The sequence below is a fragment of the Zea mays genome, chromosome 1, assembly GCF_902167145.1.
Source record: "Zea mays cultivar B73 chromosome 1, Zm-B73-REFERENCE-NAM-5.0, whole genome shotgun sequence".
Lineage (NCBI taxonomy): Eukaryota > Viridiplantae > Streptophyta > Magnoliopsida > Poales > Poaceae > Zea > Zea mays.
In genome coordinates this window covers 186267889-186337841 of record NC_050096.1, presented here as the reverse complement: position 1 = coordinate 186337841, position 69953 = coordinate 186267889, and the positions used below count along the sequence as shown (strand labels likewise).

Sequence of the window (69953 nt, the reverse complement as noted above, 5' to 3'; positions counted from 1 at the left end):
GAGCTCATTGAAGGCAAGTTGTGCCCTTGATCACTTACTTTTTCCTAGCCATGTTCTTATTAATTATAATGATCTGCATAGGTTAATTTTGATGGGATCCAATAGGTTACCCCAGTTTTGGTTATCTTTATACCTTGATCACCCCTGAAATATTTTTGGGTAGTACCTGCTATTGCTTTATGTGGATTTGGGTATGAAGATACACTATTCATGATTACTCTTTTATTATCTTTTTATTACTACTATTCATGTTAAGATCATTAAATTAATGGGAACATGGAGCGACCACTCGGGAAAACAGTGCTACCACAAGGGTTTAATGGGACGCCCTTGGCTGATTAACTAGGAAAGCTAGTGGAGGTCTTTCTTACCCGAAAGGGGCAAGGGCAGTAGGGAAGTGGTAAGGGTAGGGAGGTCCTTGGGTTGATTTTGCTGCGATGGCGGTCAGGCGAGGGATTCCTGCACTGGAGCTTCCTATAAACTGTAGCGGGATTTCTGAAGCTAGTGGAACTTTGTAAAGGCCTCGTAGTGTTACCCTGCCTCGCCTCCTCGGTAGAGGTGTATGGGATTGGCCGTCTCTTGGCAGATGGGTAACATGACTTGTGGGTAAAGATGCACAACCTCTGCAGAGTGTAAAACTAGTATACTAGCCGTGCTCACGGTCATGAGCGGCTCGGACCCTCACATGATTAATTATGGAACTTAAATTTAATTTGACATTTGCATCGTATTTGGGATTATTTTATTATTACTTTTCTTTACTATTATTAAGGTTTAGTATTACCTAGTAATTGCTAATAAAATTTTGACCAACTTATAAAAGCAATGCTCAGCTTTAGCCTTATTTCATTGATCAGCCTTACACTACATGAACTCCCACCTTTGGTGAGTTCATGCCACATTATTCCCCATGACTTGTTGAGCTATGAACGTATGTGAGCTCACCCTTGTTGTCTCACAACCCCCCCACAGGAGAAGAACAAGTGGTTCAAGAGGAGCCACAAGGCGAGGAGTTTGATCTGATCTAGGTGGCGTTTCTCAGTTGACATTGGCGCCGACGATCCTTAGTTTGTTTTACATTTATTCTTTTATTTTGTAATAAGACTTCCGCTATGTAATAAATACTCTGATGTTATTGTGACATTTATCTCTATACACTCTGTTATTACATATGTTGTCTTCTTGGCGCATGTACGTGATGCACCTGGATTTGTTCCTTAAAGCCGGGTGTGACAGAAGTGGTATCAGAGGAAATATTGACTGTAGGACGAAACCTAGATAGAAATGGATAAAACCCTTACCTAGTTATCTCATTCTGATTCTTTCTATACTTATCTTGATCCTGTCTCACCTTCTACTGTTCTACTCTGATCATTCTTACCTTTTCTACTCTGAGACAAGATAGATTTCACACCTTGGAATCCTTACCCCTCTGACATTTTTAAGAGATAGGAAACCTAAGACAAAATCAAAACTATTTTCTATATTTAAAAATGTTGTTTGATTGTTCTGATGATAAATGTCTGATTTGCTTCTTTGATTGATTGAGATATTATATATGGACACCTTAGCATGTACCACCATAAGGTAATAAATTAGCTATGGTAGGTAGAACATTAATCTGCTTAGCTAATAAATCCCCCAAAGTAACATGATTCGTAATTACTGCCTTGTCTACTACTCTCTCTTACCATATGTATCTAACTCAGATGGTCAATACCAGGAGGGGTGGTGGAATTGATTTGCCTCCTAATCGACACACTCGAAGGATATATAGACAACCTCAGCCACAACCAGCAGAGATGAATCCTCCTAATCCTCCACCAGGCGGAGTTGACCCACTAATTGCAACTCAGATGAGGATGATGCAGCAAATGGCGGACACTATGGATGATATGTGTGCCCATATGCAGCAAGAACGCCAGGAGATGCGTCAGGAAAGAGAAGAGATACGTCAAGAGTTGCGCCAGGAGAGAGAAGAGATACGCCAGGAGAGAAGGGCGCAACAGCAGCTGCAGCAGCAATTTCAACAACAGCAACAGCAACAACAGCAACAAGTACCATTGCCTCCACCACCACCACCAGTTCCACCTCGTGATAAGCACCGAGAGTTTATGAGTCATAAGCCACCGACCTTCGCCAGTTCGTCAGATCCTCTTGATGCAGATGATTGGTTGAAGTCAATTGAGAAGATGCTCAACATCGCCCAATGCTCAGTCCGGGAGAAAGTTCTTTATGCCTTAGGTCGTCTGACAGGTCCTGCTGCTGACTGGTGGGATTCTTATACTGCTGCCCATGATGCTGCTGATACTATTACTTGGGCGGAATTCAGTGCACAGTTCAGGAACTACCATATTCCAGCTGGTATGATAAAGATCAAGAAAAAGGAGTTTCTGTCATTGAAGCAAGGCAACATGTCGGTCAGCGAGTACAGAGATAAATTTATTCAGCTATCGAGATATGCTCCGGAGGAAGTTGCTGAGGATGAGAGGAAGCAGGAGCACTTTATTGAAGGACTTAATGGACCCTTGCAGTATGCACTGGTTGCACACACCTTTCCATCATTTCAGAGGCTACTGGATAAGGCTCTTGCTATTGAACACAAGCGTGTTCAACTAGATGATTTGAAGAGGAAGGCTATCTCACAGGGACAGGGTAGCAGCAGTATTTGTCCCCGCTACGTCTCGCCACAGGGTACACCGACTCGACCAGGAGGACCACGCCCAGTTTAGTATGCTCCACAGGGCTCTCCACGGACACCTACTTGTCAGGCTACTCCCACTGGCACCCCGACGAGGCCCACAAGACAGAAGATCGGCCCTACATGCTTCAAGTGCAGTCAGATTGGGCACTATGCTAATGCTTGTCCGATGGGAAATTCTGGTACACCAGCTAAGAACAAGCAACAGACTCCTGGCAAGGGATATTCTATAGCCAGGGTGAATCAAGTCAGCGTTGATGATACTCCTGATGGTGCTGACATCGTACTCGGTATGTTTTACATTAATGCAATTCCTGCAACCATATTGTTTGATTCTGGTGCTACACATTCATTCATGTCTGCTCGATATGCCAACACTAATGAGATACCCCTGCTAAATATGAGAAAACCAATGATAGTAATCACACCTAAAGGGCCTATTGAGGCAAATCAAATGACACGTAGGTTGACATTATCAATTATGGGAAGAGAATTTGGAGCTACGGCTATAGTATTAGAGGCCAGCAGTATAGATCTGATTCTTGGTATGTCATGGTTAAGGAAGGCAAAGGCCATTATAGCATGTGGTAGAGGTACTATAGAGCTCACTAGCCCTAAAGGAGAAACATTTCAAGTTAATATTGCAGTAACCACCTCATCCAAGCGTGCAATGTTCTTTATACCTGAGGAGTTTGTTGGTGACAACATCCGGGTGGTTAGAGATTTTCCGGATGTCTTTCCAGAGGAGTTACCAGGGATGCCACCAGATAGGGAAGCTGAGTTTGTTATTGATCTTTTACCTGGAACTGCCCCTATTTCTAAGCGACCATACAGGATGGCTGTAGAAGAACTGAAGGAGCTTAAGAAGCAGTTAACTGAGTTACAGGAAGCAGGGTATATTCGTCCGAGTTCCTCACCTTGGGGAGCACCGGTGTTATTTGTACAGAAGAAGGATGGATCGCAACGGATGTGTGTGGACTATAGATCACTTAATGATGTTACAATGAAGAACAAGTATCCGTTACCCCACATTGAGGATTTGTTTGATCAGATGAGAGGAGCCAGGGTATTCTCGAAGATTGATCTCTGATCGGGATACCATCAAATGAAGATTAGACCATCGGATATTCCTAAGACAGCTTTCTCAACCCGATATGGATTATATGAGTTTACTGTTATGTCATTTGGATTAACCAATGCACCAGCTTATTTCATGAATTTGATGAATAAAGTGTTTATAGAGTATTTGGACAGATTCGTCGTGGTGTTCATCGATGATATTCTTATCTATTCTAAGAATGAAAGTGATCATGAACAACATCTAAGGTTGGTGCTACAGAAGTTACGAGATAATCAACTCTATGCTAAGTTCAGCAAGTGCGAGTTTTGGATTGACAAGGTGCCATTCCTTGGTCATATTATTTCTAATGGAAGAATAGTAGTGGATCCTGCTAAAGTGAAGGAGATAATGGAGTGGAGAGTGCCCACTACAGTTACTGAGATTCGGAGTTTCTTGGGACTTGCAGGATATTATTGGAGATTTATTGAAGGGTTCTCTAAGATTGCCAAGCCTATGACATCGCTTTTGGAGAAAGGAAGAGAATTCAAGTGGGATGAGAAATGTCAAGACAGCTTTGATCAATTGAAGGAGAGATTGATGTCACCACCAGTATTGATTATGCCAGATCTGCAGAAGGGATTTGACATTTACTGTGATGCATGTGGCCAAGGACTTGGATGTGTGCTCATGCAAGAAGGACATGTGATCGCCTATGCATCTCGTCAGTTGAGGAAACATGAATCGAACTACCCCACTCATGACTTGGAGCTGGCTACCGTTGTGTATGCACTTAAGATTTGGAGACACTACATTATGGGAACTAAGTGCCAAGTATACACGGATTATAAGAGTTTGAAGTACATATTCACTCAGAAGGATCTCAACCTTAGGCAACGCCGTTGGTTGGAGCTCATTAAGGATTATGATTTGGAGATTCACTATCACCCAGGCAAGGCAAATTTGGTTGCAGATGCCTTGAGTCGAAAGGAGCATGTTCATTCCGCTATTGTTGTTCAGCTACCCGAGGAATTAGCAAAAGATTTTGAGAGGCTCAACCTGGGGATTGTTACACATACGAAAGGTGTTACTATCGAATTGGAACCTACCTTGGAGCAAGAAATTCGTAAAGGTCAGATTGGTGATGCTAAGATTCAGGAGATCAAGGATCTGATAACAGAGGGTAGAGGCCAGGAATTCACAGAGGATGAGCAAGGCACGGTATGGTTCAAGAATCGGATCTGTGTTCCCGATATTGATAGTCTTCGGGAAACCATATTGAAGGAGGCACATGACTCAGTTTATTCTATCCATCCTGGGAGTACTAAGATGTATCAGGATTTGAAGCAAAAATATTGGTGGTATGGATTGAAGAGAGATGTGGCTGCACATGTGGCTATGTGCGATGTGTGTCAAAGAGTTAAGGCTGAACACCAGAGGCCAGCCGGACTACTGCATCCACTGAAGATACCTGAGTGGAAATGGGAAGAGATTGGCATGGACTTCATTGTTGGATTACCCCGCACGTCTGCTGGATATGATTCTATATGGGTGATTGTGGACAGGCTAACTAAAGTAGCCCACTTTATTCTAGTGAGGACCACGTATTCAGGAGCCAAGTTGGCAGAGTTGTACATGGCACGGATTGTATGCCTACATGGTGTGCCAAAGAAGATTGTGTCAGATCGAGGATCACAGTTTACCTCCCGGTATTGGAAGAAGTTGCACGAGTCCTTGGAGACCAGATTGAATTTTAGTTCGGCTTACCATCCACAGACTGATGGGCAGACTGAGAGGACCAACCAAGTGCTGGAAGATATGTTAAGAGCTTGTGCTCTTAAACATGGTGGAAGTTGGGATAAGAGTTTGCCTTATGCGGAGTTCTCCTATAATAATAGCTATCAGGCTAGTTTGAAGATGTCACCGTTTGAGGCTTTGTATGGCAGAAAGTGCAGGACTCCACTGTATTGGGATCAAACTGGTGAAAGACAGTTGTTTGGCCCGAGATTATACAAGAAGCAGAAGAACAAGTCCAGCAAATAAGGGAGAATTTGAGAACTGCACAGTCTAGGCAGAAAAGCTATGCTGATACCCGGAGAAGACTGCTAGAGTTTAAGGAGGGAGATTATGTCTATTTGAAGGTGTCACCACTCCGGGGTATGAGAAGATTCAAAGTCAAAGGAAAGTTGTCCCCTCGCTTTATTGGACCCTTCTTAATCTTAAAGCGAGTGGGAGAGGTTGCATACCAATTGGAGTTACCGGATCATCTTGCGGATGTTCATGATGTCTTTCATGTATCTCAGCAGAAGAAATGTCTCAGGGTGCCTGAAGAACAGTTACCAATGGAAGACCGTAGTGTTCAAGAAGATTTGACTTATGCTGAGTACCCCATCAAGATTTTGGATACTTTGACTCGTGTCACGAGGAATAAGGTTATAAAGATGTGCAAAGTGCAATGGAGTCACCACGGTGAAGACGAAGCAACTTGGAAAAGAGAAGAAGAGCTTCATATAGATTATCCCCACCTTTTCCCTAGATCTTCATAAATCTCGAGGACGAGATTATTTTTAAGGGAGGTAGGATTTGTAATACTCCAAAATTGTATACAAGGAATATATAGTGATTTCCTTATTTTATGTGCCTTAATTGCATCATGAAAAGAGCATACATAAAATCAAGGATGATTAAATTAAACCAATGATACTAAAATAAAAGAAAGTGCATTTTGTTGGAGTTTTATATGTTTGTGCATTAAATAAAATAATGAGGATAAAAATAATAAGGTAATAATTATTTGAAGTTTGATTAAAACCCTAAATTTAGATTAGGGTTGGAAATAAGGAAGAAGTTAAAGGTTATGAAAATATAAACAATATATATAGATGTATATGGAATTAACACCCCTAATTTCTCAAATATAAGTGTGGTGATGAACCACAGAAGTTTGAATTTAAGTTTGAATTCAAATTTAATTTTTGAAATAGAGAAGAGAGAAAAGAATAAAGAAAAAGAAAGGGGAATGGCGTAATGGGCCTAAACCCTGGAATCTGGCCCACCCTCTGTTTTCTGGTGCGGCCCATTCAGCGCGCGCGCGGCCCAGACACCAGCTCATTTTTCCTCCCGCGCTCACTTCACTGGCAGGCGGGTCCACCTCTACAGCCGCACCTCGCGTCCTGCGCGCCGCACACTGATCTGCGCTGGGAGTCTGCATGCGGGACCCACTCGTCATCCCGTTGCGCTCCGTTGCAACCACCCGCGCGGACCGCACGGAGAACCTCCTTCTTCCTCGCGCCAGCTGGGCCACCTACCAACTCCGATCGGTCGGACCATAAATACGAAACCCCAGCCTTCCAACGAGTCCCCTCTCACCCGTACTCGCTCGCGTCGTCCACAAATTCCCCACCAAAAGCTACCTTGGCGGAAGAACTCCATCGCCGCCGGTGATTCTCCTCTGTGCTCGCGCATGGGTCCGCGCGTGTGGGCGAGGACGTCCGCCGGGAAGCAGTGAAGCCGTAGGAGCCCTCAAGTCGAGCTGAGAGCCGCGTGGAACTCAGGAATTGCTCGCCGGAGACTGGCGTGGTCGCGGATCCGCGCTTCACCGCGGGCCGATCACCACCGCGCACCATCATCGGTGAGATGCCTGTACATAGTTCCGCCCTTACTTCAGTTACGTTTTGCCTCTGTCGGATCGAAAGTTGGGGCCGGGAATCGCAGAACCAGACCCCTTCGGCGATGCCTCACCGCGGCTATCCGGCGGCGCCGCCGTGTCCAGTGTGGTTTGGGGAAGAAATCGCTCGGCCGTTGGATGGACAGCGGACGGCCGAGATTAGATCCTAGCTTACCCCTTCGCGCTTTATATCCGGACCGTCGATCGTGATCTGATGGACGAGATTGGATCTAGCAAAATTATATCGCGGTCGTTGATCTTGGATCGGACGGTGGGCGCTGCGTACCCTTTCATCGGGTTAACAATCTAATCCTGACCGTAGATTTAAGATCCGGTGGTCCCGGTCGAAACCTACCCCTTCGGCCGGGCAAATTTACAAAAGAATCCCTGCGCTTATCAGAAAACAACCCACCATCCACTCGTACTGTGCTCTGTGTCTTAGAAAACTTACACTGAGAACCCTATGCTTACCAGAAATTGACGCCCAGTCCAGAGTAGATTAAAAATAGTGAAATAACATTAGAAATTCGTTTTTAATACAAAAATAAATCTAGAAACTTGTAAAAAGCATAGAAAATCCATTTTTATTCCAAATCACTTCATTCCAGTTTCTAAAATTTTGTAATATTGTTCTCTATCATTTAGTATCTCTGTTTTGACATGAAAACAATAAGAAAGTTAATTTATCATTTAATCCTATTTCAAGCACATTAAATCTTAGGAAATTCATAACTTGAAATCTATAACTCCAAATTTAATGATTCTAGTTCCTGTGATCTCATTTTAATGTGTAGAGTTTTACTGTATATTTTATTTACATGTTTGATGTGATGTTAATTTATGCTATACTATGTATGTATTGTGTTGATGCGAGTAGACGAGCAAGCCACTGTGGATTCTGAGGTTCAGCAAGTAGAAGTAGCTGAGCAGGAGCTCATTGAAGGCAAGTTGTGCCCTTGATCACTTACTTTTTCCTAGCCATGTTCTTATTAATTATAATGATCTGCATAGGTTAATTTTGATGGGATCCAATAGGTTACCCCAGTTTTGGTTATCTTTATACCTTGATCACCCCTGAAATATTTTTGGGTAGTACCTGCTATTGCTTTATGTGGATTTGGGTATGAAGATACACTATTCATGATTACTCTTTTATTATCTTTTTATTACTACTATTCATGTTAAGATCATTAAATTAATGGGAACATGGAGCGACCACTCGGGAAAACAGTGCTACCACAAGGGTTTAATGGGACGCCCTTGGCTGATTAACTAGGAAAGCTAGTGGAGGTCTTTCTTACCCGAAAGGGGCAAGGGCAGTAGGGGAGTGGTCAGTGTAGGGAGGTCCTTGGGTTGATTTTGCTGCGATGGCGGTCAGACGAGGGATTCCTGCACTAGAGCTTCCTATAAACTGTAGCGGGATTTCTGAAGCTAGTGGAACTTTGTAAAGGCCTCGTAGTGTTACCCTGCCTCGCCTCCTCGGCAGAGGTGTATGGGATTGGCCGTCTCTTGGCAGATGGGTAACATGACTTGTGGGTAAAGATGCACAACCTCTGCAGAGTGTAAAACTAGTATACTAGCCGTGCTCACGGTCATGAGCGGCTCGGACCCTCACATGATTAATTATGGAACTTCAATTTAATTTGACATTTGCATCGTATTTGGGATTATTTTATTATCACTTTTCTTTACTATTATTAATCTTTGGTATTTACTTACACCTAGTAATTGCTAATAAAATTTTGACCAACTTATAAAAGCAATACTCAGCTTTAGCCTTATTTCATTGATCAGCCTTACACTACATGAACTCCCACCTTTGGTGAGTTCATGCCACATTATTCCCCACGACTTGTTGAGCTATGAACGTATGTGAGCTCACCCTTGTTGTCTCACAACCCCCCCACAGGAGAAGAACAGGTGGTTCAGGAGGAGCCATAAGGCGAGGAGTTTGATCTGATCTAGGTGGCGTTTCTCAATTGACATTGGCGCCGACGATCCTTAGTTCGTTTTACATTTATTCTTTTATTTTGTAATAAGACTTCTGCTATGTAATAAATACTCTGATGTTATTGTGATATTTATCTCTATACACTCTGTTATTATATATGTTGTCTTCTTGGCGCATGTACGAGATGCACCTGGATTTGTTCCTTAAAGCTGGGTGTGACACGTTGGCTCCATCGTCGATGTCTCAGACCCTCAGAGTTCTCTCTGACACATATTGTGGTTGTGGATCTACCTCTTCTCTCCCACCTCTACTCCCAAAGTCCCAACTGGCTAACCCTAAGTCCCTAACCTAAATCTCACTCGCCTTCTCCTAATCCTTCGTCGTTTGTGGTCAAGTCACAAGCTTTGTTCGCCACATTTCCGTCTTCCTCTCTTCTCTGGTGCTCTGGCTGCGTAGCTAATGGTTTTGTTGTTTTGGTCCCCATTGAGAACACCTAAAGGAGGGTGAATAGGTGATCCTGCGAAATTAGCTCTAAACAACACAAACTTGGTTTATAAAATGTGTTAGCGAGAGTTAAAACCAAGTTAGATGAGAAGGGAGAAGAAAAGAGAACTCTTCACTTGATTGCTCCTTTGAGATGAGTATTAAACTTAAGAGAAATAGTTCAAGTGAGTATGAGATCCCAAGAAGATAGTAATCGCAATAAATAAAAAGGACAAGAGACACAACGATTTTTACCGTGGTTCGGCCAATGCCTACTCCACGTTGTGGTGACCTCCTTTTTGTCAAGGGTTGCACTCAACCCTTCTCAAGTGATCCAAAGAACAACTTTAGTGCCACAATTGTCTTCCTTATATCAATATTCCACTATGAGGAATCTCCACAAATTGGAGTCTCTCTGTAACACCCGGTTTTAAAGGACAAAGTCGGGTGCATCTCATACATGCGCCAAAGAAGACAACATATATAATAACAGAGTGTATAGAGATAAATGTCACAAAACATCAGAGTATTTATTACATAGCGGAAGACTTATTACAAAGTAAAAGACTAAATATAAAACGAACTAAGGATCGTCGGCGCCAATGTCGACTGAGAAACGCCACCTAGATCAGATCGAACTCCTCAGTGTTAGGCGGCTCCTCTTCGACCACCTGTTCTTCTCTTGGGGGGGGTGTGAGACAGCAAGAGTGAGCTCACATACGTTCATAGCTCAACAAGTCGTGGGGAATAATGTGGCATGAACTCACAAAGGTGGGAGTTCATGAAGTGTAAGGCTGGTCAATGAAATAAAGGCTGAGGCTGAGCATTGCTTTTATAAGTTGGTCAAAATTTTATTAGCAATTACTAAGTGTAAGTAAATACCAAACCTTAATAATAATAAAGAAAAGTAATAGTAAAATAATCCCAAATGCGATGCAAATGTCCAATTAAATTTAAGTTCCATAATTAATCATGTGAGGGTCCGAGCCGCTCATGACCGTGAGCACGGCTAGTATACTAGTTTTACACTCTGCAGAGGTTGCACATCTTTACCCACAAGTCATGTTACCCATCTGCCAAGAGATGGCCAATCCCATACACCTCTACCGAGGAGGCGAGGCAGGGTAACACTACGAGGTCTTTACAAAGTTCCACTAGCTTCAGAAATCCCGCTACAGTTTATAGGAAGCTCCAGTGCAGGGTTCTTCGGGTAAGGAAGACCTCCACTAGCTTTCCTAGTTAATCAGCCAAGGGCGTCCCATTATACCCTTGTGGTAGCACTGTTTTCCCGGGTGATCGCTCCATGTTCCCATTAACATAATGATCTTAACATGAACAGTAATAATAAAAGAGAATAAAAGAGTAATTATGAATAAAGTATCTTCATACCCAAATCCACATAAAGCAATAGCAGGTACTACCCAAAGAAATATTTCAGTGGTAAACAAGGTATAAAGATAGCCAAAACTAGGGTAACCTATTAGGTCCCATCAAAATTAACATATGCAGATCATTATAATTAATAAGAACATGGCTAGGAAAAAGTAAGTGATCAAGGGCACAACTTGCCTTCAATGAGCTCCTGCTCAGCTATCTCTACTTGCTGAACCTCAGTTTCCACAGTGGCTTGCTCGTCTATTCGCATCAACACAATACATACATAGTATAGCCAAAATCAACATCACACCAAACATGTAAATAAAATATACAGTAAAAATCTACACATTAAAATGAGAGCATAGGAACTGGAATCACTAAATTTGGAGTTATCGATTTCAAGGTATGAATTTCCTAAGGTTTAATGTGATTAAAATAGGATTAGATGAGAAATTAATTTTCTTACTGTTTTCATGTCAAAACAGAGACTCTAGATGATGGAGAATAAAATTACAAAACTTTAGGAACTGGAATGGAGTAATTTGGAGTTAAAATGAATTTTCTATGCATTTTACAAGTTTTAGCACTTATTTATACATTGAAAATCAATTTCTGTATTTATTTACCTAATTTACATGTTCTCTGGACTGGGCCACATTTATCGAAAAGCGCAGGGGGGTCTGGCGAAAGTTTTCCGAGACTCAGTGAATAGGGTTCTCAGGATGGCGGGTTGATACCCTTTAAACCCAGGGTTTCTTTTACAAAACTTGCGGCCGAAGGGGTACTTTTTGATTTCGGTCGCCTGATCTAGATCCTATGGCTCCGAGTTTGAAGTGCCGCGATCTAATCTAACGCGTGAGATCTCGATCTAACGGTCCAAAAGGATCTTGAGCAACGCGAGCCTACAACCACCCGATCAGACATCAACGGCGCAGGATCAATCATGTGAAGGGGTAAGCCTAGTTCTAATCTCCACCGTCGATCAACCAACCGACGGCTCCCACGCGTTTCTCCGCTCTGATGACCCAGCCCGGCGGCGAGCGCGAGCCCGCGGCGGACACCATGGCCGGAAAAATCCCGGCGAGCCCCGGCTACCCCAACTCAGAAGGAAGTCCGCTCCCCACGAAGCTAAGACTATGGCGAACCCACAGGGAGTGTCTGCTCCAATCACCACACGGCCTAACCCCTCTGACCACTATATGGGTGGCGCCAGGCAAATTCCTGATCCAAAAAGGCCGAATTCGCCCCAATCCGCACGCAATTGGCGACGACGCGCCATCAATTAAGGAAAGGACCAGGTCGAGGGTGAGAAATCGAGAGCTTACCGAGGACGGAGGTAGAATTTGTGTAAGAGCGCTACGGCGGATCTGCGTCCCCGCCCAGCTCCGATGTGAAATCACGAAGTCGCCGGCCAATCACTCGGGTGACCGCCCACCGCAAGGTAGTCCCCAGCTCTAGAGCCGACTACCGCACACTCAAACGAACCCGAGCGGCGAGCGATAGGGCGAATCGCAGGGGCGGCAGCAGCGAACCAAGTCCGACGCCCTGTAGATGGTAGCTGGTAAACTGGGTTTAAGCGAACGAAAGCTAGTCAAGGGCTTCGGTGATGGGGTCGTGGCCTTAAGACGTGCGGGGGCGCGGCAGTCGCGCGCGCACCGAGATCGCCGGCGAGCTTCACGCGCGAGGTGGAAGCGGTCCTTGCGGCGGGATCCGTTATGCTCCTGACCACCAAATCCTAGTGAAGGGTGTCGCTGTCCCCCTGGGACCACTAGTCAGAGCGGGCGCTGGTGAGAGCGGAAGTGCGTAGAGCAAATGACAAGCGGGCCCCACGGTGCCTGTGCGCATTGCTGTGGTGCTAGTGGCCGTGTACTAGGGGAAGTGAAATGGGCCAGAATGGGGATGTGCGGTCCAGGTAGCTTCTCTCCCCTCTTTCTTTTTATCCTTTTCTTTTCTTTTATCTATTTCTAAGTTCAATTTTAAATTTGAATTTGAATTCAACCTTGTGCCAATTTTATTCTGAATCCATATTGTAAAATTAAAAATACCAATTTTAGAAATATAATTATGTTGTTTATATTATATTTTTTTATCACTTCTCTTCCCCTTATTTTCAAAACCCTAAATTTAATTTAGGGCTTAATTCAACTTCTAGTAATTATTATCTTAATATCATTAACATTATTATTTTATTTAATGCACAAACATATAAACTCCAACATGATGCATTTTTTTATCATTTGTTTGAATTAAATCTCTAAATTTCGTGTATGCTCTTTTTATGATGCAAATGAGGCACATAAAATTGAGGAGATCTCTCAATTGTTCTTTGTATACAATTTTGAGTATTACAAATCCTACCCCCCTTAAAAATAATCTCGTCCCTGAGATTTAAGAAGATCTAGGAAAAAGGTGAGGAAAATCTATACGAAGCTCTTCTTCTCTTTTCCAAGTTGCTTCATCTTCGCCATGGTGATTCCATTGAACTTTGCACATCTTTATAACCTTATTCCTCGTGACACGAGTCAGTGTATCCAGAATCTTGATGGGGTACTCAGCATAAGTCAAATCTTCTTGAACACTAAGGTCTTCCATTGGTAACTGTTCTTCAGGCACCCAGAGACATTTCTTCAGCTGAGATACATGAAAGACATCATGAACATCCGCGAGATGATCCGGTAACTCCAATTGATATGCGACCTCTCCCACTCGCTTTAAGATTAAGAAGGGTCCAATAAAGCGAGGGGACAACTTTCCTTTGACTTTGAATCTTCTCATACCCCGGAGTGGTGACACCTTCAAATAGACATAATCTCCCTCTTTAAACTCTAGCAGTCTTCTCCGGGTATCAGCATAGCTCTTCTGTCTTGACTGTGCAGTTCTCAAATTCTCTCTTATTTGTTGGACTTGTTCCTCTGCTTCCTGTATAATCTCAGTCCCAAACAACTGTCTTTCACCAGTTTGATCCCAATACAGTGGAGTCCTGCACTTTCTGCCATATAAAGCCTCAAACAGTGACATCTTCAAACTGGCCTGATAGCTATTATTGTAAGAGAACTCTGCATACGGCAAACTCTTATCCCAACTTCCACCACGTTTAAGAGCACAAGCTCTTAACATATCCTCAAGCACTTGGTTGGTCCTCTCAGTCTGCCCATCAGTCTGTGGATGGTAAGCCGAACTAAAATTCAATCTCGTATCCAAGGACTCGTGTAACTTCTTCCAATACCGAGAGGTAAACTGTGATCCCCGGTCCGACACAATCTTCTTTGGCACACCATGCAGGCATACAATCCGTGCCATGTACAACTCTGTCAACTTAGCTCCTGAGTATGTGGTCTTCACTGGAATAAAGTGGGCTACTTTGGTTAGCCTGTCCACAATCACCCATATAGAATCATATCCAGCAGACGTGCGGGGTAATCCAACAATGAAGTCTATGCCAATCTCTTCCCATTTCCACTCAGGTATCTTTAGTGGATGCAGTAGTTCGGCTGGCCTCTGGTGTTCAGCCTTAACTCTTTGGCATACATCGCACATAGCCACATGTGCAGCTACATCTCTTTTCAATCCATACCACCAATACTTCTGTTTCAAATCCTGATACATCTTAGTACTACCAGGATGAATAGAATAGTCCGAGTCATGGGCCTCCTTTAAAATAGTCTCTCGAAGGCTTTCAATATCAGGAACACATATCCTGTTCTTGAACCATACGGTGCCTTGCTCATCTTCCGTGAATTCCGGAACTCGACCTTCAGTAATCAGATCCTTAATCTCTTTTATTTTAGCATCACCAATTTGTCCTTTGCGGATCTCTTGCTCCAAAGTAGGTTCCACATCAATAGTAACTCCTTCAGTATGAGCAACTATCCCCAGGTTAAGTCTCCTAAAATCCTCAACAATCTCATCGGGTAGCTGGGCAACAATAGCTGAATGAACATGCTCCTTTCGACTCAAGGCATCTGCAACCAAATTTGCCTTGCCCGGGTGATAGTGAATCTCCAAATCATAGTCCTTAATAAGCTCCAACCAACGGCGTTGCCTAAGGTTGAGATCCTTCTGAGTGAATATATACTTCAAACTCTTATAATCCGTGTATACTTGACACTTGGTCCCCATGATATAATGTCTCCAAATCTTAAGCGCATGCACAACGGCAGCCAGTTCCAAGTCATGAGTGGGGTAGTTCAATTCATGTTTTCGCAACTGACGAGACGCATAGGCGATTACATGTCCTTCTTGCATGAGCACACATCCCAATCCTTGGCCACATGCATCACAATAAATGTCAAATCCCTTCTGTAGATCTGGCATAATCAACACTGGTGGTGACATCAATCTCTTCTTCAATTGATCAAAGTTGTCTTGGCATTTCTCATCCCACTTGAATTCTCTTCCTTTCTCCAAAAGCGATATCATAGGCTTAGCAATTTTAGAGAACCCTTCAATAAATCTCCGATAATAACCTACGAGTCCCAAGAAACTCCGAATCTCCGTAACTGTAGTGGGCACTCTCCACTCCATTATCTCCTTCACTTTAGCAGGATCCACTGCTATTCCTCCATTAGAAATAATATGACCAAGGAATGGCACCTTGTCAATCCAAAACTCGCACTTGCTGAACTTAGCATAGAGTTGATTATCTCGCAACTTTTGTAGCACCAACCTTAGATGTTGTTCATGATCACTTTCATTCCTAGAATAGATCAGAATATTATCGATGAACACCACGACGAATCTGTCCAAATACTCCATAAACACCTTATTCATCAAGTTCATGAAATAAGCTGGTGCATTGGTTAATCCAAATGACATAACAGTAAACTCATATAATCCATATCGGGTTGAGAAAGCCGTTTTAGGAATATCCGAGGGTCTAATCTTCATCTGATGGTATCCCGATCGGAGATCAATCTTCGAGAATACCCTGACTCCTCTCATCTGATCAAACAAATCCTCAATACGGGGTAATGGATACTTGTTCTTCACCGTGACATCATTGAGTGATCTATAGTCCACACACATCCGTTGCGATCCATCCTTCTTCTGCACAAATAACATCGGTGCTCCCCAAGGTGAGGAACTCGGACGAATGTACCCCGCTTCTTGTAACTCAGTTAACTGCTTCTTAAGCTCCTTTAGTTCTTCTACGGACATCCTGTATGGCCATTTAGAAATAGGAGCAGTTCCAGGTAAGAGATCTATGACAAACTCAACTTCCGTATCTGGTGGCATCCCTGGTAACTCCTCTGGGAAGACATCCGAAAAATCTCTAACCACACGGATGTTGACACCAACAAACTTCCCATCTACTAAGAATGCCATTGGTCTGGTGGCGGTAGTTACTGTAATTCCAACTTCAAATCTTTGTCCTTTGGAACTGGTGAGTTCTATGGTTCCTGTAGCACCAGTGTATAAACTGCCTTTACCTTTCTTAACCACGACATATCAAGGATCACGTCTATAGTGCTCTCTTCTAACACTATAGGGGTAGCCCATCTGGGTTAGAAACACAGGGTAAGAAAGGAAGAATTGTAGACAAGGCGAGTAATTACGAGGAATGTTACTGCAGGGGATTTATTAGCTAAGTAGATTAGTGTGTCACCTACTAACGCTAATACATTACCTAATGGTGGTACATGCTAAGATGCCCGTCTATACTATTTCAATCAATCAAAGAAGCAAATCAAGCATTGATCATCAGAACAATCAACTAACATTTTTAATAGAGAAAATAATTTTAATTTCGTCTTAGGTTCCCTATCTCTAAAAAGGTTCATAGTTGTAGGATTCCAAGGTGTGAAATCCATCTTGTCTTAGAGTGGAAAAGATAAGAGAATTAGAGTATGATAGCAAAAGGTGAGATAGGATCAAGACAAGATGAGTATGGAAAGAATCAGAGTAAGATAAGTAGGTAAGGGTTTGTCCATTTCTATCTAGGTTTCGTCCTACAGTCAACATTTCCTCTGATACCACTTCTGTAACACCCGGTTTTAAAGGACAAAGCCGGGTGCATCTCATACATGCGCCAAAGAAGACAACATATATAATAACAGAGTGTATAGAGATAAATGTCACAAAACATCAGAGTATTTATTACATAGCGGAAGACTTATTACAAAGTAAAAGACTAAATATAAAACGAACTAAGGATCGTCGGCGAGCTTCACGCGCGAGGTGGAAGCGGTCCTTGCGGCGGGATCCGTTATGCTCCTGACCACCGAATCCTAGTGAAGGGTGTCGCTGTCCCCCTGGGACCACTGGTCAGAGCGGGCGCTGGTGAGAGCGGCAGTGCGTAGAGCAAATGACAAGCGGGCCCCACGGTGCCTGTGCGCATTGTTGTGGTGCTAGTGGCCGTGTACTAGGGGAAGTGAAATGGGCCAGAATGGGGATGCGCGGTCCAGGTAGCTTCTCTCCCCTCTTTCTTTTTATCCTTTTCTTTTCTTTTATCTATTTCTAAGTTCAATTTTAAATTTGAATTTGAATTCAACCTTGTGCCAATTTTATTCTCAATCCATATTGTAAAATTAAAAATACCAATTTTAGAAATATAATTATGTTGTTTATATTATATTTTTTTATCACTTCTCTTCCCCTTATTTTCAAAACCCTAAATTTAATTTAGGGCTTAATTCAACTTCTAGTAATTATTATCTTATTATCATTAACATTATTATTTTATTTAATGCACAAACATATAAACTCCAACATGATGCATTTTTTTATCATTTGTTTGAATTAAATCTCTAAATTTCGTGTATGCTCTTTTTATGATGCAAATGAGGCACATAAAATTGAGGAGATCTCTCAATTTTTCTTTGTATACAATTTTGAGTATTACACTCTCACGCCTTACACAATTGATCACAATCAAAGCTATAGTAAGGGAGGGAATAGAATACGCACACAAGATCACAATGCAGCAACAGCACACACAAATGTGAAGAAGAGAGCGCAACAACGAAACGACAGGGTAATGACTCAGGAAATGCGCTCAAATCTCCCTAGAACACTTCGGAGGCATGGTCACGGAGTCTCGGAGTTGTAGTGTGCTCAAAGTGTGATTGGATCATGCTCCATGGCGCCTTTGGGGTCTTTTTATAGCCCAAGGGACCTAAGGAGCTGTTGGAGCTTCATTTGGAAGCTCTCAGTCTTCCCTGTTTGCGGGTGCACCAGACACTGCACAATGCAATGGTCAAAAGATCCCTGATTGGTCACTTTCCATTTCAGATGGGCACCGGATTGTCCAGTGCTCCATCTGACCGTTGGGAGCCGGCTGACGTGGCTGATAGTCGTTGGCTGTCTTCACACCAGACTGTCCGGATCGTTCGATGAATTATAACCGAGGGGCCCAGCCGAGCCCGAGAGCGGCCACTTCGGCCGTACAGACACCGAACTATTCGGTGGGTGGCACCAGCCCATTCAGTGCTGCCCAGTCCAGCCCATCTTCTTTCTTTTTGTGCCAAACTTTTTTTGCTCCTTTTGGCACAACTTTATATGGTCCCTATCACTTAGACAAACATGATTAGTACTTAAAACAATTGACTAAGTACTCAAAACATACCTTTATCTTTTTGATCCACAAAGGTTTGCAGTATGCTCATTTTCAAGCCCAAAAGTGTCTTTTCCTATATTTCTCAATTTGCTTTACAAACACCTGTGCTCATGCTCATATGAGGAGTTGTTAGTTCATCGTAATGTGTTGAACATCTAATTACCAAAACAACTAGAAATGGCCCAAGCGCACAATTCCCTTTCACCCATGCATTCAACTTCTTTGCATTTTTTGCAACCATCTCTAATCCTCCCTTTTTCTTGTCTGGTAAGGTCACAGACCGATTTAGTTGGTGTCGCACTCGCCGTTGAGGAACCGGAGCCACATAGGCGGTGGGGGTCCGACGGGTAGCTACCATGGAAATGGACTTAGATCCAACCACTGATGATGCGGAGATGAGGCTGCAGGATCACAATGACATCGAGGTTGCTCCGTGTTTCATCCTCGACAGCATCATAGATGCTACTTGTTGGGAACTTGTGCTACTGAGCAAGTTGATCCAACAGGGGAGTGAAAAGGATGCAAACAAGGTTTAACTCGAGATGGCAATTGCTCTGTTAATCTAGCCTCTCAAGGGCACTGTACGGGGGTATTTATAGGTGCCCGAGCGCCCAAGGTCCCGATGTAAGGACGCTTATGCCCTCAGTCACCTGGATTATCCCCAGAATATTCCCATAATGGGGGGTTACAGACTGTCATTATAGAAAAGCCATTACAAATCGGGCCCGTAACACACTTCTCCGAGCGGGGCCTGTTAAAATGGGCCGAATCCCACGTGGGCCTCCAGGTTGAGTGAGGACGAGGGAAGGGGGCGACTCCGTCATAGGCCTTCATCTTGCAGTGTAGAGGACGAAGGGTGGTCTTTGCCGATCGTTTTGCTTCTGTTGGTACAACGAGGTTGACGAAGGCTTGGAGCGAAGGGTAGCGTCTTCGCCTTCGCCCCAACATTTGCCCTCCGAGGGACCAGTTCGACTAAGTCATCTGGTGCCGAAGACGTCGCTAGATGGTGGAGACGCTGCCCTCGCTCAAAGTGGTTCCGCGGGGGTTTTTGATATGACCATTGACGGACGCAGTACTGTTGGACTGCGGGTTTCCCGAAGCGTCGCGTCCTGTGTATAAAAAGGGGGGCGCGGGTCAGGTTCTCTTACCTTTCTACACACCACAAAACCCTAGCCTCCTTTTGAAATCGTTCGCCCGCTCGCCTGCCCTCCTTGTCCCTGTTCGTCAGAGATCTGGCCCGCGTCAAGCAGACCGCTCGCCGCCGCCGATGGTACGTAGCCATGTCGTCTTCTTCCTCGTCTGCTGCAAACACGTCGCCGGCCAACGCATCATCCGAGGATACCTTGAGCAACGTGGCGGCGATGGAGCTACATCTAGGTGATATGATGGAGTTCGGCGTTTCACAGATTTCCTCGGTCCGCATGCAACATATGCAGCAGCTGGGGTATTTTGGCAGCAGAGTTGGGCGTGTCCCGGGGGCGGAGGAGTTTCCCGAGCCCGAGGGCGAGTTGATCATATTTGAGGCGTTTTTCACCGCTGGCCTTCGTCTGCCTGCACATTGCTTTGTGGCGGAGGCCCTGCAGAGACTTGAGGTCCAGGTCCACCAGCTGACACCTAACGCCGTGGTGGCCCTGGCAAAGTATGTCTGGGCGGTGACTTTGTATGGTGGTCAGCCTTCTGTGGAGGTCTTCGCCAAACATTATTCTCTGCATTGGCAAAAGAGAAAAATTGGACACAAGATTGCACAGTTTGGATCGTGCACGTTTACGCCGAGGACCAGAAAGACTTCGATGGAAGTCGTGGAGTTAGTTCCCTGTGCTCGCAATAAGTGGGGCAACTAGTGGGATTTCTGGTTTTATGTTTCCGAGGGTGAAGTCAAAGACCACCCAGGGCTCCCCGTGGCCGTGATGTGCTCCCATTATTATGTGGCGTTCCCGCAATTTGAGGTGGCGGAAGATGATGAAAATGAAGGAGCCCTTCGGTGCGCTGCTCGCATGAGTAGCGGGCGCGATTTGGTTGAGGAATTCATCGGGTATGGAGTATGGCCCTTGGCACATGGCTGGGCGTTGGGTGAAGTATGCCCTCGCGAGATGCCCTCCCTGGGTGGACAGCAAGTGCGAAGTCCAGCCTTCGTGTTGGATCTGCATGGCCGGGATCCCGCCTCGTTCGTGCGTGAAGTGGAAGATGGGGCTGCGCGTATTGTGGGGCGTTATGTGCCTAGGACGGAGGCCCTGCGGAGTTGGGATATCCGTGGATCCAACGTTCGCCTGAATAGGGTCTTCGAGCTCAATCGCTTGCCATACGATGGCTATCCCAGGGATGATGCTGTCGACCGCCGCGGGAAGAGGCCAGTGGCCGTGACTGAGGAAGGCCCTTCGCAGGAGGCCGCCCCAGCCACTAAGAAGATAAAACTAGGTACTGCAGCGGGGGGACTCGGGGTCTCCGATAGTTTTGCTGTGGAGTTGATGGGGACATGCGCAGCCCCCAGGGGAAGGATGTCTTCGCCCGAGCTCCGGGAGTCTTCGGCGCGAATGCTGGAGGTTGTCGGGGGTTGATGGCCCAAGAATGTTCCGATCCCCCGCGCGGCTGGCGAAGACTTCTTTACGTCTCGCATGGTTCGTGACTTGAAGGTTTTTCCTTACGGACGGAATATTGCTGCTGTTGTATCGGCAGTGATGGAGAGGGACCGTCAAGACGCTGCGTAGAAACACCGGGCGGTCGTCCGAATCGCGGACCCTATGCGTGAGGCGAAGAAGGCGCGGGGGAGCGCGAAGGCTGCTGCCTCTGGCAGTAGCAAACCGGTGCCGGCCACGAAACCGTCCGCCGCCGGGCACAGCACCGCCGGGCACAGCAAGGCGCTGGCGAGTGCGAAGGCTGCCGCCTCTGGCGGGAGTAAGCCGCCCCCGTGCGGGCCCGTGAAAGAGTGAAGGCCGCCTTCGCCGGCGCGACGTGTTGCTGACTTCGGCACGGACATCAGTGTCGATGATTATTTTGTTGGTAAGTGAAGTTTTTTTACTCGACTAGGCCTTTAACCAGTATCATGGTGCAGGGTCGGGTGAGGGGCAACTGGCTATTGTCCCGCCTCGGGTGGCAACCACTTCGCCGACGGCGGTGGTTGGGGCGAAGGGTGCCGCACGGGACCCGTGGGCCACTTTCTGTGTGAGCGGCGAGATTCTGTCGGTCGCTGCCGCTAAGGACGTGGTGGGCTCCATGTCTCAGCGACAGAGGGAAGCGTCGCAGCAGCGGTCACAGCAACTGAAGCGAGTAAGTTGTGTTGGACTTCGTTGTTTGTTGTTTTGATGAGGATTCGGGTCTCATGGGTTTTTGTCAGGCGGCTGACTTCGCCGACCACGTCGCGTCGGGTGCCTTGACTGCGGATGTTGCTGGCGAGGTTGAGAGTCTCCAGGCACAACATGCAGATGCTGTGAGGGAGAAGTCGGCAGCGGAGAGCAAAAACCGCTGGCTGTCGGAGAAGGTGGCCGCCTTGGAGGCTGAAAAGACGGATCTCCGGCGCCAGCTGGCGGAGGAGAGGCGGGAGGCGAACAAGGCCATCGCTGATGCGCAGGCTGAGGCCAAAGTGGCACGGGCGGAGGGCAGTCTTGCCCGCCAACGCGCCGAGGAGCTGGAGGCGAAGTTCAACGCCCTGCGCAGCCGCGTAGACAAGGTCGAGGCCTCGACGCGTGCAGAGGTCGAGCGGACGCACGCGCAGTTCGTGGACGCGTACCGGGAGCTGGGTGCGTGGACTGCTGACTTCAAAGTGGCCGGCCAAGAAGCGAGCCTTCGCTTCCTTGAATGGTTGCACGAGGAGCTATTGGTGCTTCCGACCATTGTGACGGGTTTCATGTCCTTCGCCTCCCTCGTCACCTGCGAGGGGGCCGTTAATGCTTTGTCCCGTGAGGGGTGCAGGCATTACGAGGTCTTCGACCAAGCGGACGAAAACTTTGAACGTGAAATCTTCAAGGTCGTAGACCCTGTGCTGAAGAAGTTGGCGGGGGCGCTCTTCGATAGGATGTGGGGTCCGCATGGCCGAGAGGCGGTCAGGGAGCGGTCCAACCGTGCAATGGAGCAGGTAAAGGCTGTTTTTTGTGTGGTTATATGTGCGGGTATGTGTGGTTTTGCTGAATGAGTGTGTTATTGCTGCAGATGGCGCATACCGAGGACGTCGAGGACCTTGGTGGTCTGGACTATGCGTTGCTCGAGGCCGCAGAGGTCAATCCGGTGCCGCCATCTGTTGCCGGTGAAGGCCCCTCGGTGACCCCTGCGCCGACTGCGGCCGGCGAAGACCCTGCACCAGCCCCTACGCCGACGGGCGAAGATGCCTTGAAGGTGGTGGGCGAGCCGGCGGCCGAAGACCCCACAGCCGCGGCCAGGTCTTCGTAGGTGGCTGAATAGGCGTTGAGGAGTTTGTAAATTTTGTCTGTGTGATACTGAACCTTGGTTGCTGCGCAGGTTCTGAGGTTTGGGCCTGCGCACGCAACCACTACTGACAATGCTATTTTTGTAGCGGCTTCGATCGTGGCTGCTGATGACGATTCATTCGGCTCTGTGTCTAAGTGTTTTGAGTCTGATGTTTCTGGGAGTTCGATTGCGTGGATGTGAAAGTCGCCTAGAGGGGGGGTGAATAGGGCGAAACTGAAATTTACAAATATAAACACAACTACAAGCCGGGTTAGCGTTAGAAATATAATCAAGTCCGAGAGAGGTCGTGAAAACAAATCGCAAGCAAATAATGAAGTGAGACACGAGGATTTGTTTTACCGAGGTTCGGTTTTCTCAAACCTACTCCCCGTTGAGGAGGCCGCAAAGGCCGGGTCTTTTTCAACCCTTTCCCTCTCTCAAACGGTCCCTTCGACCGAGTGAGCTTTTCTCTTCTCAAATCAACCGGGAGCAAAACCTCCCCACAAGGACCACCACACAATTGGTGTCTCTTGCCTTGGTTACAAGTGAGTGTTGAACACAAGAAAGAATGAAAGAGAGAAAGCAATCCAAGCGCAAGAGCTCAAAAGAACACGACAAATCACTCTCACTAGTCACTAGGGCTTTGTGTTGAATTGGAGAGGATTTGATCACTTTGGGTGTGTCTAGAATTGAATGCCTAGCTCTTGTAAGTGGTTGAGAAGTGGAAAACTTGGATCCAATGAATGGTGGGGTGGTTGGGGTATTTATAGCCCCAACCACCAAAAGTGGCCGTTGGGAGGCTGTCTGCTCGATGGCGCACCGGACAGTCCGGTGCACACCGGACAGTCCGGTGCCCCCTCCCACGTCATCACTGCCGTTGGATTCTGACAGTTGGAGCTTCTGTCTTGTGGGCCCGCCTGGGTGTCCGGTGCACACCAGACATCTACTGTTCCTTGTCCGGTGTGCCAGTATGGGCACGCCTGCCATCTGCGCGCGCAGAGCGCGCATTAAATGCGCGGCAGAGAGCCGTTGGCGCGGAGATAGCCGTTGCACTGGAGTCGCACCGGACAGTCCGGTGCACACCGGACAGTCCGGTGATTTTTAGCGGACTAGCCGTTGGCGTTTCCCGAAGCTGGCGAGTTCCTGAGGCCGCTCCTCCTTGGCGCACCGGACACTGTCCGGTGTACACCGGACAGTCCGGTGAATTATAGCGCGAGTGCCTCTGGAAATTCCCGAAGGTGGCGAGTTTGAGTCTGAGTCCCCCTGGTGCACCGGACATGTCCGGTGGCACACCGGACAGTCCGGTGCGCCAGACCAGGGGTGCCTTCGGTTGCCCCTTTGCTCCTTTGTTGAATCCAAAACTTGGTCTTTTTATTGGCTGAGAGTGAACCTTTTACACTTGTATAATCTATACACTTGGGCAAACTAGTTAGTCCAAAGATTTGTGTTGGGCAATTCAACCACCAAAATTATATATGAACTAGGTGTAAGCCTAATTCCCTTTCAATCTCCCCCTTTTTGGTGATTGATGCCAACACAAACCAAAGCAAATATAGAAGTGCATAATTGAACTAGTTTGAATAATGTAAGTGTAAAGGTTGCTTGGAATTGAGCCAATATAAATACTTACAAGATATGCATGGATTGTTTCTTTCTTAGATAACATTTTGGACCACGCTTGCACCACATGTTTTGTTTTTGCCTTTTCAAAGTTCTTTTGCGAATGGTCAAAAGGTAAATGAATAGGATTTTGCAAAGCATTTTCAAGATTTGAAATTTTCTCCCCCTGTTTCAAATGCTTTTCTTTTGACAAAAACTCCCCCTAAAGGAGATCCACCTCTTAGTGTTCAAGAGGGTTTTGATATATCCTTTTTGAAAAACTAATTTTCTCCTTCTTTTGAACACAATAAGATACCAATTGATAAATACTTTTGGAAAGCACTATATTTTTGAAATTGGTGGTGATGCGGTCCTTTTGCTTTGGGCTCTTACTTTCTCCCCCTTTGGCATGAATCGCCAAAAACGGAATCATTAGAGCCCATGAAGTACTATCTTCCTCTTTGGTCATAAGTAAATGAGTTAAGATTATACCAAAGACGAAGTCCGGTCCTTTTGCTTTGGGCTTTTACTCTCTCCCCCAAAGACAAGGTCCTTTTCTTGGAGCGATGGCGAAGGATGAGTAGTAGAGTGGAGTGGAAGCTTTGTCTTCGCCGAAGACTCCAATTCCCTTTCAATACACCTATGACTTGGTTTGAAATAGACTTAAAAAAACACATTAGTCATAGCATATGAAAGAGACATGATCAAAGGTACATTTATGAGCTATGTGTGCAAGCTAGCAAAAGAAATTTCTAGAATCAAGAATATTGAGCTCATGCCTAAGTCTGGTAAAAGATTGTTCATCAAGTGGCTTGGTAAAGATATCGGCTAATTGATCTTTAGTATTGATGTAAGAAATCTCGATATCTCTCTTTTGTTGGTGATCCCTAAGAAAATGATACCGAATGGCTATGTGCTTAGTGCGGCTATGCTCGACGGGATTGTCGGCCATTTTGATTGCACTCTCATTATCACATAGCAAAGGAACTTTGGTTAATTTGTAACCGTAGTCCCGCAGGGTTTGCCTCATCCAAAGTAGTTGCGCGCAACAATGGCCTGCGGCAATGTACTCGGCTTCGACGGTAGAAAGAGCGACCGAATTTTGTTTCTTTGAAGCCCATGACACCAAGGATCTTCCCAAGAACTGGCAAGTCCCCGATGTGCTCTTCCTGTTAATCTTACACCCCGCCCAATCGGCATCCGAATAACCAATCAAATCAAATGTGGATCCCCTAGGGTACCAAAGCCCAAACTTAGGAGTATAAGCCAAATATCTCAAGATTCGTTTTACGGCCGTAAGGTGGGATTCCTTAGGGTCGGATTGGAATCTTGCACACATGCAAACGGAAAGCATAATATCCGGTCGAGATGCACATAAGTAAAGCAATGAACCAATCATCGACCGGTATACCTTTTGATCCACGGACTTACCTCCCGTGTCGAGGTCGAGATGCCCATTGGTTCCCATGGGTGTCTTGATGGGCTTGGCATCCTTCATTCCAAACTTGCTTAGGATGTCTTGAGTGTACTTCGTTTGGCTAATGAAGGTGCCCTCTTGGAGTTGCTTTACTTGGAATCCTAAGAAATACTTCAACTCCCCCATCATAGACATCTCGAATTTCTGTGTCATAATCCTACTAAACTCTTCACATGTAGACTCGTTAGTAGACCCAAATATAATATCATCAACATAAATTTGGCATACAAACAAGTCATTTTCAAGAGTTTTAGTAAAGAGTGTAGGATCGGCTTTTCCGACTTTGAAGCCATTTGCAATAAGGAAATCTATAAGGCATTCATACCATGCTCTTGGAGCTTGCTTGAGCCCATAAAGCGCCTTAGAGAGCCTATAGACATGGTTAGGGTACTCACTATCTTCAAAGCCGGGAGGTTGCTCAACATAGACCTCTTCCTTGATTGGTCCATTGAGGAAGGCACTTTTCACATCCATTTGATAAAGCTTAAAGCCATGGTAAGTAGCATAGGCTAATAATATGCGAATTGACTCAAGCCTAGCTACGGGTGCATAGGTTTCACCGAAATCCAAACCTTCGACTTGGGAGTATCCCTTGGCCACAAGTCGTGCTTTGTTCCTTGTCACCACACCATGCTCATCTTGTTTGTTGCGGAAGACCCATTTGGTTCCTACAACATTTTGGTTAGGACGTGGAACTAAATACCATACCTCATTTCTAGTGAAGTTGTTGAGCTCCTCTTGCATCGCCACCACCCAATCCGAATCTTGGAGAGCTTCCTCTACCCTGTGTGGCTCAATAGAGGAAACAAAAGAGTAATGTTCACAAAAATGAGCAACTCGAGATCTAGTAGTTACCCCCTTATGAATGTCGCCGAGGATGGTGTCGACGGGGTGATCTCGTTGGATTGCTTGGTGGACTCTTGGGTGTGGCGGCCTTGGTTCTTCCTCATCCTCCTTTTCTTGATTATTTGCATCTCCCCCTTGATCATTGCCATCATCTTGAGGTGGCTCATCTTCTTGATTATGCATTTCATCAACTTGAGTCTCATCCTCATTTTGAGTTGGTGGAGATGCTTGCGTGGTGGAGGATGGTTGATCTTGTGCACTTGGAGGCTCTTCGGATTCCTTAGGACACACATCCCCAATGGACATGTTCCTTAGCGCTATGCATGGAGCCTGTTCTTCACCTATCTCATCAAGATCAACTTGCTCTACTTGAGAGCCGTTAGTCTCGTCAAACACAACATCACAAGAAACTTCAACAAGTCCTGAGGACTTGTTAAAGACTCTATATGCCCTTGTGTTTGAGTCATATCCTAGTAAAAAGCCTTCTACAGTTTTAGGAGCAAATTTAGATTTTCTACCTCTTTTAACAAGTATAAAACATTTGCTACCAAAAACTCTAAAATATGAAATATTTGGCTTTTTACCGATTAGGAGTTCATAGGATGTCTTCTTGAGGATTCGGTGTAGATACAACCGGTTGATGGCGTAGCAAGCGGTGTTGACCGCCTCGGCCCAAAACCGGTCCGGAGTCTTGTACTCATCAAGCATGGTCCTTGCCATGTCCAAAAGAGTTCGATTCTTCCTCTCCACTACACCATTTTGTTGAGGCGTGTAGGGAGAGGAGAACTCATGCTTGATGCCCTCCTCCTCAAGGAAGCCTTCAATTTGAGAGTTCTTGAACTCCGTCCCGTTGTCGCTTCTTATTTTCTTGATCCTTAAGCCGAACTCATTTTGAGCCCGTCTCAAGAATCCCTTTAAGGTCTCTTGGATTTGAGATTTTTCCTGTAAAAAGAGTACCCAAGTGAAGCGAGAATAATCATCCACTATTACAAGACAATACTTACTCCCGCCGATGCTTATGTAAGCAATCGGGCCGAATAGATCCATGTGGAGCAGCTCAAGCGGCCTGTCGGTCGTCATGATGTTCTTGTGTGGATGATGGGTGCCAACTTGCTTCCCGGCTTGGCATGCGCTACAAATCCTGTCTTTCTCAAAATGAACATTGGTTAATCCTAAAATGTGTTCCCCCTTTAGAAGTTTATGAAGATTCTTCATTCCAACATGGGCTAGTCGGCGGTGCCAGAGCCAACCCATGTTAGTCTTAGCAATTAAGCAAGTGTCGAGTTCAGCTCTATCAAAATCTACCAAGTATAGCTGACCCTCTAACACTCCCTTAAATGCTATTGAATCATCACTTCTTCTAAAGACAGTGACACCTACATCAGTGAATAGACAGTTGTAGCCCATTTGACATAATTGAGAAACGGAAAGCAAATTGTAATCTAATGAATCAACAAGAAAAACATTTGAAATGGAATGGTCAGGTGAAATAGCAATTTTACCCAAACCTTTGACCAAACCTTGATTTCCATCCCCGAATGTGATCGCTCTTTGGGGATCTTGGTTTTTCTCATATGAGGAGAACATCTTCTTCTCCCCTGTCATGTGGTTTGTGCACCCGCTGTCGAGTATCCAACTTGAGCCCCCGGATGCATAAACCTACAAAACAAATTTAGTTCTTGACTTTAGGTACCCAAACTGTTTTGGGTCCTTTGGCATTAGAAACAAGAACTTTGGGTACCCAAACACAAGTCTTTGACCCCTTGTGTTTGCCCCCAACAAACTTGGCAACTACCTTGCCGGATTTGTTAGTAAGCACATATGATGCATCAAAAGTTTTGAATGAAATAGCATGTTCATTTGATGCATTAGGAATCTTCTTTCTAGGCAACTTGGCACGAGTTGGTTGCCTAGAGCTAGATGTCTCACCCTTATACATAAAAGCATAATTAGGGCCAGAGTGAGACTTCCTAGAATGAATCTTCCTAATTTTGCTCTCAGGATAGCCGGCAGGGTACAAAATGTAACCCTCGTTATCCTGAGGCATGGGAGCCTTGCCCTTAACAAAGTTAGATAAGTTCTTTGGAGGGGCATTAAGTTTGACATTGTCTCCCCTTTGGAAGCCAATGCCATCCTTGATGCCAGGGCGTCTCCCATTATAAAGCATGCTACGAGCAAATTTAAATTTCTCATTTTCTAAGTTGTGCTCGGCAATTTTAGCATCTAGTTTTGCTATATGATCATTTTGTTGTTTAATTAAAGCCATATGATCATGAATGGCATCAATATCAACATTTCTACATCTAGTACAAATAGTGACATGCTCAATGGTAGATGTAGATGGTTTGCAAGAATTAAGTTCAACAATCTTAGCACGAAGTATATCATTCTTATCTCTAAGATCGGCAATTGTAACTTTGCAAACATCAAAATCTTTAGCCTTAGCAATCAAATTTTCATTCTCTAATCTAAGGCTAGCAAGAGAAATGTTTAATTCTTCAATCCTAGCAAGCAAATCATCATTATTATCTCTAGGATTGGGAATTGAAACATTACAAACATGAGAATCAACCTTAGCATTTAAACTAGCATTTTCATTTCTAAGGTTGTCAATCATCTCACGGCAAGTGCTTAGCTCACTAGACAATTTTTCACATTTTTCAACTTGTAGAGCGTAAGCATTTTTAACCTTAACATGTTTTTTATTTTCCTTGATTAGGAAGTCCTCTTGGGAGTCCAAGAGATCATCCTTCTCATGGATGGCACTAATTAGTTCATTTAATTTCTCCTTTTATTCCATGTTAAGGTTGGCAAAAAGGGTACGCAAATTATCTTCCTCACCACTAGCATTATCATCACTGGACGACTCATATTTAGTGGAGGAGTTGGATTTAACCTTCTTCTTTTTGCCGTCCTTTGCCATGAGGCACTTGTGGCCGACGTTGGGGAAGAGGAGTCCCTTGGTGACGGCGATGTTGGCGGCGTCCTCGTCGTCAGAGGAGTCGCTTGAGCTTTCGTCGGAGTCCCACTCCCGACAAACATGGGCATCACCGCCCTTCTTCTTGTAGTACCTCTTCTTCTCCTTTCGCCTCCCCTTCTTGTCGTCACCTCGGTCACTGTCACTAGATATAGGACATTTAGCAATAAAATGACCGGGCTTACCACACTTGTAGCAAACCTTCTTGGAGCGGGACTTGTAATCCTTCCCCCTCCTTTGCTTGAGGATTTGGCGGAAGCTCTTGATGACGAGTGCCATTTCCTCATTGTCGAGCTTGGAGGCGTCTATTGGTTGTCGACTTGGTGTAGACTCCTCCTTCTTCTCCTCCGTTGCCTTGAATGCAACGGGTTGAGCTTCGGATGTGGTGGCATCATCAAGCTCGTTGATCTTCCTTGAGCCTTCGATCATGCACTCAAAACTCACAAAATTCCCGATAACTTCCTCGGGGGTCATTTTAGTATATCTAGGATTACCACGGATTAATTGAACTTGAGTAGGGTTAAGGAAAATAAGAGATCTTAGAATAACCTTAACCATCTCGTGGTCATCCCACTTTACGCTACCGAGGTTGCGCACTTGATTCACCAAGGTCTTGAGCCGGTTGTACATGTGTTGTGGCTCCTCCCCTTTGCGAAGCCGGAACCGACCGAGCTCCCCCTCAATCGTTTCCCGCTTGGTGATCTTGGTGAGCTCGTCTCCCTCGTGCGCGGTTTTGAGCACATCCCAAATCTCCTTGGCGCTCTTCAACCCTTGTACTTTGTTATACTCTTCTCTACTTAGAGAGGCGAGGAGTATTGTTGTTGCTTGAGAGTTGAAGTGCTCGATTTGGGCCACTTCATCCTCATCATAGTTCTCATCCCCTACCGACGGTACCTGTGCACCAAACTCAACAACATCCCATATACTTTTGTGGAGCGAGGTTAGATGAAATCGCATTAAATCGCTCCACCTAGCGTAATCTTCACCATCAAAAGTTGGTGGTTTGCCTAATGGGACGGAAAGTAAAGGTGTATGTTTGGAAATGCGAGCGTAGTGTAGGGGGATCTTACTATACTTCTTGCGCTCTTGGCGCTTAGAAGTGACGGAGGGCGCATCGGAGTCGGAGGTCGATGTTGATGAAGTGTCGGTCTCGTAGTAGACCACTTTCCTCATCCTCTTGTGCTTGTCGCCTTTCCGATGCGGCTTGTGGGAAGAAGATTTTTCCTTCTTTTCTTTGTGGTGAGAAGAGGAAGACTTTTTCTCCTTCCGTTTGGAGGAGTCCTTCTTCTTCTCCTTCCTCTTGGTGCGGGACTCTTCCGATGAAGTGCTCCCGTGGCTTGTAGTGGGCTTTTCGCCGGTCTCCATCTCCTTCTTGGCGTGATCTCCCGACATCACTTCGAGCGGTTAGGCTCTAATGAAGCACCGGGCTTTGATACCAATTGAAAGTCGCCTAGAGGGGGGGTGAATAGGGCGAAACTGAAATTTACAAATATAAACACAACTACAAGCCGGGTTAGCGTTAGAAATATAATCAAGTCCGAGAGAGGTCGTGAAAACAAATCGCAAGCAAATAATGAAGTGAGACACGTGGATTTGTTTTACCGAGGTTCGGTTTTCTCAAACCTACTCCCCGTTGAGGAGGCCGCAAAGGCCGGGTCTTTTTCAACCCTTTCCCTCTCTCAAACGGTCCCTTCGACCGAGTGAGCTTTTCTCTTCTCAAATCAACCGGGAGCAAAACCTCCCCACAAGGACCACCACACAATTGGTGTCTCTTGCCTTGGTTACAAGTGAGTGTTGAACACAAGAAAGAATGAAAGAGAGAAAGCAATCCAAGCGCAAGAGCTCAAAAGAACACGACAAATCACTCTCACTAGTCACTAGGGCTTTGTGTTGAATTGGAGAGGATTTGATCACTTTGGGTGTGTCTAGAATTGAATGCCTAGCTCTTGTAAGTGGTTGAGAAGTGGAAAACTTGGATGCAATGAATGGTGGGGTGGTTGGGGTATTTATAGCCCCAACCACCAAAAGTGGCCGTTGGGAGGCTGTCTGCTCGATGGCGCACCGGACAGTCCGGTGCACACCGGACAGTCCGGTGCCCCCTCCCACGTCATCACTGCCGTTGGATTCTGACCGTTGGAGCTTCTGTCTTGTGGGCCCGCCTGGGTGTCCGGTGCACACCAGACATCTACTGTTCCTTGTCCGGTGTGCCAGTATGGGCACGCCTGCCATCTGCGCGCGCAGAGCGCGCATTAAATGCGCGGCAGAGAGCCGTTGGCGCGGAGATAGCCGTTGCACTGGAGTCGCACCGGACAGTCCGGTGCACACCGGACAGTCCGGTGATTTTTAGCGGACTAGCCGTTGGCGTTTCCCGAAGCTGGCGAGTTCCTGAGGCCGCTCCTCCTTGGCGCACCGGACACTGTCCGGTGTACACCGGACAGTCCGGTGAATTATAGCGCGAGTGCCTCTGGAAATTCCCAAAGGTGGCGAGTTTGAGTCTGAGTCCCCCTGGTGCACCGGACATGTCCGGTGGCACACCGGACAGTCCGGTGCGCCAGACCAGGGGTGCCTTCGGTTGCCCCTTTGCTCCTTTGTTGAATCCAAAACTTGGTCTTTTTATTGGCTGAGAGTGAACCTTTTACACCTGTATAATCTATACACTTGGGCAAACTAGTTAGTCCAAAGATTTGTGTTGGGCAATTCAACCACCAAAATTATATATGAACTAGGTGTAAGCCTAATTCCCTTTCAGGATGGAGGAGTCTTCAGACGAGGACTTGGATTATTTTGCAGCATTAGATGTGGCTGCAGCGGAGCCTTCGCCGCGCGCGGAGGGTTTCGAGGAGCTCCCGGGCGTGAGTGCTGGGCGTAGGCGGTGAAGGGCGGTGGCAAAGCAAAGAGTGAGTGGATTGTCGCGAAGCGGTAGGCGTCATCGTAGTGAGATGGAGAGTGGTTATCTTCGCATGGATGGGACTGGTAAGCGAGAATTGTTGTCCTCGCCGATTGGGGTGAGTGTAGGTGAGGGGGAGCTGCGAAATCTTTTTGAGTGTGAGGAATTGAGGATAATGTTGTTCAACTATAGGGAGATGAGTATCATCCCGAAGGTTGAGCCAATGTGATGTATGATGCCCTCGCTGTGTGTATGTAACCGTAATTTATGTGGTAAGGCTGCTCGCTTTCGTTGATCTAGCCGCGCCCGTAGGCGACTTCTGCACGGGGTCTTTTGGGAACGACCTCGATCTTCGCGTGCTTGTTGTGTTGTTCAGGCTGCAGACGTAAGCGACTTTTGCACGGAGAGTCTGTTGGGAAGGACTTCGATTTTGTGCGCCTATTATTCCGGCTACACCCTTAGGCGACTTTTGCATGGAGAGTCTTTTGGTAAAGACATTGATTTTGCACACTTATTGTGCTATTCCGGCTGCATCCTTAGGCGACTTTTGCATGGAGAGTCCGGCTGCACCCTTAGGCGACTTTTGCACGGAGAGTCTTTTGGAAAAGACTTCGATTTTGCGCACTTATTGTGCTAGTCCGGCTGCACCTTAGGTGACTTTTGCACAGAAAGTCTTTTGGGAAAGACTTCGATTTTGCGCATGTATTGTGCTAGTCTGGCTGCACCCTTAGGCGACTTTTGCGCGGAGTGTCGCACGCGAGGGTAGTCAGCGCTGCCCCTTGCGGTGACTTCGGTGTGGTCGAATGCCGAAGACCGTCGATGCGATCTTTTTCGACATATTGTTTTAGTTTTTGCGGGGGATTTTTGCGGGTATATTACATGGCTCCGCCTCATTAAAAACCTCACCCCCCGGGAGGAAAAGAGTGTGGGCCATAATGATACTGTTTGGTGCATTACAAGGGCGTGTTGGCCCTGAGGATTCAAACAAAAAATTTGCGGAGATTATCGATATTCCAGGAATGCTCTTGGTCCTCACCGGATGGCGTTGTTAGCCTATACGCGCTGGGGGATGCCTTCGTATTGACGATGAAAGGACCCTCCCACCTTGGCTCCAGCTTGCCTCGTGACTCTGTTCGAGCTGTCCGGACGAGTACGAGGTCCTCTTCGTCGAATTCTCTTGGGACGACTACGTGGTCGCGCTAGGCTTTCGTTTGAGCTTGGTATTTATTGAGAGCCTCCAGGGCGAAGACACGGTCTCTGTCGATGAGGTCCTTGGAAGTTGGTTTGTCTACGTCGGGGACGGCTGAAGCGCTTGTCCGTGGTGATCCATGTTTGATTTACTGCGGGGTCATGGCTTCCAATCCGTATAGCAGGCGAAAGGGAGTGAATCCAGTCGCCCGACATTCGGTCGTGTTCAGTGCCCAGACTGCTTCAGGTAGCTGGTCGGCCCATTTACCCTTCTTGTCGTCGAGAAGCATTTTCTTGATGGCAGTGAAAATCTTGCTGTTGGCGCGCTCCACGACGCCGTTAGATTGTGGGTGATATACTAAGGTGAAGGCAAGCTTGGTGTCAATGGAGAAACAAAAATCCTGGAAGTCCTGGCTGTCAAACTGTTTGCCATTGTTGACTGTGAGCTCAGACGGGACTCCGAATCGGTAGATAATGTTTTGCCAGAAAAATTTCTGGGCAGTCTTCGACGTTATTGTGGATACTGCCCTTGCCTCGATCCACTTGGTAAAATACTCAACGGCGACGAAGGTGAACTTGAGGTTCCCTTGGGCCGTGGGTAGTGGCCCGACAATGTCTAGCCCCCAGCGTTGAAGTGGCCATGTGTGGGCGATCAGCTTTGTGAATTGCGAGGGGTTGCTCGAACGGGGAGAGAACTTCTGGCAGGCTTCGCACGACCTCGTGACTCGATTTGCGGCGCGGATTATAGCGGGCCAGTAGAAACCTTGACGGATCACCTTGGCAGCGAGGGCCCTAGGCCCCGAGTGAGAGCCGCAAGTGCCGTTGTGGACTTCGCGCAGGATCTGGAGGCCTTTGGTCTCTGTGAGACATTTGAGCATGGGTTGACTGATCCCTTTTTTGTATAGCTGGCCCTCAATGAGTGTAAAGTCCCAACTTCGGTGTTTGAGGCGCTTGGCCTCGTTGACATCGCCTGGATGGTAATATCCTTGCAAGAATAGGGTAAATGGGGCCCGCCAGTCTTTGGCCATGATGAGGTTGACAATGCGATGGCCCTTGGCGTTGGTGGCTATTTGCAGATCCTCTGGGTTTGTGGACGGCTGGTGTGCCAATGACGTGATAGAAAATGTCGGAGGGCAGGGCTTCGCCTCTAGCAGCTGCTTTGGCCAACGCGTTGGCTTCTTCGTTCTTAGCGTGGTCCAGGTGCTGCAGGGTGAAACCCTTGAATTGTTTCTCAAGACTGCGAACGGTCGTAAGATACTGCAGAAGTGCAGGGTCTTTTGCTGAATAGTCTTTTTCAATCTGGCCAACAACGACTTTGGAGTCCGTCTTGATTATGCAGGTGGCCACGCCGAGTGCTTTCAGCTTGCGAAGACCCAGGATAACGACTTCGTATTCTGCTATGTTATTTGTGCACCTGTCAGATTCCAGAGCGAAGCTGAGGCGTGCTGCGTATCTGTGCTTGACGTCGGTGGGTGATGTGATAATTGTAGCCGCGCCTGCCCCCGCATGGCGTCATGCACTGTCACAGTGGATGGTCCACACCTTCTCCGAGGGCTCTTCTTGTTGCCGTGCCGGCCCTGTCCAGTCGACGATGAAATCTGCGAGGACTTGTGACTTGATTGTTGTCCTGGGCTCGAAGGTGATGTGATATTCAGAGAGTTCGGCTGCCCATTTGGCGATACGGACGGACGCCTCCGGATTTCTAAATAATTCACCGAGTCCCCTGTTCGTGGTGACCCGCACCTTGAACGCTTTGAAGTAGTGGCGCAACTTGCGCGATGCCATGACGACTGTGTAAGCAATTTTTTCCAACTCCGTCATGTTGCATTTGGAAGTCGTGAGGACTTCGGAGACGTAATAAACTGGACACTATCGAATAGTGCCCTCTCTGTCCTGCTCTTGGACCAACGCTGCGCTGACTGCGTGTGGCGAAGCTGCGACGTAGAGCAACAGAGGTAGCGAGGGGTCGGGGCTTGTAAGGGTTGCCAATTCTGACAGGTGCTGTTTGAGTGATGCGAAGGCTGCCGCTTGCTCTGGTCCCCATGCAAAGTCTTTTGCGCCGCGTAGCGTCTTGAGGAAGGGTAGGCTTTGCTCTGCGGACATGGAAATGAATCTATTGAGGGCAGCCAATCTACCTGTCAGGCGTTGGACGTCTCTGGTTGACTGCGGAGGCATCATGTTGATGATAGCCTGGATCTTGGTTGGGTTGGCCTCGATCCCACGGTGCGACACTAGGTAGCCTAGTATCTTCTCCTGGCAAACTCCGAAGGCACACTTTTCGGGGTTTAGGCGAAGTCGTGCTTCCCGCATGTTCGCGAATGTTTCTGCGAGGTCGGCTAGATGATCCTCTTTATTTTTGCTGGCGACGACGATGTCGTCCACATACATGAAAATGTTCCGGCCTACTTGGCTCTCGAGCACCGTCTTGGTGAGGCGAGAGAAGGTGGACCCGACGTTCTTTAGTCCCTCCAGCATTCTGACGAAGTAATACGTGCCGAAGGGCGTGATGAAACTGGTACTGGCCTTGTCTTCCTCCTTCATATATATTTGGTGATAGCCAGAGAAGCAGTCGAGGAGTGACATGACTTCGCATCCGGCCACACTATCTACGATCTTGTCGATCCGAGGTAGCGGGAAATTATCCTTGGGGCAGGACTTGTTGAGGCTGGTGAAGTCGATGCACATCCGCCATTTGCCACTCTTCTTTTGCACCATGACTACGTTAGCGAGCCACGTAGGGTAGGCGACTGGTTTGATGAAATTAGCCTCAAGCAGGCGGTGTACCTCGGCTTTGGCGGCTTTTGTTTTTTCATCAGACGTTTTGCACAGCCTCTGCTTCTTCGGCCGCACCGAAGGGTCGATGCCCAGGCTGTGCTCGATGATAGTGCGACTAACTCTGATTAGGTCGAGGGCAGACCAGGCGAAGACGTCCTTATTTCTAGAAAGACAGGAGATGAGTTTCTCCTCGTCTTGCGAAGTCAGGTCTTCGCTTATGATGACCGTTTGCTTGGGCGTTGCCTGGTCAAGGAGAACTGTCTTCGTTCCATCGTTGCTCTGCAGCTGTGCCTTTTCATGCTCGTTGGCGGTTGGGCGGGTAGCCTCGGGGGCTTCACGCTGTGTCGTAAGACAGTGTACGTTCCGTTGGCCTGGAACAAAGTCTCTTTCAATGTTGCGCGCGGTCTGCTGGTTGCCATAGACTGTGATCACGCCTTGCGGACCCGGGATTTTCATGCACAGGTAAAGTCCATGAATAGCCGCTTCAAACTTGTTGATGGAGCCCCGACCCATTATGGCGTTGTACGGGTATACCATGTCGACGATGTCGAAGGTGATCTGCTCACTTCGTGCATTGGGTGCTACACCGAAGGACAAGGGTAGCTCTATTTTGCCCACGGGAAAGGTGCCTTGCCGCCGAAGCCATATAGGGGGTTGTCCGAAGGCTTAAGCAAACTGTGGCTGATGCCCATGCGGTCGAAGGCGTGGAGGAAAATAATGTCTGCCTAGCTGCCGTTGTCAACTAAGACTTTGTGTAGGTCCCAGCCTGCCACGCTGCAGTTGATTACCATGGCGTCAATGTGGGGTGCGCTGCGCAGGTCGACATCTCTGGCATCGAAGGTCAACGACACATGGGACCACTTCATTTGCACGACTGGGCCGGTGATGGCGACGTGGTTGATGCTTCGGTAGTGGTCCCTCTTCTGTCGCTTCGTGTCGAAGTCGACGCTGGACCCCCTAGTGATCATGTGAATGACTCCACGATATGGCTGATCAGCGAAGTCTTCTTGTTTTGGTGGTTGGGGGTGATTTGGGTCGTGGATGTTTGGCTGATGCGGGTGTAGAGGCGGTGGTGGAGGTGGTACGACTTGTACCTCCTGGTGGTGTTGGTATGCGTGGTTAGGTGGATGCTGAGCGGGCCGTGGTTGTATGGTTGTGGGAGGTGGTGTTGATATGTGTGCGCGACAACTCTTGGGTTGTCGACTGGTTGCGCCCGAGACATCCTGTCCTTGGTGGCCTTTGTTTCCGGGCAGTCCCTCGTTGGGTGCGCGCAGTCTTTGCCGTGGAACAGGCAGTAAAATCTGCGCGGCTGCTGCGCCCGTCCTCAGCCCCGACCACGGGTGCCATTTCCGCGTCCCTGGGGGGGTAATCTTGATGGTGAGGGGCCTCACCGGCGGGGTGCTGGTTGGCAATGTTGTGCACCTGCTGCTGACTACGGCTGTCCCGACCAGAGTCTGACTGCGAAGGTCTTGTCCAAGTTCGGCTGGATTGTGGAGGGTCCTTAGGTTTCCTCTGAGACTCGACCTTGCGCTGGTGGAGCTCTTCGGATCTGGCATATTTTTCAAACAGCTGATAGAGCTCTTGTAGGTTCTTGGGTGGGTCCCTGATGCAGTGACTGTAAAGGACGCCGGCCCGAAGGCCACTGATGGCGTAGTGAATGGCAATTTGGTCAACGACCGAAGGTAGTTGTGACTTAAGAGTCAGGAACTTGCGGTAGTACTCCCACAGGGTTTCTTTCTCTAGCTGCCTGCAGAGTGACAGTTCGGCCAGGGCATCGGTGTCTGGGCGGTACCCTTGGAAGTTGAGCAGAAATTTGTCTCGAAGACTTCTCCAGGAGTCGATGGACAACAGGGGCAACCTGGTGTACCAGGTTAGGGCCGGACCCTCGAGGGCGATGATGAAAGACTTGATCATCGTGGCGTCGTCCCCTCCGGATGATGCGACAGCGACTTGATAGGTCATGATGTACTGTGCTGGGTCAGTGCTGCCGTTGTACTTGGGGTAGGTCCCTGCCCTGAAGTTGGCGGGCCATGGTGACACTTGCAGTTGCGGCGCCAGGGGACTCCGCTCATCAAGGTAGTTGACGCCTTGGAATGCTGCGGCGTGCGGGATGAAGGGTCCGCGCTGAGGAAGGAATAGGTCTCTGATTGGCGCGCGTTGTTGGAGGGGCGGGCCGTGGTGCAGGTCATGTTGGCCTTCGCGCTGCATGAGCGCAATCTCTTGCTCGAGTTCCTAAGCCCTCTGCTCCTCGTCTCGTATCATCTGGCGCACCTTAGCCTACGCGAAAACACGTTGGCGCTTGGCCTCGAGGATTTCTTTCTGCTTCTGGAGGTTGCGGTTCTTGATGCGGAGGGCCCGCAGCTGTAGCTGTTCTTCCGCTGAAATGCCGATGACTTCGCCATCCTCTGTGGCATCCTCGCCCTCTAGCGGAGCGAAACCTGGGGGTGGTTCCTGTGGCTGTCCTTCGGAGCTGCAGGTGCAGAGGCTGCCCTCGGGAGTTGGTTGGTCGTTGCGCTGTCTCTTGCTGGCAGCGTCGTCTTCGCAGGCTTCTTGATGGGTAGTGTCGACAGGGGCCTTGCCCTTTTTCTCGGCTAGCAGCGCCGCCTTCGCTGCTTCATCAACGGATGGGGCTGCCTTCGAGCTAGCTCTCTTGGGTGCCATCGCAGGTGGTTTGTTCGTGGCACGAATGGTGGGCGCCAAATGTTGGGAACTTGCGCTCCTGAGCAAGTTGATCCAACAGGGGAGTGAAAAGGATGCAAACAAGGTTTAACTCGAGATGGCAATTGCTCTGTTAATCTAGCCTCTCAAGGGCACTGTACGGGGGTATTTATAGGTGCCCGAGCACCCAAGGTCCCGATGTAAGGACGCTTATGCCCTCAGTCACCTGGATTATCCCCAGAATATTTCCATAATGGGGGGTTACAGACTGTCATTACAGAAAAGCCATTACAAATCGGGCCTGTAACACACTTCTCTAAGCGGGGCCTGTTAAAATGGGCTGAATCCCACGTGGGCCTCCAGGTTGAGTGAGGACGAGGGAAGGGGCGACTTCGTCGTAGGCCTTCGTCTTGCAGTGTAGAGGACGAAGGGTGGTCTTCGCCGGTCGTTTTGCTTCCGTTGGTACAGCGAGGTTGACAAAGGCTTGGAGCGAAGGGTATCGTCTTCGCCTTCGCCCCAACACTACTGTCTATGTGGACGCCGATGTGAAGCCTGTTGCTGGTGGTACTAGGACGGGCACATGATCGATGAGCCTGACCGATGAGAGCATGATTGATGGTGATAGAGTAGGGAAGATGAGATCTAAAGCTTGGAACAACTTCACAAAGGTAAAAGATTTGGTAAATGGTAAGAGGGTAAGGGTATCTGGCATATGCATCCACTGTAAGGCTACATTTTCTACTAAATCCTCTGGTGGCCCTGGACATTTGCTACGCCATGTTGATACTTGTGCTGCTAAGAAAGAAAAGGAATGATTTGGTAGAATTCAATTTGTTCTTAAATATAATCATGATGGTTCACTCATTCGTTGGGAGTACTCTGATGCTAGGGCAAATACTAGGGCTAGGAAAAAACTCGAGCTCGATGAGCTGGCTCGGACTCATAGCAGCTCGCCTCGACTCGGACCGGCTTGACGCACAAAACGAGCCCGAGCCTATTTTTGTGGCTCGTAAAAAGAGCGAGTCAGCTCGGCTCAGCTAACTGCAACTCGAGAGCTGGCTTATGGCTCGACCGAACAACAATTTATTACATAAAATCATGATTAACATATAATATTAGTAACAAGTAGACAACTAATTTATCTTATTTGAGATTACTATAAAAAATTAATCCATTTTCTATATTTTATTAGTAATATATCTATTTTATTAATTTAAATTATGTTATTTAAAATATTTTTAAGATTTGAGAGCAAATTCATGTTTATGGCTAGGCTCGTTGGCTCGGCGAGCCGACTCGCGAGCCAGGAGCGAGTTGAGCCGAGTCGGTTTTTCAAGCTCGTTGCATGAACGCCTCGGCTTGTTTCCACCCCTAGCACAAACTGAATTGTGTCGTTTGATTACTAGAACAGATCTACCTATTTCCTTTGCTGAATGTGATGCATTTGAAGAATATATTGTGAATGCTCATAATCCTAGATTCGTTAAAACGTCTAGAGAAACTATTGCTAGAGATCTAATTAAGCTTTACAATGAACGCATGGAGAAATTAATTGAAACCTTGAAAAAGTTTGTGTCATCTATTGCTATTACATCTTATATCTGATCAGGTAAGGCTAAAGAGGATTACATAAGTGTAGTTGCTCATTATGTCATTTTGACTGGGAGTTAGAAAAGGGGTTTCTTGGTTTAAGTCCGATTGAAGAGGCTCATACAGGAAGAAACATCGGTGATAGAGTTCATATGGTTGTTGATGATTTTGGCATTTCTAATTAGATTTTCTCTATTGTGCTAGACAATGCCTCAGCAAATAAAACTGTAGTATCTAATCTTAAACCTGTTTTTCTGCTCATTTATTGCTTGTAGAAGTTAGCGAAGAGAAGAGTTGTTCTATGATACAACTTTTGCTTTGTCTAGAATTTATTACCCCACTTCAGCATTAATGCTACATCACATTTCCTTATCTTTAAAGCCGCACGGAAACGACGCATACTAGGCTATCCACGTATGCATAATTTTGTCTCCCGCACGATTGTTCATCCACGGCTTCTATCGTTCAACCGCTTTCTATCTCTGGATGCTTCTACCTGGTTCACGTTCCCTTCTCCGCTGCAGTTTGGTGAACACACCTCTATCGCCCCGACCACGACACGACCCCTCTCGCTTGGATCCGGACGGCCCGGTCCTTCCGCCCTCCCATGTGCACGGCGCCGTCGCCGCCGCAGCCGACATTGACGCTCGCCTCCCTCGCTCGCGCCCTCGGCTGGTCCGCACGCTCCTCCTGCCCGCGCCAGGCAAGTATCCCTTCTCAAGTTCTCATCCCCTCCCCGGCCCCTCTATCCTCTCACAGGTCTGACCTCTCGCTGCTCCTTCTAGGGTTTCCAGCTCGGGGGCCTCCGGCAGCCGCCCACGCCACCGCTACCACCGCATGTCCACGACGGTGAGGGTGGGGCGACAGGATTTGTTCGCAGCTACCTGACTGCGGCCTCGTCGGCAGCTCTTGGGAAGCCATCCGCGGGCAAGACCGTGGATTGGAGATATGTCCTCGCCAGCCCACATTTCCGACGCCTCTTCTCGGACGGGTCCAAGAAGAGTACGTCCCTCATTTTGACGAGATTATTACCAATGGTTTTGGTGGCTCTGTTTCTGAAATGGTGCCCCTTTCTGATTTTAGACTACGAGAACTATTACCCCAAGGGTAAGAAGGAGGTGCCTAAAGGAGATGGTACAAACAAGTCTGAATCTAAGCGTAAGTTTCTGTCGCGCTTGACTTGATTGTGTAGAGGATGTTAGCCATGTTATGGATGCAAATATCATAGCTTTTTTAGGCGCCCATAGTAAATGGAATCGGTGCATATATTTGAGTTGACTAACAAGTTGCCAACTAACGTGTTATCTGTTGATTTCCCTTTTGCTGCAACTAGGGGTGGTAATGGATCACGGTTCAAATGTTTCTTCATATTTTTTTTGAGCCTTTAAGATAATTTTAGTTCAAAAATGAATAGAAATAGAGCCCCATCCTAATCCGATCCGATCCTTAAATTTTATAGTGTAAAATTTAGAGCACATTACCACCCTTAGCTGCAACTGCTTTGGTAAATTGTTATACCAGTTATACTTTATAAATGGCTCTTGGAGTACGGATGTATAATGATTTATGCACACTGTGCTTCAATGTGTAGTTTTGTGACATCAGTGCTAACTATTTCACTTCTGATGAAATGCAATATTCTGGCGCGCAGAGGAATCCAATACAGATGAAGGATGGAATTTTCAGGATAATGCTATGAAACAGATGCAGAATTTCCTTGCGCCTTTATTGATTCTTGGCCTGATGCTATCATCCATGTCATCTAGCTCCGCAGACCAGAAGGAGGTGATTACTTCCTACTTTGTTAACCTTGTTCAGAATAGTTCTGCAAGTTGATAGTTTCATTTGTTATTTTGTTCCTTTCCTGGTAAGCTATGTTTGTTGGGTTATGTTTTAGTCCCCTAAGAACTGGTACTCTATGTATGTTTGTGTTGTTCACACTTGCAAAATTTGTTTGTCAAACTTCAAAGAAATGAAGAGAAAAGACTACGCCACTATATAGTCTTTAAAAAGGCTAGGCACTGTATTTAACTCTCTGCCCTGTCCTCCAGTCAAATTCCCAGGATCACAATAAGGTACAAGAAACGCCAGGGAGTAGAACTGTAAGAGACACAAAGACCTTAGAGGCTTAGAGACAATACACTATTGCAGAGTAACCTTTGTGTAATTTACTGTCCTAAATTGAAATTCTTTTCATTGGTCCTCTTCCGCCAATGCATGGGAGAATTATTAGTTTGCTACCATTTGCTTTGTCCTTGAAATTTTCTTAGCTGGCCTTTGACTGTGAATTCAATATTGGGAATTCATTGTTTTCTTAGATGAAGGTGATGACTGCTCGCTTGCTTTTATTTTTTGGTTCTTCTCTCTGCCATCGAATGTCATGATAGATTTATTGATCAATTAATGTTTCTCAATCTTTAAGGAGGTTCAATACAAAATTAGATATTATGCGCTTTCACTCACCATGGAATTATTTGCACTGTCCGAGTATGAGTTACAATATTGTGCTTTCGATTTTGGCCGCGAACAAGGTGTCTTCAATCTGGAAGAGTAGATGTTTACTTCTCGGTGAATATGCAAGTTCAATTTTTTGTTTGGCTGTATTAAGATGTTAATTTACTGATGCATTGCTTACTAATTTTCTTTCATTTGCATATGCAAAATAATGAAATGTCAGAACTAAACTTTTACACTAACTACTGGTTCTTGTCCCCCTCCAGGTCTGCAATTTCTTGGGGCCACAGAAAACTAACAATACTGTTGCAAGTCCTTGTGTACCAAATTCTGTCTCTAATTCATGTTAGCATTATTTGCATTTTAATTCTTGGATGACTGATTTTGACCTTACAATTGCTTCTTTATCTTCAGGTCAGCTCTATACGCGAGTCACCTTAGTATTACATTGGCCTTAGTACCTTATTTACTAATATAGAGCCAGGAGCAAAACTCACATTTACTTATAGGTTGCACATATTGTCGGAACTGTATTGTGTTGTTTGTCACCAATATGCACCATTATGAATGAAATTTGCATCTAAGCTTTAGATCAGGTAATCTTAATCAGAACAGAAACATTAGTGAGACAGCATCACTAACTTTACAGTGTAGTCAAATATTATACTGTACCATCGGTTTGTCTTGGTAAAGTGAAAATCACCAGCGGTTAGGGGTTTTGTGTCTATTACTAGGGCTGAAAACGGAAGCAGTAATTTTCGAATACCGGGAGTCGTTTTCGAAATTTTACCGAAATTTAGATCTAAACGGAAACGGTTACCGAAAATACGGAAACGAAATCGGTAGAAAAAATAGGAATCGAAAACGGAAACGGTTTAGGCTTTTTCCGACCGTTTTTGGAAATTACCGTTTTAATCCGGTATTTTACCGTCAGTAATAAATTCGGTATTTTTCAGAAAAATATTAAATCTGAGCTGACCTTTTATAAATTCATAATAAATTCATCTTAGCTTAGAAAAATGTGAAACTAATTTTTTTTTATTTTTCTAAAATCAAGATCTATCTAATGATATATAGTTTAGAATCGTTTAAAACTTTTATAAATCTTATTTATGTTTTCTTATCTATTATTACTCTTAATACATATATTCATAATTTACACGAGAACTTAAGAAGGACTAAGAGGACACTAATTATATTGACTATGCCAAGTAGGAGGGGTACAAATAGAATGTCAGTGTCATATCATTATACATATCTTGATTCTTCTTTATTTAAATGCATAATAATAATTTTATTATTGTATACTTCTTACCTTATATATTTATTGTGACCTCCTACCTTATATATTATTACTAATTTTATATGAATGTATGACTTGCGTGATTTTTGAAGTCTATTGAGGGTACATGTTAAAGTTTTTACCGATCGAATTTTAGATTCCGATCGTAACCGGTGTAATTTTCGTACCGAACTTTTGTTTCCGATGTTTCTGAATTACCGATGTCGTTTTCGTTTCCGAAGTTACCGTTCCGATCTCGTTTCCGAGAAAAAAATATGAAAACAAAAATGATTTTAGTGTTTACCGATCGTTTCCGACAGTTTTCACCCCTATCTATTACCGATTAATTGCATGTCCAAATAATCCTGTCACCCACACATATTGATCCTTCCCTATGTATACAATATATGTATAAAATAATAATCTGTTAGTCATATAAACACATCTGCCAAAGCCTCGTGCAAGTCGCGAGAAATTTACTAGTACTTAAAATTGCTAGACATCTTAATGCTTTAGAAAATGATGATTTACTTAGAGATGCTATTGTTCCTATCAAAACAAAGTATGTGAAATATTGGAGGAAGATATCTGTTCTATATTGATTTGCTTTTGTATTGGATCCTAGAGCAATAATGAAGGGGTTTAATAAGCTTCTTATGAGGTTGCCTGGACTGAATGGAACTGATTATTCAAGGTATCCTGCATCCATTCGATCTAAGCTAACTAAGATTTTTTAGATATATGAATTGAAATTTGGTGAAGTGCGCTTGAGTGCACAACAACATAAGAGTGCTGATACGATAGGTAAGGCTAGCACACCATCGACACAAGATCTCAGGCTTATGCTTATCAACGACTTCACTTTTGGCAAAAGTGAATACTATGTTTCATTGTTGGCAGTGAACGGTGTCACTTGAGTGGCTTACATTAGACATCACATTCACAGGGAGATGCAACATGTTGGGGCAGTCTTGGTTTTTTTAAAGTTTTTTTAATGTTCATCAACCTTAACGCAACAACGAGATGTCAATGGCCACGCAACCGAGAGCCATAATATGAGGGTTGATTTAGTGGCAAATGGATCACGAGAGATTGAGAGGGAAATGAACTAATTTTCTTCTCAATTCTCTCCAATTCCTTGATCACCAAATCAGTCCCAAGAAAATAGTTAAGGCAGATATTCATCGACCTGACATAAGATTTAGCGGTAGCGACGTCGGCAGTCGTGGTTGGCTGTCCAAAAGGTAAATCAACAACGCACAGTCGATTTTATTGGTGTAAACCAATAACGTAACCAAACGGATGAATAATCTGCTTATTGTAACCGAAAGTTCAAGTTACAATAATAATAATAATTTGTATATATACAAATCCACTCTAATTTTTTTTTACTGGGACTAGCCGACTAGGATAGTGTAGTAGAAGAATGAACGGCGCGTCAAACAAGCGAGCAAGCTCCGCCGTCGTGGCACTGCTCCACGATGGTTTTGCCGTCGTAGCCTGCGAACTTGTCTGGTGCGTCGGCGTCGGCCTCACCGCGCCGCGTCACTGGGCGCCTGGCGGAGAAGGTGCGCGCCAGGAGGAGGGACATACTGGGCCACCGGCCGGAGGAGTTGCCGAGGCGGACGCTCCTTCCAGTTCCAGCGCGGCCGGCGATGGCGAAGCCGCGGCGCGTGGTGGTCCCGTCAGCGCCCGTCTGGACGCTCGCAGACCGGCGAAGGTTGGCCGCGGCGACGGCTTCCCGGAGAACGTGGTCGGGCAGCCTCAGCGTGTAGCGCTCCGCGTCCGAGGTGGAACTAGGCGAGCCGGCGGGCGACGGCGCGGCGAGCGAGTGGCCCGTGGTGTGCGAGCGCGGGAACTGCGACTTGTTGCTTCGCAGCGCGCGCTTGGCGCTGGCGATCCGCAGCAGCTCGGCGGCCTCCTCCCTCCTGAGCCTCTGGTCCTCGGTCTCCCCGGCAGCGGCTGCGGCGTCGACCACCACGGCATGGTCATCATCCGGCGCTGCAGTGACAGGGGCAGCAGCCAACGCGGTGGGCTCGGCAGCGTCGGGGACGAGGAGGATGGCGCGGCAGACGGGGCAGGTGACGTGCGACGCGAGCCAGGCGTCGATGCAGTCGGTGTGGAACGCGTGGGCGCACCTGGGCAGCAGCCGGAGCGTGTCGCCGTCGTCGAACTCGCTGAGGCAGACGGCGCACTCGAGCGCGCCCTTGTGCGCCCTGACGTCGGCGTAGGCCATGGTCGGGAAGGAGTCGAGCACGGCCCGGTCGAGGCCGCGCATCCTCCTGCTGGGCGGCGGCGCGTAGCTGTTGTTGCCGAGCCCCAGACCCAGCTGCCTCGCATGGTAGTGGTCGTCGGGCCCGCCCAGCGGGGGCCCCGCGCATCGGCGGAGGTAGATGGAGAAGAAGCCGAGCAGGAAGAAGGCCGTGACCAGCACGACCATGACAATCGCCATGGACGGGTTGAAATTCTTGGGGTTGAAGTAGTCGGGCTGCGCGTCCACGGCGGCGCCGGCGAGAGCAACCGCGGCGAGGAGCAGGAGACGGCGGCGGCGGCGGCCATTGATCGGGCCCATGGGTGTGGTGGTGGGGTGATCCGTGATTCCGTGGGAAGGAAGCCTCGCCTCCTTTTTTCCGGTGGGAGTATTAATGGACTGGAGCGAGCGACCGACCGACCAGACCTGGCGCCGCTGGCGGGGCGGGACGACGGGAGGGAAACGGATAAAAAAAAAGCTGCGCCCGAGCGTGGAAAAATGGAGCGTGAGTTATTACTGACGAGTAGTACGAATGGAGCGTGAGTTAAGAGTGACCTTGACCATGGACACCTTGCTACCACTTGCCTGCCCTGCCTCTACAATTAAGCAAGTGTGGCAATTAATGCAGTGCAGTGCCCGCACGTAATCTGGGTTTTATTTATGACCTACTACTACTACCACCCTACCTGTCAGGGAAACAAAAGGATCATGTCAGAAAACGAAAAGGCCAGAGGCACTTGCTTGCTGCACCATCAAGCAACACAAACATCATCAACAATAATACTCCCTATTGATAGCATATCTTTTGTTTTTTCTAAAATAGTACGTAGTACCACTTTATTAAGTTGCCATAATGAAATTGTCCCCACTACTCCATGCATGATCTAGCTAGCTGAGTATTTGTCATGTGATTCTGTTATTACTAATGATTTGGCGACACATAGTTGGTCTCTCTGTATTGTATCGGGCCTGATGATGTATCGTCGATTTGTTAGGGCATGTATATACCGTACTTCAAATATAAGACACAACTAAAATATAATATAGGAACAATTGGATCTATACCATTAAAAGATCCAAACTTTAGATATATACCATGGACCCCACATGTCATTGACTCATGTGGACCCACATGTAAGTGAGATAGTAATGGTATGGATCCAAAGTGGTGATCTTTTAATGGTATGGATCCAAATTTCCCTATAATATAATATAGTGTATGTCTAAAACATGTGTTTTACTATATCTTTTACACCAATCAGAACATTCAATTTATCAATCAGCTAGCTGACTATTATATTTACTCTCTTAGATACACTCGAAGCCTCAGGTCAAGGCATTCATTGTACATAGCCTACCCTTATAGATGAACTCACCAGATGTGTGATTCAGCGCAGGTGTGGTGACAAATAAAGACAGGGACCGGACGGCACGGAGGCGGGCCGCTGGGCCATGGAGCGTGCCTAAGATACTGGGTTTGACGTGGGCCGAAGCATCAACGCGGCCCAAGTTCCAGCTCTCATGCATCCGTGTGCTGACTGTCGGCCCGGGAGGCCGGTGGGCGGTGGCGGTCAAGAAAGACAAGTACGGCCGGGGCTGGGCGGGCCACAATAGGTTTGCTGGTGCTTATTAAATTGTGCATAAAGTCTAATACAGATTAAATCTAATTCCTACATATACATACCCAGCTGATTTTAAAATGACAAATCGTGGGCAGCCAGTTGAGGACGACCTCCCGTAGCTAGCCTTTTGTCAATCATCCTTAGCTTTGTATTGTAGTAGTCGACGTGGATGTGGATCGACGTAGGTTGGATTCTGCATCATATCGACCTGTCATCTAGCTACAGAACACACTGTAGTAATTAATAAGGCCCGCGCGCATGCTTGCTAGCTTGCATGGCGGTCATCGATCACATTCGTCATACAATCACGATCGAGGCCGTCGTCGTCCAGACCACGCACACAGGTGCAAGGGCACGACCTCAGCTCGCGCGTAGGGAAGAAAGGATTTTTGGAAGCAAGAAGGAGACGACCGAAAGAGAGCATTCCAGTTTTTTTTTTACAAACATATTTTCCGAAATAGATAGGGACGATATATACACTAAAGTCTAAGTAAGAATAGGTTCATAATAATGGTAGAATCACAATCACCACAAAGTTTTCGACGTTCCAATCAAATTATGAAGCATATAAAGAACTTGGAAACATGCATGAGCTGAGATTAAAAATATGTGAAGGGAATGAAGCCGATGAACAAGAGCCCCCCCCCCCCCCCCCCCCCCCCCCAAACATTGGGAGTTGGGACTCTCTCCCTTTTCTCTATCCGACACAACTTGACTACTTTCTTAGTGCAACCCATCATTCCCAGTCGTTGCCCCCACAAGACAGCTGTCTCTTGCTCACCTTTGTGCCAACCTCCTCCCTCCCACACCTCGTACGATCTTCGTACATTGCACTAGCTATAAAAGACGATGGTAAATCTATTTGCACTGACCGCGTTTTTCAGAATCACTAATATTAATTAGGGACAATAGAAATAATTATTTGTACAGACGGGTAACAGAGAACCGCAAGTGAAAATCGATTTGTACTAACGGTCGACATAATAAAACCACGGGTGAAAATCTTTTCCAGCAAACATGAAATGGGTTTCGAGAATCAGGGAAAATTTATTTTAATTATAGGACGCCCAGGCCCTCCGTCTAGGGGTGGTCGTTCGGGTTACCTGAAATTTTCGGACCGGGTAATTCGGGTATTTAAAATTTCGGGTTTTGATAATCGATACCTGAAATTACAACGAGTTTTACAATACCCGAAAATTCGGGTACCCGGAATTTCGGGTTCGGGTATTCCTCAACTATCCAAACTGTTGTGTCAGCTTCATAAAAATACACGCACCCTATTAAATTATTATAAAAATACAGTTTGAATAATGATATACATGTACATAAAAACAAGCAATTTACAATCACAAGTCATGTACACTTACACATAATTATAGATGTACAAATTAATAATTAAGAATGACATGAGTACAAACACATGAAAGTTCGGGTAATTCGGGTATTTCGGGTACCCGATTATGATACCCAAAATAAATTCGGGTTTTGCAAGTTGCTACCCAAAATCCCGAACGAAATTCGGGTTACGGGTTTTTTGCCCAGCCCTACCTCCGTCGAAGTTGCAACTCACGACATTTTTCACGTGCTACGTGGCCAGTGGGAATCAAACCCCTGATCTCATCCTCGAGCGTAGCCCCTTTGCTAATCCACCTATCGCTTACTTAGTGTTTATATTGTAGTTTTGTTGCCCACATATCAAAATAATTCGAGTATAAATTGACTATTTGAGGCTGCAAACGAAAAAGTTGTCAACTACAATGTTTCATAACTTTTGAAGTTCTAAAACTTTTATTTTGGTACTTTTATGTTGGTGTTTTTTCCATACGAGGTCATTTTTTAAAAAAAATAAAAAAATCAATATAAAAATGATTTCTAGTCGCGGTTTTCAAGAAAATCGTTTGTGTGATTGATTTCTACATGCAGTTTTCTTAAAAAAAACCCATCACTAGAAATACTACTAACGCTTGATAACCGACCACAGGTTTATAACTCTTTTCTACTAGTGTTCGTCAGGTTCATAGTCTAAGTGTAACACCCCAGGTGTTACTCAGGGTGTCCATCCCAGGGTTACCCCTTTTACCCATTATCACATGAAGACTGAATTGGGCAAAGTATACAAAACTTGGAATTCTAGGTCCTAAGCAAGTGTAATCCACCTTGGATGTCATGCCCTAGTTTGTAATGCACATCTAAGTGGAGATCTCCCAAAACCCTAGAGCAAAACCCCCATAGGCAATTATAACCCTAATTGAAGCCATGATCAAAAGATCATGTAAACATCATGACCATGGTTTGGGCCAAATATAAAAGTTGTAATATACTTAATAACCTACAATTAATAGTAAGGAAGTACCCCCAAAAAGTTTTCAGAAAGGTCCTCAAAAGATCACCAAAGGTTGAACACAAGGGAGAAATTCAGATTTTGCCTAAGTCAAAAATCAACCCTTGAGCAAAGATCCCACCTGTTCACCTTGATCCCCTTTTCAAAACCAGTCGACCTAATGGACAAAGTGGCGCCAAATGAACCCTAGAATGCCCTGGACAAGTTTGAACCCAAGCCAAAACCATTTGACACGAGTTGGCACTGGTTTTGTCTCGGTTTGCACAGGGCAGACAGACAAGACTTGGCGCCACCATATCTCCTCAACCAGACCACATCTACTCTTGGAACTCACATGAACTAGGTAGCTCTAGGTGCAGGGAAGAGATCTCCCACAGGCGGTAGGGCAAGATTCGTACGCCTGGCCGCTCAGCAGAGCGAAGAACACGGGCAGAAGCAACGCGCCACGTGTTCGACGCGCTCTGAGCTCGCCAGAGCACGCCCGCGCGCGCGCCCCGCGTGCCCGCGTCGCGCCAAACGGTCGAACCGACGCCCCGGCCGCGTCCGCGCCTATAAAACCCGCCCCAGCGCTCGGTTGCCTTCCCCGTTACCTCCTCCGTACCTCGCCGGACTCGCCCGAGCCAGCAGTTGCCTCCGGCGACCTCCCCGCAGCCCGCCAGTGCCGACCAAGAACCACCGCAGTGGCCAACCCCTCTCCAGTCCCCCTCCGTTCGATTCAAGCCCCAGGTAGCTTCCTGGTGAGACCGTGAGCCTTGCTCAAGCTTGAACCGAGGGCCCGCGTCACCGGAGAAGTCAAATCGCGCTCACCGGAGTTCAAGAACTCGCCGGCGCACGTGGACCGGGTAAACCCCTTCACCATTTCCCGATTCGTTGAGCGCATGGCCTCTGTGTCATCCCGTGAAGCTCCTCGTGCCCATTAATTGAACTCTCCCGCCGTGGTTTGGCCGGAGCAGGCGCCGCCGTCGATCCCCGCCGCCTGTGTTCGTGGCCAGGGGAGCTCCGACCACCTCTGACGCTGACCCGCACATCGACGTGACCGTCGCGACCTCCTGAACATCGCCGACCACCTCGCCGGACCTCCCTCGCCGCCGGTAAGCCGCGCCACCCTTTTCTTTCCCGCGGCTACTGTTTCAGTTAAGGGAGGGACTGCGGGTGAGAGGGAAAGAAATCCAGGGGGTTAAGTGAAAAGTCAGAGACTCAAGTGAATAGTGGCGTAAGGGTAGATCTGCGAGGTTTGATTCGGTTTAAACCCAGGGACCTCGGCGCAAACTGTTTTTCCAGGAAAACTTAATTAAAACCTGATTTAAATTCAAACAGAAACTTTAAAAACCCATAACTTCTGTTTGGTTTATCCAAATTTGGTCAAACTAATTTTGCCAGACTCTAAATATTGTAACCTATTTAAGAAAAATATAAAACCCCATAAGCACTAGAGAAAAATATAAGGTTATGATTTAATTACAGGTTAGACCAAAAGCTTAATAATAGCAAGAAAAATGGTTGTACTATTTAACTAAGGTTAGAAAAATTTGGAGAAGTTTATATCTACCTACTGACCTAGTTAAAAATGTTAAACCTCTCTGTCCATTACATTAAGTTAGTCTTAACCCCTTATTCCATAATATGCTTAAGTTTAAGAAAAATAGAAAAAGTGACATAAATAGTGAGCCAGAGGGCACCCCTATTTTTGTTGAGATACTTAGTCAATGTAGTTCACTGGAAAAATGTATCATACCCTGTTGTAGTGTAAAATAAGAAAGCTACCTTTTAAATTAATAAAACAAAGATAACTTAGAAAAACCCTACAAAAATAACCCCAAGGTAAAAACACCCCCACCATTGGGATAACTATTGTTTTATTAAAGAGAACTTAGGAAAAATATGAAATCTGCTGTTTGACATTTTTCAAATAATGATGTAGTAGACAGAGCCTTTTTGACATTAAACTTAAGAAAATCATAACTAAATAACCACCCCTTAGTTTTCTGTGATTTTTAGCACAGAGTCCTATTATTACCAAAGGATGCCAACAAAAATAACCTCTAGGACAGAACCTACCCCTAACTAGAAGGTGTAGTGTAAAGTGGCCCTTTTTGCCTAACTTTTGTTATTTTTGTTTAAAACCTAACATTTATACTCTAAGCCTCAAATTCTTAAAACAAGCTAGAATAGCCAGTGACAACGCACTGTAATTTTTACAGAATTTTTGAAAATTATTAAAACCCTATTGTAGTTCAAACCTACCCTAGAAACCCTAAATGGAAATCAAGGAAAGGAAAATGAATAATGTGAATTAATGTTATCCCAAAACCCTTGAAATCTGTCCACTAAAAATGTATCAAGGTAATACCAATCCACTATGTTATCCTCACTAAAAACCCAAGCCTAAGGAGTATTAAACCTAACCCACTGGAAGCCCCGCATAACTAAGAAAACCCTAAGTTACTTCTTAACTTAGTTTCTTTTAGCTTATGTTCTTAAATCTTGCATAATCATGACATACATGTTCATTGCATTTCGATAGACTGTAATCTTGCTGACGGAGAGTACATCCTCGTGCCGGAGCAAGGAGCTGCTCAGGAGGTAGCCCCAGATCCAGCACCAGAGCCTGCACCAGAGGACCTGCCTGCCACTGCTTTGGAAGGCAAGCCCCGGTTTTATGCATAACCTGTTATTTATGCTATTTTACTATACTTAATGATTGTAGGATTGATTGTGCACTTAGGTGTAGGAGTTGACTGAAACCCTAGTTGCATGATCTCAGGAATCCCATTGAGATGAATACTAGTATGCTAAGTCGAGTAGCTGCTTTATTAATCAGGAATCTTGGTAGAAGTCGAGTGATTTTTCTAGCACTCGCGCGAGGTCAGGAAATTGATTGTATCCACTTTCGCATCATAATGATGTTGGGTTGTGGGCAACAATCCATGGGGATTGGTTGTCTACGGGATAAAAATTTGAATAAGGATTAAGGTGTGGTACCGTGAGTCAAGCGTTTGAACGTACTAAGCACATGCCGAGAAATATGGTAAATCGGTAAGCCTAGTACCTGATTGAACCTGGCAGCAGATTGCCCTCCTCACGCGACCTGAGACGAGGTCTCCCATTCCGGTTATGGTGGGTACAAGTGCGGTCACTGCACGACGGCCAGTCGGGGTCAGTGAGGCATTGTACGCCAAGGCGGTGAGCCCCTCTCTGCTGACAGGGAATCGATGGGGACGGTTGATGTGTGTGGGGACGGAGTGCCCCTGCATGTCGTGTGTTTAGGTTTACCTTGCAAGGATAAAAAACTCGATTCGAATCGTCTGCTTCTCGCAGCTAATGAGACTGCTTGATCCATGCTGCTACATTGAGTAACAAGTGGAATGATGCGGAGATGATATAAGATGTTGATTGCTAAAATGTTTGCTACTTTGTATGAATAGATAGTACACTTTAAGCCTTAAGAGAGTCACACTTAACTTGACTAAGTTAAAATCTTGACTTAGAAACTCAGCTAGTGCTTTTGGCAACCAAACCCCACAGCCAAACAACTGCATGTCTAGAGGTAGAGGAGTAGACTCCTCACACCGGGTAAGTCTAGCTGAGTATTAGTATACTCAGCCTTGCTTGTGGCATAATTTTTACAGGTTCTCTGGAGGAGATGGTTGCTGGGATAACTTGGCCGACCACCCTGCCACCGGGTTGGACTGTCGAGTGGGACCCTGCCTCGGCTGAGGAGGAGCATGAGGAGTGATGGGACAGGCTTCCCCATCTCTCTGTTTAATTATCGTTAGTTTTATTCCGCTGCACTTCAAACAATGATGGTTACTTTTGCAAAAACTCCGATGATGATGATGGTGATGTAATAATTTAACATTATGGCATGTATGGTTTTATGCTTTATTGTATTTGCTCTGTGACTCACCTTCGAGTGAGATTGTGGTACTTGATCCTGTCAGTGGCCGTGTCGGACTAGATCCGAGGGATTGACGGGTTATTCCCATTTAAGTGTGGTCTAGCCTCTAAGGCGGGACTTGGACACTTAAGTTGGAATAATTCGGGCAGTTCCGCCACAGCTGGTATCGGAGCTTGTACCACCACAGAGGAATCAATAAAATATAAATACCATCAATTTTCTAAATAAAACTTGATAGAAACAAGGTTGGATAGATAGTAGGACGAACAGGATAGACCTAGGACGTGAAGCCTTAGGTTAATAGAATGGTAGCTAGGTGGCTAAGTAACTAGGCCCTACAGGCCACTTTTACAGGATAGGAGTTCCTCCCTATTCCTTTTATCTTGTTGTGAGGCCGTGCAGGACGAGCATGCATGCATTCATAATTAAGCAACGGATAACTGAGTAAAGGACTTAAAAACAAGATAACAACCAACTAGGTCCCCAGTGCCTTTTCATTTAACTAGAGAAGGGCTGAGTTTTATTTTTTTTCCTTGTTCTTTTTATAATTCTTTTTCTTTTACTTACGCTTAACCGTACACAGATGACTTCCCATGGATCCTCCGATGACGAAAATGCACTGACCCACACTGACGGACTTGCACGAGAGGGCTTTCCCCGCATCCTGTGGGAAGTACTTCAGGGGGCTGGATACACGACACCTCCTCAGTACACGGTGCAACAGTTCGAGAAGCACCGGGTGCCCCGCTGTAGGGTGAGGATGACTTTGGAGCCTCATCCCCTGCAGCCAGGCTGACGCTCCTTGGACTCAGAGTCTTTCGGGTACCGGGCAGAGGACACGATCGAGGTGATCGCTCTACATGGGTTGACTACCTTTTGCGGATTCCATCCCTTGGAGCTGGCTACCCACCCCATTGGCTTGTTCCCCGCTGAGAAGGAGGACGACCCAATGTGGAAGGATCGGGTGGAGCATGCCAAGGACATCTGGGCCATCTACCCAGGTCAGACTGCGCACTTGACAGTACGGTGCATGAATGCTCTGTACCGTCTGCAGGTGATGCGCGGTGAGGCAATGTCCCATCTGATGGCACTACTGGAGGCTACAAAGATCACGCTGGATAACAGAGAGGAGCTCGTGGTTGACTTGTCTCAAGAAATGGTGGAGAAGGACTTGCAGGTGGAGCAGCTATCCACTGATATTCAGGAGTTGGAGGAGCTGGTGGGCACCAGGGAGAACACCATCGAGGTCCTCGAGGATCAGCTCCTTAACACTCAGCAGCAGCTTGCTGAGGCTAACGAGCACCTGGACATGCACCACCAGGAGATCCAGGACCAGGAGGCCAACGAGGACGTCGACATTGAGGGAGGAGATGAGCCTGCCTCCAGTGTGGACACTGCTGGCTCGGGAAGACCACCTTCCCCCGAGTCAAGTGTTGCCTCGTTCGCTCACTAGGTGTCCAGGATAGGCTTAGAAGTCGGACAGTCGGACTCCTCGCAGCTAGCTTAGCTTTTGCACCCTTGGGGTACTAGGCTAGATAGAGTTGAGTCATTCTTGAACAATTTGATATAATCATGTTAAACTCTCTTGGGAGCTTGTTGATGGATGCTTTTATCAGTTTAAATTTGGAAGGAAGAATTTATGCCTCTTAAAATCCCTTTTGTTGAAATCAGAATCTATCATGCTGTTTTAACCTTGTCCCCGTGATAAAAATCTTGAAATTTGGAACTGCGGTGTTAAGTAAGTATGTGGTTTTTCAGATGGCCGGGAGGCAGCGTCGTGGCCAGAACGAGCACGTTCCACCGCCGCCCCCACCTCCCACTCTGCAGGAGCTCATGGCTCAGCAGAATGAGATTCTGAGGCAGCTGGCTCAACGTCAGCCACCACCCCAGCATTATGGTGGTGGAGACCACCAGCGTCACCCCGCGGCGGCCACCTATCAGGAATTCCTCAGCATCCAGCCTCCACTGTTCACAAGGGCGGAGGACCCACTTGACGCAGATGTGTGGCTGCGAGTGGTGGAATCCAAATTTCCAATGCTCCATGGAGTTTGCTCAGAGGTCACCAAAGTCAGGTTCGCCACCCAGCAGCTTCGCGGACCTGCAAGGACTTGGTGGGATCACTTTCTTGCTATGCAGCCAGAGGACCGAGAGGTGGAGTGGAGGGAGTTTAAGGCAGCTTTTAGAGGACACCATATACCAGCCGGGATCATGGACAGGAAGCTCAATGAGTTCTTGGCACTCACTCAGGGCAACAGGACAGTGTTGCAGTACGCCCAGGCCTTTAATGACTTGTGCCAGTATGCGGGATATCATGCTGATACAGATGAGAAGAAGAGGGACAGATTCAGAAGGGGGCTCAGCACTAAGCTCCGGGATCGTCTCAACACCGTCAGGGCCAACAGCTACAATGAGTTGGTCAACATGGCTATCTCCCAAGAGGACTGCATTACAGCTAGGCAGGCAGAGAAGAAGAGGAAGACCCCCGTGGCAGGACCCTCAGCTCAGCCACAGCGCTTCAGGATTGTATCCGACACCCAGGGCAGGGGACCCCAGCAGCAGCAAGGGCGATGGGTAATCCGACCTCAGCAGCAGCAGCAGTAGCAGGCACCCAACCGCAACCAGTTTCCAGCTCAGAGGAATAATCAGCAGCAGCAGTACCGCCAAGCCAATGACAACAGGTGCTTCACTTGTGGCAACACTGGGCATTATGCCAAGAATTGCCCCAGGAACCAGCAGAGGCAGGGGCAGAATGTCAATCAGAACCAAGGCAAGAGACAGAAGGTGCAAGTGAGGCAGGGCAGACTAAACTTCACCACCATGGTTGATATCCCAGAGGGAGCACCCGTCATGACCGGTATCTTTACAGTTTTGAATTATCCTGCGATTATTTTATTTGATTCGGGTGCATCGCATAGTTTTATCAGTGCTAAGTTTAGTGCCAAATGCCAGTTGCCCTTTCACCATACCGATGGGGGCATTACAATTTCAACGCCAGGAGGCAGAGTTGCCACTTATCAAATCAACAGGCAAGTGCCTATAAAATTTGGTAGTCTGGTGATTAGAACCACCCTTCTTATCTTAGGATTGGATAGCGTGGATATTATTTTGGGAGCTGACTGGTTGACCAGGCATCAGGCAGTATTGGACATTGCAGCCAGAGCCATTGAAATTCATTCCCCTGCTTATGGCGAGACTGTGTTGTATTTACCCAACCAGGGTTGTACCCGATCTTGTGCCTTTGTTCTGATAGAATCCCCGGTGGAAAAGATCCCAGTGGTCTGCGACTACCCAGATGTTTTCCCAGACGAATTGCCAGGGATGCCACCTGACCGAGATATTGAGTTCGCCATCGAATTGCAACCCGGGACTGCTCCTATCTCCAAGAGACCCTATAGGATGCCTCCCGCGGAATTGGCAGAATTGAAGAAGCAATTGCAAGAGTTGTTGGATAAGGGGTTTATTCGTCCAAGCACTTCACCATGGGGATGTCCAGCATTATTTGTGAAGAAAAAGGATGAGAGTTTGAGGATGTGTGTTGACTACCGCCCTCTCAATGCGGTGACTATCAAGAACAAATACCCACTGCCCCGCATTGATGTTCTGTTTGATCAGTTGGTAGGGGCCAAGGTATTCTCCAAGATAGACCTTCGCTCGGGATACCATCAGATCAAGATCCGTGCCAGCGATATTCCCAAGACGGCTTTCTCTACCAGATATGGACTGTATGAGTTTCTGGTGATGTCTTTTGGGCTGACCAATGCCCCGGCTTATTTCATGTACCTGATGAACTCAGTGTTTATGCCAGAATTGGATAAGTTCGTGGTCATCTTCATTGATGATATTTTGGTCTATTCCAAGAATGAAGACGAACATACTGAGCACCTGCATATTGTGCTTCAACGACTGCGCGATCATCATCTTTATGCTAAGTTGTCTAAGTGTGAGTTTTGGCTGAAGGAGATTAAATTCTTGGGTCACACAATCTCTCAGGATGGAATATCAGTTGATCCTGAACAGGTACAAGAGGTAATGGATTGGAAACCCCCGACTACAGTGAAGCAGATTCGGAGTTTTCTGGGACTGGCAGGGTATTATCGACGATTTATTCCGGATTTCTCCAGAATTGCCAAACCAATGACTGAACTGTTAAAGAAGGGAGTCAAATTTGAGTGGAGCCAAAAGTGTGAAGATGCCTTCCATACCTTGAGGCAGCATTTGACAACAGCCCCAGTGCTAGCTCAACCTGACAACACCAAGCCATTTGAAGTTTATTGTGATGCTTCTGGTACTGGTTTGGGATGTGTCTTGATGCAAGAGAACAGAGTGATTGCTTACGCTTCCCGGGCACTCAGGCCCCATGAGCAGAACTACCCTACACATGATCTAGAATTGGCAGCTGTAGTTCATGCTCTTAAGATATGGAGACACTACCTGATGGGAGCTCACTGTAACATCTACACTGATCACAAGAGTCTCAAATACATCTTCACTCAGGCAGATCTAAACATGAGGCAAAGGAGGTGGTTAGAGTTGATCAAGGATTATGATTTGGAAGTGCATTACCATCCAGGGAAGGCCAATGTTGTGGCAGATGCCTTGAGCAGAAAGGCCCAGTGTAATTGTATGAGCATGGATGTGGGAGTGACCACCCTGTGTGATGAGTTGTGCAAGCTGAACTTGGAAGTTGTTTCTTCGGGTAACCTAAGCTATATCTCGGTGGAACCCACATTGCAAGAGCAGATAATCAGGGCACAGGTTGAGGATAAGGGTGTTCAGGTTATCAAGGATATGATCAAGCAAAAGGTAGAGAAATACAAGTGTTTCCGACAGGACAGCAAGGGAATTCTATGGTTTGGAGATCGATTGGTTGTTCCTAAGGACCCTAAGCTCAGAAAGAAGATACTAGATGAAGCTCACCTTTCCAAATTCTCTATGCACCCTGGTAGCACCAAGATATACCATGACCTCAGATCTTTATATTGGTGGACTAGAATGAAAAGAGAAATTGCCAAGTACATATCCGAGTGTGATACTTGCCAGAGAATAAAGGCTAGTCACTTGAAGGCAGCAGGCCCTTTACAACCCCTTCCCATACCATCTTGGAAATGGGAGGATATTTGCATGGACTTTATAGTGGGATTACCCAATACTTCCAGGCACCATGATTCTATTTGGGTTATCGTGGACAGGTTGACCAAGACTGCTCATTTCTTGCCAGTGCATACCACCCACAGGGCAGAGAAGTACGCTGAACTTTATGTTGATCAAATAGTGAGGTTGCATGGTATTCCCAAGACCATTATATCTGACAGGGGAGCACCATTTGTGGCACGATTTTGGGAGCAATTGCAAGAGTCACTTGGGACCCATGTCATCCGAAGCTCAGCATATCACCCCCAAACAGATGGCCAGACAGAAAGGGTGAATCAAATTTTGGAAGACATGTTGCGAGCATGTGCACTACATTATGGAAAGGATTGGGACAAGTGTCTGTCTTTGGCGGAGTTTTCTTACAATAACAGCTATCAGTCCAGTTTGAAGATGGCACCTTTTGAGGCTTTGTATGGGAGAAGGTGCAGGACACCACTAAACTGGTCTCAAGCAGGAGAAAGAGAAATTTTTGGGCCAGACTTGGTACTCGAGGCAGAGGCAAAGGTCAGGGTTATTACCAAGAACTTAGAAGCTGCTCAGGCCAGACAAAGGAGCTATCATGATAAGAGGCGGAAGCCTCTACAGTTTGAGGTGGGAGATCATGTCTACCTTAAGGTATCACCCACCAAGGGTGTTCAGAGATTCGGGATCAAAGGCAAGTTAGCTCCTCGCTATATTGGACCCTACAAGATCAAGGAAGCTTGTGGAACCGTAGCCTATCAAGTGGAATTGCCACCTCACATGTCAGCAGTTCATAATGTGTTCCATGTATCTCAGCTGCGGAAATGCGTTCGTCTACCCACTGAAGTACTCCCAGAACCAGACATTGAGATAGAACCAGATTTATCCTACCAAGAGTACCCCGTCAAGGTGCTAGATCAAAAGGAAAGATCAACTCGGGCAAGGTCGGTCAGAATGTACAAGGTTCAGTGGAGTCACCATTCAGCAGAAGAAGCTACATGGGAGACCGAGGATTTTCTACGCTCTCGCTTCCCCGACTTTCTACCCAAAGGAGTCGGTATGTAACCCCAAAACCCCACCCCCACCTGCCCTTTGAATCCAATTATAAGAAAAACTTAGATAACAAGGATAGTCTAAGTTGTGGATTTAACTTAAGAAGGGCTTCCTTCTGAAGTTGCAAAGAGGATGACATTCGAAGAGCAGTTAACAAGAGAAACTTGAGTGTAAAGGAAAAACAGCACCACCACACTTTCAAGCACCCTCCAAGGGACTCTACCTAAATCTCGGGACGAGATTCCTTTAAGGGGGGAGGGCTGTAACACCCCAGGTGTTACTCAGGGTGTCCATCCCAGGGTTACCCCTTTTACCCATTATCACATGAAGACTGAATTGGGCAAAGTATACAAAACTTGGAATTCTAGGTCCTAAGCAAGTGTAATCCACCTTGGATGTCATGCCCTAGTTTGTAATGCACATCTAAGTGGAGATCTCCCAAAACCCTAGAGCAAAACCCCCATAGGCAATTATAACCCTAATTGAAGCCATGATCAAAAGATCATGTAAACATCATGACCATGGTTTGGGCCAAATATAAAAGTTGTAATATACTTAATAACCTACAATTAATAGTAAGGAAGTACCCCCAAAAAGTTTTCAGAAAGGTCCTCAAAAGATCACCAAAGGTTGAACACAAGGGAGAAATTCAGATTTTGCCTAAGTCAAAAATCAACCCTTGAGCAAAGATCCCACCTGTTCACCTTGATCCCCTTTTCAAAACCAGTCGACCTAATGGACAAAGTGGCGCCAAATGAACCCTAGAATGCCCTGGACAAGTTTGAACCCAAGCCAAAACCATTTGACACGAGTTGGCACTGGTTTTGTCTCGGTTTGCACAGGGCAGACAGACAAGACTTGGCGCCACCATATCTCCTCAACCAGACCACATCTACTCTTGGAACTCACATGAACTAGGTAGCTCTAGGTGCAGGGAAGAGATCTCCCACAGGCGGTAGGGCAAGATTCGTACGCCTGGCCGCTCAGCAGAGCGAAGAACACGGGCAGAAGCAACGCGCCACGTGTTCGACGCGCTCTGAGCTCGCCAGAGCACGCCCGCGCGCGCGCGCCCCGCGTGCCCGCGTCGCGCCAAACGGTCGAACCGACGCCCCGGCCGCGTCCGCGCCTATAAAACCCGCCCCAGCGCTCGGTTGCCTTCCCCGTTACCTCCTCCGTACCTCGCCGGACTCGCCCGAGCCAGCCGTTGCCTCCGGCGACCTCCCCGCAGCCCGCCAGTGCCGACCAAGAACCACCGCAGTGGCCAACCCCTCTCCAGTCCCCCTCCATTCGATTCAAGCCCCAGGTAGCTTCCTGGTGAGACCGTGAGCCTTGCTCAAGCTTGAACCGAGGGCCCGCGTCACCGGAGAAGTCAAATCGCGCTCACCGGAGTTCAAGAACTCGCCGGCGCACGTGGACCGGGTAAACCCCTTCACCATTTCCCGATTCGTTGAGCGCATGGCCTCTGTGTCATCCCGTGAAGCTCCTCGTGCCCATTAATTGAACTCTCCCGCCGTGGTTTGGCCGGAGCAGGCGCCGCCGTCGATCCCCGCCGCCTGTGTTCGTGGCCAGGGGAGCTCCGACCACCTCTGACGCCGACCCGCACATCGACGTGACCGTCGCGACCTCCTGAACATCGCCGACCACCTCGCCGGACCTCCCTCGCCGCCGGTAAGCCGCGCCACCCTTTTCTTTCCCGCGGCTACTGTTTCAGTTAAGGGAGGGACTGCGGGTGAGAGGGAAAGAAATCCAGGGGGTTAAGTGAAAAGTCAGAGACTCAAGTGAATAGTGGCGTAAGGGTAGATCTGCGAGGTTTGATTCGGTTTAAACCCAGGGACCTCGGCGCAAACTGTTTTTCCAGGAAAACTTAATTAAAACCTGATTTAAATTCAAACAGAAACTTTAAAAACCCATAACTTCTGTTTGGTTTATCCAAATTTGGTCAAACTAATTTTGCCAGACTCTAAATATTGTAACCTATTTAAGAAAAATATAAAACCCCATAAGCACTAGAGAAAAATATAAGGTTATGATTTAATTACAGGTTAGACCAAAAGCTTAATAATAGCAAGAAAAATGGTTGTACTATTTAACTAAGGTTAGAAAAATTTGGAGAAGTTTATATCTACCTACTGACCTAGTTAAAAATGTTAAACCCCTCTGTCCATTACATTAAGTTAGTCTTAACCCCTTATTCCATAATATGCTTAAGTTTAAGAAAAATAGAAAAAGTGACATAAATAGTGAGCCAGAGGGCACCCCTATTTTTGTTGAGATACTTAGTCAATGTAGTTCACTGGAAAAATGTATCATACCCTGTTGTAGTGTAAAATAAGAAAGCTACCTTTTAAATTAATAAAACAAGGATAACTTAGAAAAACCCTACAAAAATAACCCCAAGGTAAAAACACCCCCACCCTTGGGATAACTATTGTTTTATTAAAGAGAACTTAGGAAAAATATGAAATCTGCTGTTTGACATTTTTCAAATAATGATGTAGTAGACAGAGCCTTTTTGACATTAAACTTAAGAAAATCATAACTAAATAACCACCCCTTAGTTTTCTGTGATTTTTAGCACAGAGTCCTAATATTACCAAAGGATGCCAACAAAAATAACCTCTAGGACAGAACCTACCCCTAACTAGAAGGTGTAGTGTAAAGTGACCCTTTTTGCCTAACTTTTGTTATTTTTGTTTAAAACCTAACATTTATACTCTAAGCCTCAAATTCTTAAAACAAGCTAGAATAGCCAGTGACAACCCACTGTAATTTTTACAGAATTTTTGAAAATTATTAAAACCCTGTTGTAGTTCAAACCTACCCTAAAAACCCTAAATGGAAATCAAGGAAAGGAAAATGAATAATGTGAATTAATGTTATCCCAAAACCCTTGAAGTCTGTCCACTAAAAATGTATCAAGGTAATACCAATCCACTATGTTATCCTCACTAAAAACCCAAGCCTAAGGAGTATTAAACCTAACCCACTGGAAGCCCCGCATAACTAAGAAAACCCTAAGTTACTTCTTAACTTAGTTTCTTTTAGCTTATGTTCTTAAATCTTGCATAATCATGACATACATGTTCATTGCATTTCGATAGACTGTAATCTTGCTGACGGAGAGTACATCCTCGTGCCGGAGCAAGGAGCTGCTCAGGAGGTAGCCCTAGATCCAGCACCAGAGCCTGCACCAGAGGACCTGCCTGCCACTGCTTTGGAAGGCAAGCCCCGGTTTTATGCATAACCTGTTATTTATGCTATTTTACTATACTTAATGATTGTAGGATTGATTGTGCACTTAGGTGTAGGAGTTGACTGAAACCCTAGTTGCATGATCTCAGGAATCCCATTGAGATGAATACTAGTATGCTAAGTCGAGTAGCTGCTTTATTAATCAGGAATCTCGGTAGAAGTCGAGTGATTTTTCTAGCACTCGCGCGAGGTCAGGAAATTGATTGTATCCACTTTCGCATCATAATGATGTTGGGTTGTGGGCAACAATCCATGGGGATTGGTTGTCTACGGGATAAAAATTTGAATAAGGATTAAGGTGTGGTACCGTGAGTCAAGCGTTTGAACGTACTAAGCACATGCCGAGAAATATGGTAAATCGGTAAGCCTAGTACCTGATTGAACCTGGCAGCAGATTGCCCTCCTCACGCGACCTGAGACGAGGTCTCCCATTCCGGTTATGGTGGGTACAAGTGCGGTCACTGCACGACGGCCAGTCGGGGTCAGTGAGGCATTGTACGCCAAGGCGGTGAGCCCCTCTCTGCTGACAGGGAATCGATGGGGACGGTTGATGTATGTGGGGACGGAGTGCCCCTGCATGTCGTGTGTTTAGGTTTACCTTGCAAGGATAAAAAACTCGATTCGAATCGTCTGCTTCTCGCAGCTAATGAGACTGCTTGATCCATGCTGCTACATTGAGTAACAAGTGGAATGATGCGGAGATGATATAAGATGTTGATTGCTAAAATGTTTGCTACTTTGTATGAATAGATAGTACACTTTAAGCCTTAAGAGAGTCACACTTAACTTGACTAAGTTAAAATCTTGACTTAGAAACTCAGCTAGTGCTTTTGGCAACCAAACCCCACAGCCAAACAGTTGCATGTCTAGAGGTAGAGGAGTAGACTCCTCACACCGGGTAAGTCTAGCTGAGTATTAGTATACTCAGCCTTGCTTGTGGCATAATTTTTACAGGTTCTCTGGAGGAGATGGTTGCTGGGATAACTTGGCCGACCACCCTGCCACCGGGTTGGACTGTCGAGTGGGACCCTGCCTCGGCTGAGGAGGAGCATGAGGAGTGATGGGACAGGCTTCCCCATCTCTCTGTTTAATTATCGTTAGTTTTATTCCGCTGCACTTCAAACAATGATGGTTACTTTTGCAAAAACTCCGATGATGATGATGGTGATGTAATAATTTAACATTATGGCATGTATGGTTTTATGCTTTATTGTATTTGCTCTGTGACTCACCTTCGAGTGAGATTGTGGTACTTGATCCTGTCAGTGGCCGTGTCGGACTAGATCCGAGGGATTGACGGGTTATTCCCATTTAAGTGTGGTCTAGCCTCTAAGGCGGGACTTGGACACTTAAGTTGGAATAATTCGGGCAGTTCCGCCACACTAAGAATCCTACAAGATACCCCAGGCTCGTTCATGCCGGACGACATTGTGCATCTGTATGTTGCACATAAGCTATCGCGTACCGCCAAGTCGATCTACATGCACATACTAGCTAGACATATATATGCTCTCGATTAGGGCTAGAAAAAAAGCTCGAGCTCGACAAACTGGTCGGGCTCGTAGCAGCTCAGCTCGGCTCGGACCGGCTCGACGCTCAGAACGAGCCCGAGCCAAGCCTGTTTTTGTGGCTCGTAAAAAGAACGAGCCAGCTCGACTCAGCTCGCTGCAGCTCGCGAGCTGGCTCGTGGCTCGACTCACCAATAATTTGTTACATAAAATCCTAATTAACATATAATATTAATACTGAGTAGACAACTAATTTATGTTATTTGAGATTACTATACAAATTTAATCTATTTTCTATATTATATTAGTAATATATATTTTACTACTTTAAAATATGTTATTTAAAATATTTTTAAGATTTTACATTATGATTTATAGAGTAAATTTACATTTATGGTTAGGCTCGTTGGTTCGGCGAGCCGGCTCACGAGTCAGGAGCGAGCCGAGCCGAGCTGCTTTTTAAAGATCGTCGGATGCTCGTTTCCACCCCTACTCTCGATCATCGACATCGTTTATATTATACTAGTACCTGTCGCGCCCGCGCGTGGCGTGCTCCTGGCCCCGATAACTCTTCTTGGCAAATGACTATTTGCAAGTAACATATTCAATGATTCTGCTATTCTTAGCAAAGTAATTTCACTTAGACCCCGTTTGTTTCGTTGGAATTCAATTCCATTTTAATAATTATAATTTAGAAAAAACTAATTGAGTTTATATATTTATTTATGTAATATATTTCTATATTATTTTAAATCATATGAGAGAGATAGTTATATAATATATTTATGTTGTAGCGAAGCAAGAAGAATAGTGTGCTATAAGTTATATATCGGAAAAATAGTATGCAAATCTATAGAATCAATTTCCGTTTCTCACTCCATGAATTTGAGATAGCCTTATATGATAACTTTAGAAAGTGGTGGAATGTCACGTCCTAAAAAAATAATCTATTCCATTAGTAAGATTCCAATTCCTCAAAATCAAAGGAAACAAACGGTACCTTAGACTTTTGTGTCAAGAACGCATTGGAAAAAATCTCCTTGGACTCCAGCACACCGACAAGGTCACAAGGATGTTCATGGTCTTATCAATTCTCGCTTAACTCTTATATGACAAAAATGAAGAGCAACAATATGAGTGTAACCATATAAAGACTAAATACATCTACTTATCATGTACACCGCCTAACGGACAAAATTTATGGTACCTGAGAAATAACCATAACACCGCTAGAATCGGCTGAGGATCCCCGTGCAGGAGTGAGGGAGCCAACCTCATCAAATAAAATGGCACATGGGCATGCAGATGTAGCCTAAGGCTGAAAGTGGAAAACTAGGGGAAAATTATTGATGTTTTGGACAATTACTCGGCTGTGTAAATTCCATACCTTTTCAAAATATCCTCAACATTCTTTTCTGTTTCTGCAACATACATGTTTATCAGTTCTGGACCTTTGACGCTACGAAAGTTCAGTGAGTATTCAGGCTTTCGCGAGTAAAGCCTAGAAGTCCAACATACATTCATTTTAGCGATCCCATGTCTTTAGGATGCACTTGTTATCGGATGTCTCCTAAGAGACAGAATGCACTTGTTATGGTAACTAAACAAAAAAATATAATTTAATTCGTGTGAAACCTTTTCAAACCTACCTTCCCTGTTCCCGGAGGTCCATATACCCAGACACCTGATCGCTTGCGCAATTTAGAAGAAATCAGGTGATTATACGTCAAAGGGAGCTGAAATATCAGTCAAAAGAAAAGGTCATCCCACAAAAACCCAAAACTATTGTAGGGAAAACACTTGTTTTTACCTATAATTGAGCGTCATATTGGTGTTGCTGATATTTACTGCTGAACCAAGTCAAATTTACCAGAATAGTATCTAGAAGAATCCTTTTCACATCCTCTAGCCCGCCAAGCTATTTGGCACTGAGAACCTAAAAAATAAATTGTTCCCAGACGAAAGCTAAAGTCGCTTTATACGATTAGCTGCAGTAGGTGAGCACGATCTCCCAACGCTGGGCATGACACGACCATGATAGACGACATGGACATTTTGTCAAACACCTGCATGGCGCCCAGCACTCGGAACGATGTCAAGGCCGCTAGGACATCTGAAGGCATTGCTGCCTAGGGAGCGGACGGAGTGCCGAGTCCGAGCCTGCTAGGAGTAGAACCACCGAGCACGCTCCGCCTGGGGAGCAGATGGAATGTCGAGGCTGAGGCCGCTAGGCTAGGACCTCCGAGCGCGCTGCCGCCTGGGGAGCGAACAGAGTTTGGGTGGATGTACTCTAGGAGGAGTTGGTGGGCAGCGGTGCGACGATGAACGATAGCACGAAGAAGCGGGACGTGTCGGGCAACTCCATGAACGTGGCACGCAGGAACACGAGCTTCCTTGGACCGACGCGCCTTGGCAGTAGCTACCCTAGTGCGGCATGGAGGGGGAAAGGTTTGGCTTCCGGTGGGATGGCAAAGGAGGATCTCAAGTGAGTTTCTGGAATGCTTCGGTGTTGTGTACTAGTCAAAGAAAGGGAAACCTTCCGTCCGTTAAACACCAATCGTGAAAAAAACTGACGTGGATAGCTTGGGAGCTCGCCGTTGCTCCCAGCTTTAATGTATAGATAGATAGATAGAAAAGAAATATCCACGGAAGCCTAGCGAATCAGTTACTGATGGCATTTTATCCGAAGTGTTGTCCTGGCGGCGGAAGGAGAGAAGCGCAAGAGCATAGCGTGCGCTGCGGCGTCTCTACGCGAGCGCGTGCGTCGGTCGAAGCGATCGCGCATTCGGCAGCAATGCGGCTGTAGGAACGCAGAACGCTGGACAACCGGGGTAGGAGACAATGACAACGACGATCAAAGTGGACAGGCAAGGGCGAGGGTGAACCATGCCACGGAAGCAGCCTAGGCGCGAGACTTGAACGGTTGTCACTACAAGAAAGCATTGAAGGAGTGTCGGCCTAGACACTCTTAATACTGTAAAAGTGTGAGTTTTTACTATACCGACACTCTTAAATTAAGAGTGTTGGGGTGCCGAGAAAACTCACACTCTTAATTTAAGAGTGTCGAGGTACCGTGAAAGCCGCACACTCTTATTTTTTAACCCTACCCAAGCATGGCTCTGTCAGTTTCCTCACCAAAAATCTCTCCCGCGTTGCCGCCCTGTCTCCCTCCGCGTCGCCGCCATTTCTCCCTTCGCGCTGCCGCGCCGCATTGCGCCCTCCATCGCCACCGCACCGCCCTGCGCCATTCACTGCAGCCGCGCCGCCCTGCGCCGCCAATTCGCGCTGCCACGCTGCCCTCCCGCGTGGCTTGCTCCAGCCACGCCCTCCCGCGCGGCCCTACACCAGCAGCTGCGTCGCGCCGGCCTTGCTCCAGCTGCGCCACGCCCTCCCACACGGCCATGCACCAGCAGCCGCACTAGCCTCGCCACCACCACGCCCTCCCGCGCCCCATTGCACCAGCCTCGCCACCGCCGCGACGCACCGCCCCTACACCAGCCGGGCCGTGCCACCGCCTCGCCGCCCCCACCGCATCTTCACGGAGAGCGCCAAGCTGCCCAACGAGGCGCTGCTCGAGTGCTTTAGCGCCGTGTCACAGCTGTCGCTCTTCGCGCCGTGCCGCTACCCTAGCACCAGGGGCACCACACGCTCAGGTAATCAGCTCTTAGTCTCTCAATCTCGATGTGCAATATAGATATAAATTTTATTACTGATTGTTGATTATTGTCTTGTATATTTTTCTAATGGGAATGTTGTTACTCATGGGCACTGAATTAAGTAACTGTATTAAGTAACTGTACTTGGTACAACGCTAAAATAGATGTAACTAAAGTCGGAACAATTGCTTTAGTGTTTAACTATTTATAAATGGCCTTTTCATGCCTAAGTGTATATATGTTGTTAAATATGTGGCTTTTTCTTTAGCTTAGAATATGAGTGACGATCGAAGAAGGGTGATGTACGATGGATTCGACAGTGTCACTCATGGGCACTC

At 46.5% G+C, this 69953-nt stretch overlaps 2 protein-coding genes and 1 long non-coding RNA gene across 3 annotated transcripts; 1 reads left to right on the top strand and 2 right to left on the bottom strand.

The window, feature by feature from the left end:
- Positions 1-41793: 41793 nt before the first annotated feature.
- On the top strand, positions 41794-43133 carry LOC109941663 (ATP-dependent zinc metalloprotease FTSH 8, mitochondrial). The gene is made up of 4 exons (XM_020542847.3): positions 41794-41889; positions 41972-42188; positions 42270-42344; positions 42838-43133. The coding sequence occupies exons 1-4, from the start codon at positions 41794-41796 to the stop codon at positions 43020-43022; spliced, it is 573 nt and encodes a 190-aa protein (XP_020398436.1). The 3' UTR covers positions 43023-43133.
- A 3081-nt stretch (positions 43134-46214) lies between these two features.
- LOC100192844 (uncharacterized) lies at positions 46215-47527 on the bottom strand. The gene is given in 1 exon segment (NM_001138034.1): positions 46215-47527. A coding segment is annotated over 1 exon segment (1134 nt). The 5' UTR covers positions 47495-47527; the 3' UTR covers positions 46215-46360.
- Positions 47528-67328: 19801 nt separating this feature from the next.
- Positions 67329-68584, bottom strand: LOC103641339 (uncharacterized). Its single transcript, XR_002266788.2, has 2 exons — positions 67770-68584; positions 67329-67695 (listed from the first exon to the last, which is right to left on the bottom strand). It is a non-coding gene; the product is annotated as an uncharacterized lncRNA (long non-coding RNA).
- Positions 68585-69953: the final 1369 nt, after the last annotated feature.

Coding starts and splice junctions, on each gene's coding strand:
- LOC109941663 (XM_020542847.3), top strand. CDS start 41,794: ATGTGCACGGCGCCGTCGCCGCCGCAGCCGACATTGACGCTCGCCTCC. Junction 42,189..42,269: donor CTCGGACGGGTCCAAGAAGA/GTACGTCCCTCA, acceptor TTCTGATTTTAG/ACTACGAGAACTATTACCCC. Junction 42,345..42,837: donor AAACAAGTCTGAATCTAAGC/GTAAGTTTCTGT, acceptor TCTGGCGCGCAG/AGGAATCCAATACAGATGAA.